Raw genomic sequence first — 72,089 nt, 5'->3', positions numbered from 1 at the left:
AAAGGAGGGCATCGGGTCTACCCTTCTGCCTCTGGGCACAAATGCACTTAGCTGAGGCCATTACAAAGGCTTTTTTATGCCTCTCAGAAGCAAGGCATCCCAGGACCATGGTGGGGAAATATATGGCAACATCAAGAGCTGACAAAGAAAAGCAATATGCCACAGAAGTTTTGAAATTAAAAAAAAAATGTTTTTGAAGGTGTTAGAGAGACAGTTTTGCTAGAGCTGTAAGGCTATAGACAATGCCTTCTGATAGAGACATGGTGGGTGCCTGAGTGGGCTTCACAGCCATTGCTGCAGAAGGTGACAGTCACAGGCAGGAGTCCTATCCCACTTTGCCCAGGAAATGCATCTCTAAAGCTATCTCTCACACTCACAGGTCATGCATTATTTTATCCTTGGGGATTCATTAAGTACTAACAATGACCATGGCACTTTGTGAGATGCCAAGGATAAAGGGATAAGTGGCTTACTCATTGAATTAAAGCTCTTGCAGTCTTAAAAAGAAAGACATCTAAATAGAAATGAAAATGTAGGCTGCTAAAATGAGGCAGCAGTTACTCTAGGGACAGAAGCAAACAGAACGAGAGAAAGAGAGAGAGAGAGAGAGAGAGAGAGAGAGAGAGAGAGAGAGAGAGAGAGAGAGAGAGAGAGACTGGGGTCTGGAAAGACTTTTGGATTCTTTGTTATACTATCTCTCTCTTAATTTTTCTTTCTCCATTAGGTTTTTTTTTTCTCTAGCTCATGGATCACCTCTCCTCTTCTCCCCTCTTCCCTTCCCTCTCCTACTATTCTGAGTCCAGAGCCCTTGAGAGAGGATGGAAAGATGTAATGAATATAGCCTATATTTCATTTAGTTTGTTAGTTTAATATCAGTATTTACTCAGCTCCTACAATGGGCCAAGTATGGTTCTAACTTCTATACATGGATTCTGCTGTTTTTGTCTTTAAAGCTTTTCAGTTCTTCATCATTATTTTACACGTGGAGAATATGATGGATGCACAAAGGGATTCTGTGGTTCTCCAAGGAGGCACTGAAGTCACAGAGATCCAGGATTGGAAGCCAGGTCATTTGGCTGCTGAGTTCCTGTGTGTGGCAGTAATAGCTACAGTAATGGAGCTGATTGGATGGCCTAGAATAAGTGTTTCCTGGAGCCAGGATGGCTCACGCAGTGCAGTGTTTGGCCCCTGAGTATGAGAACTGGAGCTGAATCTTCAGAGCCCATGTAAAAAGCTAGATGTGGTGTCATGGGTTTATAATCCCAGCCATGCAGAGATTGGACAATTCATGGAAACTCGATGGATAGGTAATATAACCCACTTGGCAAAGATTCATGCCAGTATAGGCTGTTTGAAACACAAGGTGGGAAGGCACTTGAGTGACACCCTTGTTGTCCTCTGACTTCCATGCATCTGCATGCCTGAAAGCACATGCACACTCACACACACAGAAGAGGGAGAAGTATGCATGCCCCCTCTTCCAGAAAATGGCAGGGCAAGAGCATGTGCTAAGGTGTGTGCTTAGTGGACACACCCAGGCAGAGGTGGCAGCAAAATATGGTGTCTTAAAGGTAGAGAAGATAACAAAAACCAGAGCACGGTGATGTCTTGCATGCCCAGGAGGGAGAGGTTAGTGCAGTTTGAGAGGAATGACTGAAAAAGTAAATAGGAGTCAGGAGACTGGAGGTGCAGGTCCAGCTGCTACACACACACACACACACACACACACACACACACACACACACACACTCACAGACATATGCACACATACTCACACACACTCACATACACACACATACACTCACATACACATAGTGTATTTCTAGCAAGGTTACTCAATCCCTCTAAGCCTTGGTGTCTTCATTTCTCAATAGTGATGTTGATGTTAGAAACCATGGACATTGTTACAAGGCTCATGCTGGAGAGAGTTTGTGACTATCTTGGAAATAAGAAGACACTGGTTCTGTGAACATTCTACCCACTGTTTTGTTCGGTTATACCTCAAGTTGACTTGGTTCAAATATTAATAAACATTTCTATTAAGCTTCCTCATCTTTATCTTATGTATATTCATGATGGTATGTAAACTCACTTTCTTGTAACTTCTGTGAGAAAAGATAATAAGATATAAACAATTGATAAGACTATTAATATTCTAAATTATCACTTCATAATGTACTAATTAATTAGAGTCTTGAGTATTTACTATATCCAAGAATACAATCAATTTATGATTTCTTTATTAAGGAGTTTATAATCTAGCTAAGAAAACAATGTGTGGACAAATAATGTAGCGGCTCTTGACTGGGAGCTGCTTAGGATCTGACATCTACTCCAATGGCTCACCTGGAGCTATTTTTGGCTCTTACAATTGGGTGAGAGGAATTCACCTGGGTATAACTCAAGGATGCTGCTAAGCATCTTAGGATACACAGTAGAATAGCCCCATCTACCTTTGCAAATAATTACTCAACCTGAATTGTTAGTGCTGATGTTAGAACATGCTGCTGTAGTCAATGATATAGGTGATAGAAGAGAAGAACAGAAAGCTGGCATCAGAGAGGCAGTGATAACACATTTTCTAGCAAAAGGTCCAACAACCATCACCAGAGATGCCATATGACACACATGAAGGGATCCCCTTGTTTTTCTTCCCTATACTCCAATTCTTTCCAATCCCATCTACTGATTTAAATCACATGGTTTTTGCACATGTAGGTAAATGTGCTGAGCATATGTGTGTTCAAATATGTTTGGACACACCCCTAGGGGCAGACATGTGGGAGCCTGAAGTGGACATTGGGTATCTTCCTGGGGTGTACTTCACTTTATGGGGGCAACATCTGTCACTAAACCCAGAGCTTTCCAGTTGTTACCAGTTTAGTTAGCCAGGCTACCCCATTGTCTCTGCTTGTTCAGTGCTGGCGTTACAGAAAAGCTGTCTTCTCAGCCTTTGTTTGCATTCCAGGGATTTGAACTCCAGTCATTATACTTGTGATGGGCCATCTCCCAAGCTTTGAAAATTACTTTTAACTCTCTGGCAAGAGACTTTGGGAAATGTGCCTTAGATGCAATCAGAGTTAGAATAGAGCAGTGGATAAGCAGCAGGCTCGTGCCACTGCTAAGGAAGTGAAGGGATACCTGGTCCTTCACACAAAGGGAGAGGCATCATTAATCTAAGCTATATTTTGAATCAAGACTCTTCACTCAAATTTATAAGAAATTCCTAGGCCTCTTAGCTTGTTAGTAAAGGACAACAATGAGATCTCTGACATTTTCTGTGTAGCAAAGGACATCTAAGATGTAAAGTTCTCTTTTAATTTCAAGAACAGATTCAGGACATTTAGCTATTAAACTGAACCATCACTCAACTTATTAAAGGGAGCAGAATCTGGTGACTATGAGTGTAGTTAAGTGTCAAGTGGTGCAAATTGAAGAGATGAATGTGCTCATAGCTCCAACTAATGTGATCGCCATCATTCTGCCAATTCTCCAGGTTGCTGGTACCCTCTTAACCATCCTTGAGTTTTAAGGTTGTACAACAAAACAAAAATGACATAACATGAAAACATTTTCCAATTTGTTAATTATTGAGAGGTATCCTTCACACAAGCATCTTTAGTATACTTTAGTATACAAAGATGTCATCCTTTTAGGCATGCCAAAGCTTCTCTTGACCAGCATCCCTCTGATTCTGAAACACTGTAACATAGAGTACAAACATGATTAATAGAAATATTGGAAAAGCAAGGCTGATAATGATGGTGTTGGGTAATTGAGTAGCCTGCAAAACCAGTGACTTGAGAATCTTGTGGAAGTCAATCAGTTAATAGACAAGAGTAAATTAAAGTACAAAAGAAAATCATTTAATATTTAAAGACTAATACAGGTCTTCTGGGGGAGCTGGAGAGCCCTAAATTTTAATAGACATTCTTATTTATTTATTTATTTATTTAATAATTTGTGTGTGGTGTGGTATGTATGTGCATGTGTATGTATGGGTGAGAATAGCATGCACCTGTGAAGTCCACAGGAAGTGGTTGTGTGTTCTTGTCTATTACAGCTCACCTTGTCCCTGGGGAAGAAGCTCTCTCAGTGGACCTAGAGCTAGGCTGTCAGCCAAAAAGTTCCAGGGGACTTCCTGTCTTTGCTCCTCACAGCACTGGCACTATAGGAGTGTGCTGCTATAATCATGCCCAGATTTTTACGTCAATTTAGAGATTCAACTTCAGGTCCCCATGCTTGCACAGAACATGCTATTACTACCTCCCCAGCCAATCCTCAGCCTAATAAAGATATTCTTCAATGATCATGTCATAGCTAATGTTTTAAATAAGGATACCCAATCAGACAGTCATGACTAATGGAACAATATCACCCCAGAAGCCAACACTTAAATAATCATTTTCATTTTAAGAATTCAAGTATATTGGAAATTTAAGGAAACTAACTTATAGTTGGACAATACATTTATTTGCATATCTTTTAGATTCTTTTTCAGTATGAGGTTATAATTATTTTCAGTATTGCCTCTAAAAATCTTGTTTTGTTTAAAGCATATTCCTCTTAGTGGTTTCACTGTTTCCTACTCACCCTCGAGGAAGAAGGCTGAGCTAGGCTTTTCAGGGCACTAGGGTGTCCTTTTGGTGTTTGACTCCCATTTTAGACATTGAATCTCTGGAGGTCGTCACAGATACCCTAGGCCACTTCAATATCATTGCAGACAGCATGAGCAGCTTTTGTGGTGCAGTTTGGTACAAAAGGCAATTGCTATGATTAAAAAGAAAAAAGAAAGAGAAATAGAAACAAATAATAGGGGACACAGACTCATAAGATATCACAGCAAAGAGACCTTAAAGTCATCTGGTTTCCTTCTCTTGCCTTTTACAGCCAAGGAAACTGAAGAGTCAAGAAGGCATAGCTTGCGTTGTCATGCCACCAGCTTTTGGTGGAGTTGTTGCTTGTAACTGCATCTTGGGACGCCTGTCCAGAACTTTCTTGTGAGTGACACTTCAGCATTGAGAGCAGTTGATGAACTCTGTGTGGCTGAGGCCGAAACCGTATACTTTAATGACTTCACAAGCATTGGCAGCTGGCTAACAGTCAGAGCTCTGTGTAATTTGCAGGCACGGTATTGCATGGCGCTGATGAACTTAAGCTCTGGAGCCAGGCTGCCTGGGTTTTTAATGAGGTCCTACGACCCTCTAGCTGAGTGACCTTGAGCAGGCCACCTAATCTTTCTGTGCTTCAATTTCCTTGGTATTTTCTGAGTGCTTACTTTGTGCCAGTGAAGAATAATAACCCTTCCTTTGGAGGATCTAAGTTTAGTTAATATTTTAGAAATTACTTAGAACATGGCCTGGCTTACAATCACCTCTCGACCATCCTAGTAGTGTGAATTCCAGAGAAAGCTCAGCAAGTCAAGTTGAGAACTGAGAGTCTGGTGGAGTCATCTATACCAACGTCACCAACTGTCAACCTGACACACCAGGGCAGGTGGAGAAGGGCAGAGGCAGCGCACATAAGACCTACTTCTGTCCTTTCCATGACATTAGTTCTAAGTGATTTTTCTGTAGCAGTTGAAGGCCCCGTGACTCTGTCGTTTCCTCATGGACTTTCTCTACTTGTAATTCCTTCCTGTGCTTTTAAAGTCTTGAGTTAAACATTAATTTGGGCAAAGCTACAGGGCCAGAAGTGGGTGAAAGCTACCTCTTTCATTGGTCTTGCTTCCTGATAAAGAGCAGGCTGTCTTTGTTACCTTAGATGATAAGGTCTTCAAGAGTGGAAGGTGTGTCAAGGAGTGGCATTGTTTGTCTGACCCAGATAAATCAGTACTGAAAATATAGGTTACACATATATGCTTACTTGCCTACAAGCAAACACAGCAGTTTGGATCACTGAATTCCTCCTCTGGTGCAAACAGATTTAAGTCCATGCATGCCAAATTTCCTCACAAAATTTCTCAAAAACATGCCAGTTGGAGAAAAATAGGTACCTAAGTCCTGGAGAATTAAAACTTTCTATTTTAATAAAAAAATAACATTTGTTAAATAAATCTAGTCTAATTTCTCTGAAGTCCAGATCCCAACTAATTTGCATAACTTACCAATCCTATTCTTAAACTTTCCTGAGACATAGATTCTTCAATTTAGGAATTTTTTTTCAAGTTTCTCACAACAAGGAATGCTAGGCAACCAGATAAACTACAAAAACTAGAACTGAAGCCAACAGGCCATGGTACAAACATTCTGTTTCCTCTTCCCTGGTCTTTTTCATAAAGTGGTGCTAAGTTTTATTCTGGTTTAAAAGTATATTTTAAAGAGAATATCCAAACTACTGTAGGGTAGTCTTGAAGTGGGGCAGGGAATCAAAGGAAGGGGATGAATTCCAGAAGGGACCTCAGGATTCTCGAAGTTTGTGCTGCTTCCTTGGGAAGGTTTGAAAGTAAAAGGTAGAAGAGACAGTAACCTAGAACCCAGTGCAAATGACAGCAACCGAGCACCCACTGCAGATGACAGCAACCTAGCACCCACTGCAGATGACTGCAACCGAGCACCCACTGCAGATGACAGCAACCGAGCACCCATGCAAATGAATACCTTGTGCAGGCAATAATTTACACCAAGCCCACCATATATTCTAGAGGAGGGAACAGAAAACAGACAAATTTGAACATAAAACAAAACACAACACAACAAAAAACAGAATACAGTTTTTTTGTTGTTGTTGTTTGTGGTGGTATTGTTTCCCCAAAATATTGTGTACTCTAATAAATTTATCTGGGGTCAGAGAACAGACAGCCACTAGATACAAAGGCTAGAAAATGGTGGCACTCACACCTTTAATCCTAGCATTCCAGAGATAGAAATCCCTCTGGATCTCTGTGAGTTCAAGGCCACATTGGAAATAGCCAAGCATGGTGACACACGCCTTTAATCCCAGAAAGCCAGCCTTTAATCCCAGGGAGTGGTGGTAGAAAACAGAAAGATATATAAGGCGTGAGGACCAGAAACTAGAAGGTTTTGGCTGGTTAAGATGTGGCTGGTTAAGCATTCAGGCTTTTGAGCAGTAATTCAGCTGAGACCCATTCCGGATGAGGACTCAGAGGCCTCCAGTCTGAGGAGACAAAACCAGCTGAGGACCCGGCGAGGTGAGATAGCTGTGGCTTGTTCTGTCTCTCTGATCTACCAGCATGGACCCCAATAACTGACCTCGGGTTTGATTTTATTAATAAGAACCTTTAAGATTCCTGCTACATCTGGCGCCCAACGTTCGTGTTACGAATTCATGAAAAAGCTGTTTGCCTGTGGCCTTGTGAGCCCGAGCTCAGGCCCAAGCTACACTCAGCCCGTTGTGGTGGCGCACGCTGGTAGGATTTGCTGAAGGAGACAGAGGCAGTAGGATCCGGAGTTTGAGCCAGCCTAGGAGGCTTGGGAGAAGCTTTGGCCCGGACTGAGCCACAAACAGTGGTGGGACCATGGAAGCAGTGGCTACTGCTCCACGTTGCCAGCTCCTTCTCATCGTGTTGGTGACTGCTGTGATGCTGCTACCTGGGACGAAGGGTTTACTGCTGCTGGTTCAGAGAAGAATTGCCAGGACCATCGTGTTACAAGAAAGCATCGGCAAAGGTCAGTTTGGAAAAGTTTGGCAAGACAAATGGTGGGGAGAAATTGTTGTGAAGATTTTCTGTTCTAGGGAAGAATGTTCATGGTTCCAAGAGACAGACATTTATCAGACTATGATTGCTCCAAACCACAGAGGAGGCATAAAAAAAAAAAAAGTCTGCATGGAACCATGACCACACCTAACAGCAACTTTGAAATCTTCAAAAGGACTATGGTAAAGCCATTAAGCTGATTAACACCACGGAATGATCTGCTTTGGACTACAAACTGCTTTGGACAATTTTGAGATGGCTAGCTGAGATGACCCAGCCTGACAGACTACTTGAACAAGGACTTGAAACAAGCCCTGAACTTTCCTTTTATGCAGAGACTGGACAAATGATATAGGACTTGACAATTAACCCAAAAATTTTCTTTTCAAGATTCCCTAAAGATATCTTCACCCATAGAAAGCAAAAAGGAAAAGAGAATAAGATATGAGATAGATCATTGAATCTACTCTGAGAAAAAAGGCAAAGAAATAACAGGATAAATAGGCAGATCATTGAATCTACACTGAAGAAAAAGGGGAAGATATAAAAATGACAAAAGGTAGACTAATGAATCTATTATGAAAGAAAAGAGAAAGAATATGGATATGATAAGATAAAAAGGGAGATTATGGAATCTACTTTTAAAAAGGAACTACTTGTTTTAAATAAGATAAGCAATGAAAATTTTTTGGTCTGAGTTTATCAGATGTTACTGGACTGGACATTGTTAATATATATAATGGAGTTTTTTGTCTGGATCTGTCAAATGTTAATGGACTAGACATTGTTAATGTAATCTTGACTGTATATTGCATATACTTATTGAAGATAGTTTTTCTTGTATTAGTTATAAGCTTTTTTAATTTTAGACAAAAAGAGAGGAAATGTGGTGGTATTGTGTTCTCCAAAATATTGTGTACTCTAATAAATTTATCTGGGGTCAGAGAACAGACAGCCACTAGATACAAAGGCTAGAAAATGGTGGCACTCACACCTTTAATCCTAGCATTCCAGAGATAGAAATCCCTCTGGATCTCTGTGAGTTCAAGGCCACATTGGAAATAGCCAAGCATGGTGACACACGCCTTTAATCCCAGAAAGCCAGCCTTTAATCCCAGGGAGTGGTGGTAGAAAGCAAAAAGATATATAAGTCGTGAGGACCAGAAACTAGAAGATTTTGGCTGGTTAAGCATTCAGGCTTTTGAGCAGTAATTCAGCTGAGACCCATTCCGGATGAGGACTCAGAGGCCTCCAGTCTGAGGAGACAAGACCAGCTGAGGACCCGGCGAGGTGAGATAGCTGTGGCTTGTTCTGTCTCTCTGATCTACCAGCATGGACCCCAATAACTGACCTCGGGTTTGATTTTATTAATAAGAACCTTTAAGATTCCTGCTACAGTTGTTGTTGTTGTTTGTTTGTTTTTGTTATCCACGAGGAAAGATACTGACGAACCAGATTTGGGTGAAGTTGCTATGTTACATGAAGAGTTTCTCTGAACACTTGATGATAAAGAAATTTAAACAGAGACTTAAAGAAATGGAAAAACCAGACCTTCTGATGGTTAATTTTGCTTCAAGTGATTCGGTTGAGAATTGCCTAGAAAACCTGTGAAGTATACTTATGGGTGTGTCTGTGTGGATGCTTTCTAGACAGACTTCACTAGCCTGAAAGTGGGCTACACCATCCTATATGCTAGGGCCCTGTGGAGAATAAGGTATTAAGGAGGAAGGTCACAAATACAGGTGTTTTCTCTCTCTGCTTTTGGCTAACATGATATGGTCATTCTGTTCTACTGCACAGCCACAAGGGACTGCCATCTCTGAAACTGTAAGCCAAAATACATCTTTTTTTCTCTTAAATTGGATTCTCAGGTATTTTAGCATAGTAATTAAATAGTGTGATTGATGCACACCTACAGGCAATTATGTATTAGTTACTTTTCTATTTCTGTGACAAAAACCCATGACTAAGGCAAATTATGGAAGAAAGAGTTTATTTGGGCTTATGAGTGCAGAGGTTCAGAGTCTAGGATAGCAGAGCAGGAATGTGGAGCAAGAGCACAGGAAGGCTAAGAGCTGACATCTTGAGCTGCAACAGGAAGGAGAGTATGGTGGTTTGAAAGAAAATGGCTCCCTAAGGGAGTGGCACTATTAGGAGGTGTAGCCTTGTTAGAGGAAGTGTGTTATTATGTAGCCAGACTTTGAGATCTCATCTATGCTCAAGATACTGCCAAGCATGTCAGATTACTTCCTCTTGCCTCTGAGTCAAGATGAAAGGACTCTCAGCTCCAATACCATGTCCACATGCACACTACTATGTCTCAACATGACGATAATGGACTGAACCTCTGAAACCATAATCAAGCCAACTCAATTAAATGTTTTCCTTGTAAAAGTTGCCATGGTTCTGGTGACTCAGCAATAGAAACCCTAAGATAGAGAGTGAACTTGAAATGGCAAACATCTTTACCTCTCAAAGCCTCCCTCTAGTGACACACCTCTTCCAAGAGGCTCACCCTCCTAAGTCTCCACAAACAGTTCCACCAACTGGAGACCAAGTATTCAAATGCCAGAGACTGCCGGTGGGGTCTCATTCAAACCACGACCAATTCCAGGTGCAACATTCAGGCAGTAGAAACCTTAGAAAGTGCCATGGGAGGAAAGTGGAGCAGAATGCTAGAGAAGCCCCGGGATGACAATATGGGAGCATCAGAGAGGCAAAACTAAAAGTGCCACCATAATTGGTGAGTAGTTAGAATTTAGCATTGAGATGGAAGTTGGGAGAGTTCTGAGTGAGTTGTTGTTACCAGTTGGTTTGGTGCTCTTTGGTTCTCCTGGAGTAGAAATTTCTAACGAACAGCACAGCTGCTCTGTGTCAGGTGCTCCAAGCCTAGGGTATTGAACTCATCTGATCTTAATGTGACGCTCTGGAATTTAAGTGCTATGGACCCCAGCATCCAACAGCTGCTGTTACAACTCTGAACTTAGGTTTCTGGATCTCTCACTTCTACTTCTACTGCTGTTCAACAATCAGAGCTGGTGATTCTCTGTCGTTCCCTAGAACTCTTCCAATGGCAGGGCCCCATACTTTCTACCATAATTTCCATTCTATACTGTTGGCTGTCTTTGGAATATGTTTCTTTATTTCCTCCTGAATGCTTCACCTACTTTCTAGTTGCAGGTGGATGTGCTTGAATCTGGCAGTTCTGGGAGCTGTGTCCTTTTCATGTTACATGATTAACCTATTCTATCCATGATTAAAAACTACATGCAGATAATAAAACTACTTGGATAAAGATTTATTAGAGACTAGTGCTGCAGCGTAGATGTGCATGTGCATGCGTGTGCATATGCATGTGTACAACAGGATGGTATCTTGACTAAATTTAAGGACAGTAAGAAGAGACTATTTTCCTATGGGTAGTTAAGTATGTGCACGTCCTCATGTCTGCTCAAGACAAACTTCTTAATCATTCCCACCTACACAGATGCAGTAGACCTGCCTGCTCCAGTTGTCATGTGCAAGGGAAGTACTTCCTCTCCACCGGATTCAGGACCAGAATGGTGACATCCAGAGTGGCTATGGACAGGATCATTTGAAATTTATTTGGAGCAATCATGACAAAAATTGAAGTTTCCTGGAGCCACTGCAGGATTCCTGGAGTAGCTGTGACTGAAACAAGTTTTCTGAAGTAACCACTGTGTTGGAGACTTTGCTATGACAGCTGGGATGGGTTCCATGGCTGGAATGACATCTCCTCTAGGTGAGTGTGACTGAGTCAGAGCCTCCGAAAGAAGCCACAGGATGATTAAAGCAGGTTCAGCTGCCATGATGTCATTGCATCTTGAGAAGTCATTGCCGAAGCAGCTGTGAAAAGGGTGGGGTTGAAGCTGTGGGGATGGTGACCTCGTGGATCTTCAGGTGAAGTCACAGTATTGCTCAGAACATCACTGGTATTGGGAAACATGGAAACGCTAATAGCAGTTCTGTACTGGCCATCCTCTCTTCTTGACCTTGGATATGCTGTGTCTTGTTTCTGATAACTGTAGCAAAGCCTGGTATGACCTAAGGGCTTGATGGATATCAACCAGCAGTTGAATATTTGAGCCAAAAAGTTTCAGTCATCTCAAAACAAAACAACAACATCAAAAACAATCGAAAGTAGTATTTATAACAAAGGTCCAATATGGAATTAGCCTTCACTAGTGAGCTTTATCCATCAATGCTTAACTTTTAGGAAAATACTCATAGAGACAGCTGGCACTTTCCAATGGGCTCAATGTCATGTGAAGTTTTAAAATAATCACCTGTCTGTGGTAGAGAGTAACCCCTAGGGTGCCAGCAAAGTGGAGAGACTGAGTTAGGAGGGTTTGATAATAATAGAAACTTAGACTAAGATGTAAATGGGAGAAATAGTGTGTCATGGTCAGAGTCTAGATATATTTTGAAGACATATCTAAAAGGATTGATAGTCAATTTAATGCATGGTGTTGGTGGAAGAGAGAAGTCAATGATGATATCATTGTTTTGTACGAACAAAAAAATGTGGATACCTTGAAAGTGAAATGCTGCCTCAGTAGGCATCTTTTCCAATGCCCTCTCCCTTCTTGAAAGCACAAATCAAAAAGTGAAATGCTTTGATTCCTAATCTCCTTTACAGTTAACAGTGACTATGATATGAGGTTCTGACTAGTCAAATGCAGATACTGGTTTTTGATTGAATGCCCTAGAAAAAATATACAATAAAAGGAAGTGTCATCCACAAGAAGAAAGGCTTTTTCACTCTGTGTTTGGGTTTTTCCAGCTTCTAGCTTCCTCTTAGAATGCATAAAGAGTACCTGAGTTAAAGTGGCTACCTGTGATAATGAGAACCAAGCACATACTAAAAACAACAACAACAACACACACACACACACACACACACACACACACACACACACACACACACACACAGAGGCCCTAGGTGCTAGAGGAGACCAGGCCCTTAAGATAGCTATAGAGCCACAATGTTATTTGTGGCTACTAGGCTATGGAACACTTGCCTTATAACATCAATATACCTGTCTGTCTGAGATTATGATGATTATATTTTCTGTCATCCACAGCAGAATGCATTCTTAACTCTACAATTGTGTATTAAATATGTAAGTGGTGAGTGACTAAGAAGATTGGAGTTGAATGTGGCGACTGGAGAAGATGAAGCATGAAGACATGTAGCAGGATGCTGCTAACATATAGAAGGTATTCAAGAATGGAGGTCAGGAGGATAGGAAAACCAGAAAAAGCAATGGAGGTGAGACCATGAATAGAATAAGAAGGAAGAAGGGTGAATATGGAGAAGAAGAAGAGAAGGAGGAAGACAAAGGAGAGAAGAAAGAGGAGGAAAAGAAGATGGCCTTGCTTTTGTCTCTATCACCTTAATGAATATATTTCTAAGAAGTGCCTGGTTCTCTCATATGCTATGAGAGATGAAGTGAGATGCACTGGTGAACTTGGAAATCTCGACACTATTGGGGATTTTTACAAGAGAAATTTAAGTTCAGAGTGTAATGATGAGAATTACTGTTGTGTATGTACCATGTCAAGACTGATGGACTTATCAGAAACCTCTCTTTGCATTCAAACAAGCAACCTTCCAGCCAGATAAGGGAAATAGCTGGCTTTGCTGGATTCCAATAGGGAAGGAGCGAGGGGCAGTCTTTTTCTTTCTTTTTTTTTTTTTTCCGCTTATAGAGTTTATTAGAAACAAAGGACAGAAAGTGCAGGCCTGTGGGAGAGACACGTGTGTGGAGAAGGGAAGGGAAATATGGCGCCGGACTTTTAAAACCGGCTGGGGGCGTGGCCAGGTCACATCACTACTCTACGTGTGTACGTAGGGCACATGGTGGTGTTGCGCGTTTACATCACCATGCAACGCCACGGGACTCTGATCACGCGAGACCCCTTGGCCCGGAACTTGCTGGGTGGAGACATCCGGGCCCACCGGGTATCCTAGCTACGAAAAGACGCTCTTGATGCGGAAGTGGCTGGGCGGAAGTATACACTTCCGTCCAGCCATTTCCGCATCAAAAGCGTCCCGTAGCTAGGATACCACAACACGGTTCCATTTACTGGGGGCAGTCTTTTTCTAAGCAACGCCACCCAGCACTTCAGCCATCCTGTCTGCTTAGATGCTCTTTAAGAGCAGCAGGTGAGCTCTGTGTTGTCCTGGAAAGAAAATGGGCTTAAGAGGAGGGGCTGAATGTGCCCATCCTGCAACATTAGAGTTTCCTAGGGAAATAGAACAATTCCGGTAGGTAACGGATAAATGATAAGATTTGGCCCATGGAATAAAGGAGGCAGGAAAGTTCCCTGCTATACCACTTACAAGGTAGAAAGCTGGTGATGTAACTCAAAGGCCTGAGTGGCAGCAAGCTGAAGATGCAGACTCCAGCCAAAGTCTAAAGCCTGAGAAACAGGTGTTGGCAGGAGAGGAGACTGGTCTAAGAGCTTAAATGGAGGCAGGTGTGACATTATTTCACCTTTCTTAATTATTCTCGTGTCTGGGTACATGATGTATGTGTGCGGTGGGGAGGCAGAGGGCATTGTGTGGTGCATTTGGGGAGGCCAGAAGTCCACTTTGTGGAATCAGTCCTCTCCTTCCACCTTTACATGGGTTCTGGGAATTGAACTCAGGTTTTCAGGCTTGCCTGAAAAGCGCCTTTACCTGGTAAGCCATCTCACAAGCCCACTCCATCATTTCATTCTGTTTAAGTTCTCAGTGGATTAGATGCAGGCGTCATCCAGTCTATGTGTCAGAGGTAGCTCAATCTATTTTGTTCAGTCTATTAGTTCAAATATTCATCACTTCCAGAAAGAGTTCCACAGACATACCCAGAAAGAATGCTGAGTCATGTATCAGGGTACCCTGGGGCCCAGTCAAATGAATGTATAACCATAATACCTACTACCTCTAATTGTATCAAATCTTGATGGGGTCATTGAGTTCACCTGGTCATTTCTCTGCATTTCTATTATAGTTTGGACTTCTCTCCTAGACAGCCTGCCAATTCTAATATTCTATATTTACACACTAATTAATAAGTAATTTAAAAATACAATGTCTAAACAGCACTTAGTGTGTCATGAATACTCAAGAAAGATGCATTTAATGAAAGTGAACATATACATTCAGAGGCACTGTCACTGTGACTGTCATTGGAGTGACAGTGAACTGGCTCTGCCATGTTCAGAGATATCAATGTAGGTGTAAGTGACAAGTTTTATCAGAGTTGGACAACACCGGAGACCATGGCTCAAATTCAAAGTTAGTCATTAATTTTGTCTTGATTTCAGGGTTTAAAATCTTAAAACTTTCTGTCCATAAAACACCTCTCTTCTTGTGCCTTTACAATTACAGATGCTAGCCAAGGAAAACCGCTAGGACTCCTTCACTAATTAGGCTAGACTTTAGAGACCTTCAAGAGGAAGGATGTATACACCTTACATGTATTGAGACAACTTGTTTAGATGCTAGCTTCACTTAAAAATAGCTCAGAGCGCTCTTCCCATGACAAGGCAAGAACAAAATCCTTCACAGAGGAAATTTGTATTTTTTTTAAAGATTTATTTGTTTAATTCCTGAAAGTGAGAACCATCTAAATTCCCACACAGGCAGACACATAGCTAAGCTGCTTCATTCTGTCTTGAGTATGCAAATATCACAGCTCACTCACCTGTCAGCTTGAAAAGATAATGTCATGCAGAAAATTAAGTCCATCTGATGAAACCATATGATGAAGTGTGGCTGGAGGGAGCAGCATTGTGTATTAGGATTGGAAGTATTTTCACACCCAAACTTAAATGAGCAGGCATGGAACTTCAATTAGAGCAAAATCTGAAACTTTTAGACAAATTTACAAGGTGTTTGCTAAGGAGAAAGGGAGGGGCATGGGGCATCTTAAATACTGTCTCCTTGTAACATCCTTGGATTTATGCTCTGTGTCTAAGGAACTGAATGCATCAGCTTTTCATTTCAAAGTTTTGAATTTAATCTGATAGCAGTTTGGATATAATACTGATGCACTTATTGTTAATTTCCTTAAAGCCTTAGTACTAACAATGTAAGCTATTATCACCCAACATACTTTTTGCATTTGCAGAGATTTCCATATTCCACAGTGCACAGAATTGGACTTCAGAGCAAGGCTTAAGAGGAATCTGTGAGAAGCTAGAATATATTTCCTTAGAAACTAGCTGGCTTTTCGTTTTTTTTCCCTCTGCAGACCTGTTTTCCAGAAGATGAGAAGGAGACTTGACAGGACTTTATTGGTTCATAAATTAACTTGGTAGATTTACAATCATTACTTGGAATGCCAAGAAACCTTTTCAGGAACTTACTTTCAGTGGGGGTGGGGCAAACCCATGTTTAACTCAGACTATGAAAATGGTGCCACCATCCTCTTGAATGACAGTGGGTTGGTTTGCTTTTCACCCATGGACCTGATCCCATCTGCTCTCAACAGCTATTGTTGGCCTAACAGAATTTTTAAACAGAAATTCACCATTATGCTTCCTTTCCAGGTTAAATGAATAAACAACCATCATTATTCCTTCAGTGGCTGAGATGTAGTCATTGTGTTTGTTGGCTTCCATAAAAGGCTGTAATGGAGTTCAGAGGTCAAATGAACACTATGCAATAGTGGGAGATATCCATTACTTCCTTCTCTCCTGCTAGTCTAATCTATGAGTGAAGAAAGATGGGTTAATATCCGTGTGACCTGCTCCTCCTAGCCACTGCCCAAAGACAGAAAAGGGCCAACTTTTGGGGCTAAATGGCTCCATTCCTGAGCAGACCTCCAGCTCAAGGTGCACAGGAGAGGTCACTTCCAAAGTATGCATAGATCTCCTGTGTTGACAAGCCAGAAGGGTGATTCTTAGCTATGTCTACTGGATCAAAGTGTTCTGTCCACTTAACTCTCTTCACTTATGTCCAAGAGAGGACCACACGAAGGCCTCCTATTCAGAAGGAAGGATAAAAATAGACTACCAAATATTGAAACAGAGAACACCAACCTCTGTGGAGAAACATGGGCTACTGAAGAAGAAACTGTTCATTTGGCCAAAGCAAATGTGGGCTTTATTTTCCTTTTGCCCAAGCAAGCAAGTTAAAACAAAAACAAAAACAGACTAGAGAGATGATTCAGTACATAGAGTGTTTGTGTCACAAGAATGAGGGCCCACATTCAAGCCCAGAACCCACCTAAAAAGTCGCGTCTGCAGGCATGTGGTTATAATTCTTGTGAAGATGACATGGGAGGTGAAGACAGGCAGATTTTGGAACTCATTGGCCAGACTGCCTCGCCTGCCTGGTGAAGTCAAAAGACCCCATCTCAAAGAAAAGGGGAAGGGGCATCGGAGAAACAATACCCAAGGAGGTTCTCCAACCTTCACATGAGCATACTTGCTCCTGTACTCATGTGGAGGGATGAACACACACACAACATACACACAGATGTACACACACATACACACATGTACATGCACACATATACAGACACACACAGAGATACACACACACACACACACACACACACACACACACACACACACACACAATCTGTTGAAAGTAGGACTGAGGCTAATTACAAAATGCAGAGAGCAGGTAAAACAGCTCCTTGTTCAGAAGCATCCTCATATTTTCCTGAGATGAAGAGCAAATATTTTGTTTAAATAGCGAGCAATTTTCTATAAAAGTGCTACTGCTTGGAAACACTCTTTATGATTTATTGCTGCCTTTTAACCTGAAAAAATATTAATAACTGAGGAGCCCTTGTTGGTGTCTTTATGATGCTTAAACCCAAATAGCCATAATATTGTAACTGGTATAGCCAGATTCAATGTTTTTCTTTCATGAATGCAGTATGGGCTTATTAAGAGACAAGAAAATAAAGCCCGAGGCTCCATGCAACCTGGAGCTAACTTTCAGAAGGCACTGTGTCTAGACTCTGCAGGGTCTTGCTGCATCTCCCCCTTGCTACTGGAGAGAGGACTTTCTCTGTGTGTGGATTCATGTCATCATTCAGCTGTTTCTTCTGGCAAAGCCAGAATCCAGAACAGAATCTCTGTGAAAAAGAAACCAATAAATTAGATCTCTTTGTGAGCAATTTGCCGTGAGTTCTATTCTCCCTGCCTAGTAAGATTCTTTATTTACTTCACCAGGAGATTTCTGCTGACAAGTCCATCCATTTACCACTAGCCTAGATAAAATGATAATAAACAAAATGTCAAAAAATGTATTCATGGGACCTTCCCCAATCCCATCCCCTCCCTTCTCCTTTTTCATCAAGCTGGGCTATTAAAGATCCACTATAGCTTTGTGGTTGAAACCTGACACATTGGGAGAAGTTTTTTTTTTTTTTGTTTATTTAATTTATTATCTTTTTATAGTTGTGTCTCTGTAGATCATAGGTTTTAACTCTATGTACATATATAAAAATAGGACACCCAAACCAGGTATAGTCCCAAAGACAGAATAGACCTCCTTGCTACCTGTGTTCCTGACCTGATTTGGCCAGTAATTGTGTCTCCAGAATCAGGACACTGGATGGAAACCTACAGAGAAAAGGAAATTTCCTGTTTTATGCCTATGGATGCTTCCCAGAGGAATCTTTTGTTTCCAAGTATTTTTTGTGTCCTTTGGGTGAAAGGCACATGCTGTTCAGTTCCATCTTGCATACAACTCCATTGGAGACACCTATAATACAAAACAGAAATCCCCGGAGGGCACTGTTATACATTTATTATAAAGCAAAGATTAAAACAATTTTATGGAAATTAAAGATAATATAGAACATTTGTCTTTCTCTCTCAGTCAAAGAGTAACATGAAGCTGTTCAGCAAACAGCTCCAGGCATCCCAGGCGGTATGATCGAATAGCTGGCTCTGAGGGGACAGGCAGGGTGGCTGCAGACAGCGAGGTGTGGGTTTACTCAGTAGGGCATCTTGCCGGGTGCTTGACAACTGTGCTTCTGTGAAAAGTGATATGCCTGCAAAGTCAGAACAATGGGCAACTTGCAGGGGAACTTAGGTGGTTTGCCCTTCTGGAATCTATCTCTGCAGGACAGGATGCAAACAGCTAGCTGTTCTGGAGAGCTCTTTAGGACTTGCTGTCTTGAAGTCAGTGTGTGTACACACATGTACGTGTGTGCATGTGTGTGTGTGTGAGTGAGTGTGAGTATGTATAAGTATGTATGAGTGTGTGTTTGTGTGTGTGTGTCTGTGTATGTGTGTTATTTTGTTTCTACTTGATTCTCATGCTCACTGGGGGAAAAATTAAAAAGTTCTGGAAATTTGCAAAATAACCTGAAGCTGCTAGCATTTCCATTTTATATATAATAGAATCCTGTTACCAGAGAAGTGCTTGTTGGAGGAGAGTGAAACATCTGTGTTAAGCAAAAGATGTACTCAGCTTCATTTTCACCCAGGGGTCTGGTTTGACCTCTGGTGCACTGAATTCATGGCAAAAGGAGGGCTTTTAAATTGGGTTTGTTTTATTTTGATCCTCTGTCTGGATATTTCTTTCATACCTCCCAGGCAGTAGCTCTCATGGGGAAGCTTATATTTTTGTTAATAAAAAAATTGCAATCGGTGCTAATCTAGGTTTCCATCATGGTCGCTCAAGCTTTCCAATGTTAATAACCACTCCCAAAAAAGGGATCATCAAAGGAGTTCAGGCGACATGGTATTGCGGTCAAGGCAGTGGGCCATGTTCAGAAATGTGTGTTTTCTATTCCAAGGCCCACTGTGGGATAACTATGTGACATTTATAAGTTAATTGTTTCTTTCAGCCTTGATTTCTTGAGCTGTAAAAGCCTACTTTTTATTTACTTATTTAATATGGGTCTGGGGATGACAATGATTTATGGGGTGAACTAGTTAAGATATTAGACTTTGATCCTACTGACCTGGGCAGGCATCAGTAGCTCTTTATTACCCTCTAGCTTCGTAACATTGTGGAAGTTACCAACTCTAACTCATATTTAGATCCTTAAGCCTATATATAGTGGCTATCATGATTAACAGAGATACCATATGCAAAATATGTTAAGATAGTGGCTGACACATAACACTCAACTGATGCTCAGATTTCAAAAATAATAACACTAATGACAGTAAAATAATAATAGCTAGATGTCCTTATGGACACAAATAATTAACTAGAGAGGAAGCATTATCATATAATTATTTTTATAAATAATAAGAGCAACAAATATATATAGAGAGATTTTTATGAGCTCTTGGCAGCAATGAATTTTAATGCCACATCCCAAGCCCCATACTTCACCTTTCATTTCAAAGTCTATGACTTTTTCATATACTGGCATAATGTAGTGCAGACGTTTGAAACACCTCCAATTTCCATTCTCCTCCTCCCCCACTGCCTCCCGCCTTGTGCTCTAATGAAAAGTAAAGGTTAGGGGCAATCTGTTTGAGGCAAAAGCTGACTAGCTGGACCAGGCCAGGTGAAGGTGCAGGGCTGAGAGAGCAATGTGAACAGGAAGGGAGGCATGAGGGACTTATGAAACACACTGAGGGTGTCTGCTCTTTCCCATTAAAAAAAAAAGTCACCGAGAGGAGAACACTGAGCAAAGAAAATAGCAGGGGGAATATTTTTAAGGCTTTTCCATGTGTTCCCTGTCATCCCTCACATAGGAATCGTGTCTTCATGTGGATGGATGTGTTGAGTACAGGAAATACAAAAGCTCTCTTGTTCAAATATTATTTTTAAGAAAAAAAAAAGTAAACGAGATTTCCTTTATAATCAAGAAAAGATACAGATTCCAGGGGTGCCTGGATCATCATACACATTAAGGGGTATTAAAAGGGACAAAGCCTTAATTCATTATTTCCTAATGACATCCACCCTGAAATATCAGTGCTTCATTATGATTATTTTAAACACCCAGGCAATAAAAAAAGTCAGAATATATTTTCAAATGCATATAGATACACAACCAAACATTAATGAGGTTGAGACCTATACCTTTAAAGGAATCTCAAATAAATTCCTGGGTATTGTTGCCTCAAATATTTTTGAATATATGAATTCATCAGGATTTAGGAATTAGATAACTGCTGTCTACAAACAAAAAAATCTGCACCGTTTTTCATTACTTTTTTATTAGTTGGCAGCAAACACTCTAACTGTGAACTTTTATGAAGCTATAAACATAAAGGACCTTCTGATAGTGGTGGGATGATAATTCTAAATTTCCTCTTTGCAGCTGGGTTTGAGCCCATCCATTCAGTAGAGTGTATTTTTTTGTGACTTAACAGAACAAAGTTGGCTCACTACTGTATTGCCTTCAAGCAGTTTCCTGGGAAGTTCTTGAATTAAATCCACATGGAAACCCAATTCTCCTCTCCACCTTTCCCTTAAGGTGGTTATAAAATGTCAGTAGAACCAAAGTTGTTTATTTTACTTAGGGTTGGATTCTGTTAGTAAATGAGTTTCTGGTGGAGTACATGTGCCAACCGCATCTTTCAGTCAGTTTCTTTAGGTTACTAAAGTGTATTAACTTGTGCCATAAATATTAATTTAAAATTCAGAAGTTCAGATTTCACTTAAATCTCCATGAATAAGCAGAGAGACACTTTATTTAACAAGTTCTAGAGTCACATTCTAGCCTTGTTAACAAAACATGGCTTGATTTTTGTCTCTTCCCAAGGAGCCGCCTTTCCCTTGGCCCAATGGGGCAGAATGGAGGTCTTTGCACAGACAGTATGGCGATCTCCATGGGACAGCTCTCTTGGCATCTAGAAGATGTTGGATGCTAAGACTACATCCAGTATCTCTGTAGTTGGGTTGTGTCAAAATATGATGGAAGGAGGCAGTGTTCCAAGAGGGCTTGGAAGGGAGTGCCATCTGAGAAAGTATGGTCTCTCTGCGGTGGTCCTTGAGGCTCTTACTTAGGAAACCAAGTTGTGTTCTAGGATCTAATGAGCAAGAAGCCCTTGCTGGGCCCTCAGCCCTTCTGTTCATGTCTCCAACTACATGTTTTGGAGAATAATGCACAGTGGAAGGCGTACCTCAATGAATTGTCAGGTAAATTGGGGAGATGGAGGCCTCTGCTACATTTTCTTTTTCGTCTAACTTGCTTAAATTCCGGCAGAATCTCGTCTTTTAATTGTTGGAAGTTTAAAGAGAAGGGGGAATGACATTAGTTGAAAATCCTGATCAGATGATGAAAACAATTCTCTCTCTCTCTCTCTCTCTCTCTCTCTCTCTCTCTCTCTCTCTCTCTCTCTCTCTTCCTTTCCTTTCTCCCCATGCTTATACCAATAGACACCTTCCAATTGGTGTGTGTGTGTGTGTGTGTGTGTGTACATAAAATGAAAACACACCTTTCCTCATTTAAGAGAACCCATTTATATCTTGCTTAAATTTGAAAAGTGAGACTCTTTGAGGCAGAACACAATATTAGATGGTTCACCCTCCTCCTATTGGAAGAACTCTTTGGGGTTTTGTTATAGTCTCATGCCCCTTTACATTTTCCCCCTGCATCTGTGTTATTCGCCATAGCCACAACTAGAACCTTTGAAAATTCATGAAAAACAATGGGATGTAGCAGTGTGAGTTCAGCACAGTACTGTCTGAGCTAAATCTTAGCTTTGGTATTAACTCCACTGTCTCCTGAGAACTGAGTGCCCACATATTTATAGTTAATAAATGCATTAAATGAAGTTGGTGACTGGTATTTGGTCTTGTTTTTTGTAATGCAGCAATATTAATTTAATGTTCTCTCTGATATCATCTGGGACCTACACATTATCATCCTTAGTCACCCAGGATTTAATGTATAGCTTGATTGAATTATAAAAAGAAAACATAAACACAGTAAATATATGATGGAGAAGCATGTATTTCAAGCCGCATATATGACTTTACCATCTCTGTGTCAGTAGCTTGCATGTTTAGGGTGTTTCTTACATGGATTATATACTTCTCCTCAAGAGGAGAAGCATGCCTGAGATTCTAAGAAAGTAGAAGTTAGGTGAGTGTGTGTGTGTGTGTGTGTGTGTGTGTGTGTGTGTGTGTGTGTTGGTAAAATTCTCTTTTTATGTCCTGTGCAAATGTTCCAAGACTTACTTTTGAATGATGGTGTTCACTCCAATTGTGAGACTCTACAGCATCTAATGGAGGTGTCAAAGGTAGTGGTTAAGAGAATGGGCCTTGATGTCACATTTGAGTTTAAATACATGTTCTAGTACTTACCAGCTGTATAAACTTAAACAAGTAATGCAAACTCTCTCCAAGTCTTGGTTTTATCACCCCTAAAGGAACAGAAATGTTTGTACTTATGCATCAGTGATTGTCAAATACTGAAATTAGGAAAAGCCTTAGCACAATTGATGATGTGTAGTAGCATTTTAAATTGGGTGGGTATCTTGTGACAGATACAAAAAGGAGATTTGAGGGAAAACTACTTAAGAAAATAATTCTTTTGGAGACATTTGCTCCTTAAAATCAGATGGCTCCATCCTTACAGCACAGGGTCTCTATGTAAGTCAGGTTTAAGTGCTCAATTGTGCTACCCAGAGGCTGAGAGCAGTGGTGGAGTGCAGGGGTATAGAGAAGCACACCAGAGTTCTGATTAGTCAATAAATAAATCTGAATCTATGGGGTAGATGTGGGCTGGGGGAGGGAGACAATGGGAAGAAAACAAGCAATAAACTGAGCAGAGAGAATGAATAGAGGAAGTGTGAGCCAGCAAAGAACACTGAGAAACAACTGAAGAACAGTTAGGACATTGAGTGAGTGAGGAGATCAAACTGCTACAGCAGTGTGTGAGGGTCCCTATGCCAGAAAGTCTGCTGCTGCGTTAATCCAAGAGAGACTGAACAGTGACAGGGAGCTGGGTGTGGGCGGCTAAATCAACCTCATGACTGGCCTCTGATTTTTAGAGTCCTGGCATCATCACTTAATAAAAATGTGCTACTACCAAGACTAATAATAATGGTAATTAATACTTCTTATGTTTGATCTACAAGCCTGCTTTGTGCGTATGCAATAGGGCACTTAATGTTTCTGGAACTCCTATGGAGCAGATAATAGTATATTATTTATTACTGATATTTTATAGGTGAGATGACTCTGCCTAGGATCGTGTGACTTGTCCCAGTTCATGCAGAGTATAAATGGCAAAGCTTGGATTCCCTCTTCAGCCAAAGTCCTTAACAGGACTTCTACGGATGGCTGCATAGGCTGTGCACTACACAATTACCAGCGCTAGGTGACAGAAATAGTGTAACTTCCAGGGCATGCTATACAGAGTCCCTGCTTCCTTATCTGTGCCCTGGAACTCAGGTTTAATGTCCCTAAATGCTCCCTTTAAAGGAATAAGTGGAGTCGTATGTCTTAATGTCTTATGTGAGAAGAGGTTGCCTTCACCTCTAACTTTTCCCATGAACATTTCACAAAAATAGCAGTTCATGTCAGTAAACATGTTTCAACTGTGGCTGATAGCTGAACAAATCAAGATTACCACTGAAGATTCCACTTAAAATAAATTAGTGTCAATCAAGTATCTTTAAATAATGTCTAAACTCTCTCAGTATAAACTAGAGTCATTTAAAAAGTGTGGAATCTCATATAAATTTAAAAGGAGAACAAAAAATCATTTTCAACCTCTAATATTGAGAACTGCCGTTGCCAAACTGACAACATTGTCTTTGTCCAAGCAACTTTGATCCTTAACATCAATGGCATTCAATGCATCGCCCACACAGGTTAATCAAACTATCTTTGGAGTGAAACAGCACATGTTTTTCCAAAGCCTGGACTTAGGATAATTTGTTACATACAACGGCCTGGCTCAGATCTCAGGGTTGTGGTTGAGGTTTAGAAGTGTTTAAAAACAAAACAAAATAGCAACAACGGATTTATTGTAAGGTCAAAGTCAAAGGCTAGGAGGGAAACTAGCAGTTGTGTTGAGGTCAGCCGGTGGAGAACTCTTCAGGAGAACAGAAAGACTGCCATTCCCTACCAGGCAGGAAGAATCTAGAACTGGGAAACTGAATTCCCCGCAGGTCAGCTCCGTCCAGGTACCATCATTTCTATGATAGGGCAGTTGTTGGAGATGGTTTTGAGAACAGTCCTCCACAGGAACAACAGAGACCATTTGAGAATCACAGAACTCCTGCAGCAAAGACTCTTCTTGATGCTTCTGGTACTTTCTCTGCCATATCTTCCTCCTCTATCCTGTCCAGCATTGGCCTGCTTCCCTTCCCTGCTTTGGTACACATGCTCCCTCCTTCCTTCCACACACACATGTCATCTGCCTCTCAAACCCCAAGGCATGCCTTTTCTCCAAAAATTCCTGTGAGTATTATTTTCCCATTAGAGCAGGACCCAGGACACTGAGCCCAGCTTATATTCCAAGCTTCCATAAACAGCCGGAGTGATGGCTCAGATTGAAATGACCTTACACATAATTTTAGCAAATGGAGAGGCACTGAATGGTTCCAACAGGTGTATCGTTATAAAAAGAATGTCAGATTTTTGTGGAAATGAATACTGGGATATAGGGTTTACTATTACTGCACAGCAGCAAATGGTTCACGTATAATAATACAGCCGACTCACAGAGCCAATTAATCCATTAGGAGAAAATGCTATTTGTTTAAAAAAAACTAAGTGAGTTTTAGTGTAAAGAGGAATGAACCATAGATAACACTTCTTAGCAGAATTCATCTTAGCAAGTCGTATCCTTGGATTTTAACTACCTTAAAATTCAGTTATGGGGGGCCAATAAGAGGACAGAGAAGCATGACTGCTATTTGTAATAATTGTGCCTTTTGTAGAGCACTAAAACTTTATGTCACTGACCCTGTGATTATTTTGGCATCTTGTTGGCAGTAACAATTGGACAAGAGGGGGATGCATGTGAGCACAAAACAGGATTCTGGCTTCATTTCCTCATCCTTGCATATTTCAGGGTTTTATTTATGGCTACCATGAAGCTGGATGTCAAATCTGGGCCCCTCAGAACAAAATCTTAATAATTAACTGAAGAGCTGAGCATGATCGCTTTTGACACACCTACACTGGTAATTATTGCTTTGAGGCCATTTACTAATGAAATTAATGTATTCATTGCCCTAACAAATTAGCATAACTCATACATAATGCCCCACATTTCAAGACCTCACCAGAGAAACAACACTCAATACCGCAGGATGAAATGGCAAAAGCTTCAGAGAGAGGCAGCCTTCGCCGAGTTACTACGAGTAAAAAAACCACAATAGCTAAGTGTTCCTTACAATTCCAAGTGTAAACACAATGGGGGTATTAAAGCCATTAATGGCACAGTCAAGAGTGTACAATTGATGATTATCTTTACACTTCAAGTAAGCAGATACAACAATAGCAGTAACCATGGAATCTAATTAACTGGCTACTTTTAGAGCCACAAAGTATGAAAAGAATGCTCCGAAGACAGCCTCTTCTTCTTCTCCGAGATGACAAAGAACATTGTTCAGCTGTTGCCTCGTCTACATTTTTTACCAAATGAACTCAATGCCACACTAATTAAATAGTGCACCCCCTCTCCCAGCTACAAGAGGTTAAAAACACAGGGGTAAATAGTTTCAGCACCTACCTGTTACACTTAAAGGGGAAAATGTAAAACGAAGAGCATGCCAGCTTGATGCATTGGCATAGGGAGGTAATTGGGCTTTAATTCTCTGTGGGCTTTGCATTTGATACCATAGAGTCATTGTCAAGTTCAGCTGTGTAGTAAGAAACAAAGCAAAATTTAAAATTTTAATGTCTCTAAATCCTATTTCCTTGGACTAATTATAACCAAAGGGCAATGATGGTGTTCTCGGTGTCCCTGCAGTAGATCCACATTAGAGAATGGTGTGTTAAAGTTCTCACATGCAGGACTTTGATGACATTAAACATGGGTGTACAGTGCATACAAGCACAGGCACACATAGCCAGCAGTTTGGGGTAAGCTGGGATTGGACAGAGGCAGGTCTATTACAAAAAGAATGTCATTTACAGCATCCTTCCAATCACAAGTCTTGATCTGTGTTCTGTACTCAGAATCCTTCATTTCATCAAAATTTAGGGGGAAATGACTGAAAAGACTCACAGTATCGGTGACAGTTTGAGGGGTCAGTATGTGTGGAAGCAAAAGGGATGATCATGTAATCCAGATTTCTCACTTTGTAAGGGATTTAAGTCAATATTTTTGAGTAGTTAAGCAAATGGTCTGAGACAGCGCAGCAGGTGAGTCAGCATGCCAACTCTAGCTATAGTCTCTATCTCTTTTGATCTTAACTATTGAACTTCATTCACTACAAGGACAAGAGAATGAGAGAATGAGCTTCAAGGAAAAATCATAGGCACCATATGCTTTTTTTTTAATAAGAAAGAAACCAAGAAGCATATCCCAAACCAAAGTGTTCAGTTTTAGTGACATTAGAGCCCTCTAGAAACAGACTTTCAAATGAATTTGTCTGAAGTGCTGTGAATCTTGTAATGTGTGCAGTCACTTAGCTGCAAGGAGATCACTATGTATGAACCAGACTCAAATAATTCTGGCTTGTGGATCTTGTGCATGCAAACACACACACACACACACACACACACACACACACACACACACACTATATTTGCTATACATTGTGAGCACCAAGCCTTAATGTTGATAGCTAACAGATTCTTGGTAAAATCATATTCAATGGAAATGGAATAAAGACTATAGTGGCAAGTGTATTCCATGTCTTTTAGATCACTACATGATTGACAGACAGGGAGTCTGGGGGCTGGTTGCCATGTAATTTGTGCACAAAAGGTCTTCTGCTTTTAGAATTTCTAGGACTCTCTAGAAACAGCTATGATCTAGTATGGTGTGTTTATTTCTACTTCCTCTCTTCCCAGTATATTTATCTCCACTCCCTTTCTTTCCCCCTCCTTCCCTCTCTTTCTTTCTTCTCCTCTTCCCTCCTTTCACTTCCTTCTTTTGAATTCACTTTCAAAACCTACACTCCTCACTGATATTTTTACAAAGTAGTCAGACTGGGGACCAATGGAGACAGAGCTTCAGCATGTTACCTTATACAAATGACTCTCTTCCTCCCCTCTTTGCAGTTCGTGTTAGTGAAGTGGAGACTATAAAATCTGGTGACAGCATTGTCTAATGTTGTGTGACATGACTAACACCAAGAGACACACTCAACTGCACCTCTAGGTTCCTACATGGCAAGGCATCTCTGATGGTGGACCTAGATATATTTGGAGGAATATGTTGAGACACCTGATGTTATGGAAATTCAGGGGCAATGAATGTATTTTCCATGTTTAGAATGGGGCCTTACACCAAATGAAGGTCGACTAAAGTTCAGTTCTAAAAATAGTTCAATGTTCTAAGAATGTTTTGGGTTTAGTAAGTTTACAAGAAGGAGGGAATAGATACTATAGGAGCCAATACTACTATTAGCTAACAAAACAGTGGGAGAGCCAGCTTTCAGATAGTGATATTCTAGCCAATGTGCCAAGAACATTACAGATATCTTAATTGCAGCATAATTCTATGGAGTAGGCCTTGTTATTAATATTATCTTCATTTTAACCATTGGAGGGTGAGACAATTCAATAATAATGACAAAGATAATTATAGTGATAAGAATACATAATATTTTTTGTTTATATTCCTACTTTGTATATTTGGATTATTATTCTTACATGTACTTTATATATTTAGCTAATATAATCATTCATAATTATGCTTTCTTGTGATGGTGATCAAATCCAGTGCATGCTACTTCAAATTTATTTTTCCAGGGAGTATGCATCTGATGACAGAAAAAGTAGTCACTGAAATTGGTTAGCAAAAGTGCTTGGGAAGGGCAAGAGTTGATCAGGTTTTATTTCAGAGCCGTCGTCTCACCCACCTCTTGTTGTCTAGAGCTGGTTGGGAAGAAGACACTCAGTCCAGTTAGAATTTTACATCCTTCTCTCATGTATATTCTTAATGATTTCTTTTCAATTGCTAGTTTCAATTGTTGTTTTGTGTTCTGCCTGTTTGGACTTTCTTTCTTTTTTTTTTTTAAGTTATTGATCCTTGTTTTCAAATAGTGTACAAAGTATGAAGTTTCATTACGGCATTTTCAAGTGAAAATTGTTCCTGTTGATTCTCTTCCCTCCTTCTCAGGCACCCTTCTGCCCTCTTTGTACTTTTCCACCCTGGTAGGCCCTCCTCTGATTTCATGTCACATGGTTCCTATCGCTGTGCCACGCCTCCCTTGCCCAATACCTCTTTTCCCATGCTCACCCTGTCCTTTTTAGTTTTATAGTCTATACTCCCCATTCACCACCATATGAACATTCCAAGCTAGGATCAGCACATGCAACAGAACATTCGATATTTGTCATTCTGCATTTGGGTTACTTCACTTAATAGAATGCTTTTCAGATCATCAATTTTCCGCAAAGTTCTCTTTTCTTTATATCTTAATAAAATCCCATTGTGTGTACATTACATGCTTTTGTTATCCACTCATCTGTTGCTTGACATCTAGGTAAGCAGCATTTCCTTGCTATTGCAGACATTGGGACATTGCATTTTAATTGGACTTTTCATTTTTCTATAAACATAGTGGTGATTAGGCTCTAGCTATGGAGTTGCCACTACAAGGAAGAGGCAACATTTTGAAATTTGCTAAAGAAGCTGAAAAGATGATCTTTTAAGGAAATTAGAGGACAATAAAATATACTGTCATTGAAATACTATGTCCTGGCTTTTCTCTTGAGTTCATGTGTGTGTGCTACAATAAAGGGGGAAAAGCTTTTGCTACCAGTGGGCCTGCTGAGGAATAGAAATGAAACCATGAAAACACGATTTAAAATGTGATTGTCACTCATCCTAATTTGGGAAAGTGGTAGTGAATGGAGGAAGAGATAAGATGTAACTGAAGTCCAAGTTCCTGACTCATACCTGAGCTAAGCTTCAGGCTGCAGAACAGGACTGGAACAGAGCAGGTAGTATCAGGGGCAGGCTAACAAAAGTGCTGTAGTGTGGAAAGAAGAGAAAGGGGAAAACGACAAGAAGGAAAAAGAAAAAGAAAAAAGAAGAGCAAGAATGGAACAAGGAGAGGAGAGCAGAGAAGGGGAGTGCTGTGGGATGTTCTGTATGTCAAATGTGTTGCTCTGATTGGTTAGTAAATAAAACAGATTGGCCAGTAGTCAGACAGGAAGTATAGGTGGGACAAGCAGAGAGGAAAATTCTGGGAAGTAGAAGGCTGAGACAGAGAGACCTGCCAGCCACAGCCATGACAAACGAGATGTAAAGTGCCAGATAAGCCACGAGCCACGTGGCTACTTACAGATGAATAGAAATGGGTTAATTTAAGATAAAAGAACTCGATAACAAGAAGCCTGCTGTGGCTGTACAGTTTGTAAATAATATAAGCATCTCTGTGTTTATTTTATAAGTGGGCTGTTGGACTGCTGGGGCTTGGCAGGACCTGGAGAAAAGCTCTCCAGCTACAGGGGAGGATCTAGGTGAGAGATACAGCACACGCCTAGCTTGCATGAGGCCTGGGTTAGATGAAGTGCTAGTGGGAGAGAAGATTGATGGAGAGCTCTTTCCTCAGGAATGCCCCATGTCCCTCCTAACCCTCACTGCTGCTACGGAAACACTTAGTACCTTCCACCCACTGCTAATTAGACATTTCTTAATTCACCAGATCACTAAGTAATTTTCAAGTCTTACACATTATGGATTTGTAAATTGATGCAGGGTTAAGTAATTGGCCCTGGGTCACTCAATGATAAAATGCTAGACGGGGGTTTCAAACTCTATCTGACCAGCTCCAGGCTCTTGAATTACAGGGTTCCTCATTTCTTTTTGGAAGATATTGCCCAAACGAATCTCAGAAAGAGTGAGTTTTAGTCAAGAAATCCCCCATTTTGGAGGCTGGGTAGATGCTGGCAAGGTAGAAGTCTTCCTCTAACAGGCTGTGGCTACCTGCAAACTTGTTGAATTTGGACACAGACATGAAGCATGATTTGGTATATATGGTTGCTTAAAAAAGTGTAAAATCATGCTGGTTAGAAAGATGTGAAAGGGAAACATAATCCTTATACATTATATTAAATAGTAGTGAAATCAAAAGAGGAAAATATTTATTTTATGTTTGTCCAAACTCAAAGTATGTACAACATCATGAATATACCCTAACGTGAAGTTTGAATTGTCGACAATCTTGGCCTGTCAGCATGGGTTTAATTGTAACACACATTTAAGGTTCTGGGAGGCCATGTATACATACACACACACACACACACACACACACACACACACACACACAGGGATTATGGTATATGGAAAATCTTTATCTTCCCAGTTTTAGTGTAGCCTATATTTAACTTTAGAAAAAATGGTCCCAAGGAAATAAAATCATCCCTAATCAGCTAAAACTTACAAAGCTAGAGTAGGGAGGCAACCTACTGAAGTTCCATAAAGCACAAACCATTTTTGTGGCTATTTAAATCCACTATGGTTCAAATAATGACTTGAAATGTAAAGCCAAAGGATTAATATCCCCATATGGCTAGTGTCCTATAAAATGGGCGGTAGGTTTGCCCTCTTACTCTAATATGCTTAGAAAGGGTCAGGGGAAGGATGCTAGTATGCCTTTCTTCTCACTGGCACCCTTGCCCTGACATCACCGTCTCCATGGCACTTCACCACTTGATGTGGTGGTTTGATGGAGAAATAGACCCCCTAAGATCACGTATTTGAACTGTTGACCACCCAGTGGTGGTACTGTTAGAGAAAGCTGTGCAACCTTTGGAAGCTGGAACCTGGCTGGAAGAAGTCCTTCATTGGGCTGGGCTTTGACTATAAGAGTCTCATCCCACTTCCTGTTTTTTCTTTGCTTTGTGCTTGAATTTGAAGAGGTGATCGCTCCACTTCCTGTTCCTGTCCACATGTGCTTTCTTGCCATGATGGACACTATTTCTCTGGAGCCAAAAGCCAAAAATAAAACTTCTACAATTTGTCTTGGTTATGGTATCATAACAACAGAAACATAGCCAGTATATTTGATATCGTTGGGCCATGTGACAACAAAGCCAACATATTGTTGGGACTCAAACTATCTAAGATACAGCCTTCTAACAACATGGTTCTGGAATGGATGGACAAGGAGAAGGGTTCCCTGGTGGCCTCCATTTCCTGTAGCCTTAAGTTCTGTGTTGGAATGTTTGCACTGGAAGAAAGCTAACTGTGAGGGTCATCACCAAGGGCCACCTATAAGAGGAATGTCTTCACTCAGTTTAGTGGCCAAGGTTAATAGACTTTGGGGGAGTTGAATAAGTCCCTCGCAGTGCCAGGTAGGGCAAGGTGTTTAGAACTAGTGATTATGATTGCCTAGACTGGCATGTTTATACAATTTTCCTTCTTAGATTGTCTGTCTGTCTGTCTATCTGTCTGTCTCTCTGTCTCTCTGTGTGTGTGTGTGTGTGTGTGTGTGTGTGTGTGTGTGTGTGTGTGTGCGCGCGTGTATGTATGTGCCTGTGTGTGGAGGCCAGAGTTCAACCTTGAGTGTTTCCTTAGGAGCTATTCATCTGTTTTTATTTGGGAAAGGCTCTCTAGGAGACTCCAGGGTCGTGTGGTACCAGCCCCTCATGGTGAGGGTCAGACTCTAAGATCCCAGGGACTGGGGAAAGATCCAGATTGGTGAAACTTATAGGGACATTATTAAGAGGCAATCAATCTTCCTCTGGTGACAAGCTGGCAGGCACGCTCAGCTGCTGAGTGTGAGCATGGGGGTGGGGAGCACTGGGACAGAGAATGTGGGCAGCCTGCCTCCTCTTGCAACTAGAGGGTGAGCTGTCTGGAGGAAAGAACTTTGCTTGACCCCAAGAAGTGATGCATGCAGCCTCAGATACCCATGCAAATGTTCTCTGTGCTGTTCATAAACTTTCCAGAGTTATTCTCCCAGTTCTATGATCCTATGTGGTGCCATAGTTAATGAGGTGTTGGGAGTCGGAAACACAACAGTGGTGGTGTGCTCCTGGGCTGGGCTTTACCTTATAAGGTTAGAGCCAATGCTTATTTGCTGATATGATACAGGGTACAGTCTCTTGGGCACCAGTTACAGGTCAAGTCAATCTCTTATTTCAGGAAACCCAAAACATCAAATTAATATACAAACCAAGTGAAGTCATTTCAAAGAAGGAATGTGAATAAGTGACTGAAATGTGTGGCCTAAGCCCAAAGCAGAGCAAGATCATTTCATAAGAATAGCTGCAATAGTAATAATTTGCTGACTCAGTAGCTCATTGTTGATTTTATTGTTTCTCATGCTATGGTCTGTAATAGCAAATACTCTGTTAACAATGGCCCCCATGCTATCCCCGTCTCTCCCAGCTGCCACATGCCTGCCAATTTAGAAGGAACTCATCTGTCTTTTCTCTTTTGATAGCTTCCTAATTCTGACTTTTCTAATACATTGGCAAATGAACAAAAGTAAAACTTGAATGGCTTTTCAGTATATATATATATATATATATATATATATATATATATATATATATGTATCTGCTTATATATTGATATAAATATAAATGATCATATATATGTATGTGTATGTGTGTGTACTCCTATACCACTGTACACGTGTACACGTATGGATACATGCATGAACTTATACACACACACATATGTATATTTAGTTTTGTACACAGAGGGCACTTCATAGATACTGATTAGATGAATACAACCCAGGAGAGTAACCATTTGTTGAATAACAGATCACTCGTTCCCCTACAGTAGAACCTGGATGTATAAGTCAATAGTTAACTAAGAAAGACTTGTACCCTGAAATGCCATAATAGATTTTCCTCAGAAATCACAAGAGTCATGCTTAAATGGGTCAAGAAATAACTAGGATTAGTAAACTATTTGGAGAACCACAGAAATGTAAACATCAGATGAAGAAATATAAATCAGTAAATGGGTGCACTCATATATCCTGACATTAACATTTTAAGGTTGAGAAGACACCTCAGTAAGTAAAAGTTATTGCCACACAAGCTTGGTGACATGAATTTGGATCCTTGAAAACAAGGACAACAAAAACAACAACAAACCAGCCATTGCGGCTTGTGTCTTTAGTTCCCGAACTCTTACCCTCAGATGCGAAGCGCCGGAAGCTTGCAAGCCAGCTAGCCTGCAGTCTGAAGCCGGCTGGGTCTAGTAGCTAGAGGGACCGTGTGACAGACAAGTGGAGGGGCAGCCTCTGGTCTCCACAGTGGGAGGGAAGCAATGGGACTGATGTTCAAATACAGCCAAAGCCAAGATGATGATATGACCATTAATTTAATTTTCTTGGGGGATAAAGTATTCACCAAAATCCCTTGTTGGGATACTTAAAATCTTGAAGTGGTGATATTTAAAATATTCATGACATTTATTAACAATTTTTAGAGGTTGCATTTTTGATCTTTTGGTTCAGTTTCTACCTGAATTCCTGTTTTAGCTCCCGGCAAATACTTTAAAATAGAAAAAATAAAATATTTTTTTATATAAAAAATGGTATATGTAAGACTGGTTAGAAGATGAATAAAACTCATAAAAAGATACTAAAACAACCAAATATCAAATGGAACAAGATAAGAATTATGATGTTATTTCACCTTTTATCATCTTCAATATGAAAATTTAAAAAATCCTCCAATTTTCCTTTGAAAGAAAAATAAGCATATAAAATGTCAACAAGGCTTCTCTTAAATTTTTAACAGACTCATAAAAAAGTAAACTGCAAAAAAAAAAAATGCCCTGAGAAACATTTTGCATATGATTACCATAAAGTCATCTCACTTCCGGAAAACTCAGAATAGTACTGCACATGTTCTGAAGCTCTCAGCACAGGAGCGGCTGCCAGCACGGAGACATGCATGCTCCGGAGCGCTATCAAAACTGCTCTTTCATAGCATCATAGTGGAGCTCATTCTTTGTCAAAGCTCAGATTCTGGGGAACCTGCCACGAGGACCTGGATGGGAACTATTTTCCCTAACATTTCAATCCAGTTTCTGGGAAGAGTGTATGGGAAGGTATATGTCTTTTTAGCAATGCCAATGTCCTCGGACAGTGGGAAGCAGGTCTTTTCTGTATGAAGGTAGTGCTCACAACAGAGTGGTTTTCACTCTGGCAGGAAAGCAGAGTTAATTCATCAGAAGAGATATGAATGGAAGAGGTTCAATCAGATGAATGAGTCTGGGGGCATACCAACTTTTGCTTACAAAGCTACAATAGCCTCTTCAGGAAAATCTATTTCCAGTCTTCCTAGTAGAATGGTTGGTGTGACTGGCAGTTATAAGTCTTAAAGTAAATAAACAGAAGCCCCACCTATAAGACTACTAAACCAATCACCTTTCTCCCTTTAGTCCCACAAAATATCCCACACTTCAAGATTTAAATACAGCTGTTTTACAAACATTTTGGCTGTTGTGTCCTTGAGTGTAAGTGAATTGAGGGGCAGCTATTCATTTAATATCCCTAGATAATTCTCCACAGCTTGAGGAAGTGCTAAATATGGTTAATCCGATTAGGCAATTCTTAGGCTGAAGAACATGACTTCAGTTGTTTTCTCTGTGAGCAAGTCTTTGACTTCTGGAATTCTGACACAAGGTTATTTCTGTGTGTGGAAACTCGGGGAAACCTGGATTTGGCTTCTTGGAGGCGGCTCCTCCACCATGCCCTGCACAGGTTCAGGGTGGTTGAACACACTGTGCCTCTGTGTAAACTTCATCAAACACCTCTGGGTGACACCCGCTGAGTGGAGCTAGTGAAAGGCCATTAAGCTATGTACTCTCAGCTGTGGAAAATACTCAATTAGAAATGTCTCAGGAAATGTTAAACCCAAGAACCAATATCTTTTAATGAACATTATGACTATGGAATGAAATAGAAGTCAAAGACTGATAAACCTCAACATATACCCCTTGGTGAAGCAGGCAAGAAACAGAAGGGGCTGATCATAACACTGGACCTTAGCTGGCTAACACATCCTTAAGTGTTCACAATGCAGAAACATGCCTCACAGACACAGCACATCAGCTGTGCTGGACCAACAGCCAATTACTTACTCAGCATAATGCCTTTCACATGTGAACTTGTGGCTTCTAAGTCATTTGCTTCTTGTTAGTGAAACTTGTTTTTAGACAATTCATGACAAGATCAGCTATGTTTCTTACTTCAGAGTTACAGATCTTCATGTGGCCTCTCAACATACTTAAAACCCTACTAGATGAATTTTTCTAATATAAGAATGCTTTAACAGTTATATGGACCAGAAAAACAAATATGAAATGTATTAGCATCTATCTAATTCTTACCCCCATGCTAACCATAGAAGAAAATACCAGAGCCAAAAAGTTACCAAAAAAAAAAAAAAAGTTGTACTATTTTAAAATTTGTTTTGTATTTAACATCTGCCAGGGGCTTTGCATTTAAGTGTGTTGTTTACTGGAAACACCCAGAGTTTTCTGTCACAAGAGCTTTAACAAAGTCATCCTACTCAAGGCAACAAGTTCACAGTGGCACTCAGACCTTAGGTCTTCTTAGAATGTTCAGAAACATTCAAGTTCCATGATGCTGCACAACCATCTAGAAAGGAACCTACATATCATATAATATAGCTGGATTGTTGTAGAACTAGCCATAATTAGTGTACTCCAGGTTTATAACTTCCCACAATAAAGCCAGTGCATGGTTGAAGGAGGAGTTTACAGGAATATTTTCCTTCTGACCTTAACGCAGAAAGGGGAACCACCATCAAGGTGAATGCAGGTCAGCTACAAACATTTGTGGATATTGGAGGGGCTAATCCTTCTCCCTGGGGGCAGTGTTTCATTGCAGCTCTCCAGAGGAATATGAATCGTGAAGCAGGACAGAAGATGTAATGAAATTTTCTAGCAACTAAAAATGATAAATAGAGGAAGTTTAACACTCAAAACTCTATAAATCTTGAAAATTACTACTTCTTGTGTAGATTTCTCTAAGTCACAATGGCTTTTACAGTTTACTTTTCTGATCTTTAAGAACCTAAATTCACTTTATTCAGTGTTTTTCTTTGATATCACCACTTCTTATTTAATTACAGCTTTTAAATAGTCTAATTAGAAATTATGGATGAAGTAATATTTTCCCCTTTAAACATTAGCACACACATACATGTATCCACATGAAAGAAACAGGTAGTTATTCTAGAATATTTTAATTACCCTAGGGCCTTCCAAATCACCCTAGTATCAGTAATGTCTTCCTCCAGAGGAACACTGTTATAGTGTCTGAATAGTTATAATGTTGAGCCTACATCTTCCATTGGTATTGTTTGTGCCATACTGAAACTGTCCAGAGGTTAGACTTAATTAGTCTAGACCTAATTAATTTAGAATAGCAATTATTAGTGAGTGACCAATGAGTAAATCAAGGTACCTAACTGTTTCTTCTTCTAGTGGCTAATGGATTAGTCTAGACCCTAGTTTTTAAATATATGGGTCATGGATAATTTGGCAAAAGTAAAAGATTTTTGAATATTGTACAACCAAAACTAAATCCAAAACTGAACACACAATTAATCTGTTTCCAGCAGCATTCACCTGTGTTGTGTCACATGACTTCACTGGGGTCTTGATTCTGAACACACTAGGTCAGTGGTTCTCAACCTGTGGGTTGCAACAACCCTTTCACGGGGTCCCATATTAGACATCCCACATATTAGATATTTACATTATAATTCATAATAGTAGCAAAATTAGTTATGAAGTGGCAAAATGATACTATGGTTGGGGGCCACCACAGCATGAGGAGCTGTATTAAAGGGTCTCAGCATTAGGAAGGTTGAGGATCACTGCTCTAGGGGATGATTTTGTACTATATAGGTTCCTGCACTCTACAGGGTTACTGAACACTGCAGGAAATTCCTGCACTCAGGCTTTAGATTATTGTATGTTATGAAGTTGTTCTGGGAAACCCTACTCAGTTTTTCAGATCAGCTTCGTGTGTTGTGGGGGAGGGAGTATACATGTTAGGTGTTTCCTGCTATTTTTTTTCTTTTTCTGAGACAGAGTCTCTCACTAGTGAGGAAATTTCCAATTGATGGCTGGCCTTCAAGACCCAAGGACCCCACTGCCTGACTCCCTAGAGCATGCTGCCACATTCAGCATTTTTACACCGTAACACTGGAAGCAGTTCATTTACTGAGCTTTATGTTGTCTGTGTCATTGTTGTCCAACAGCACTGACGACAGCAAAGATATTGAGTGCAGGCAGGTCAGACTACATTTCTGCTCTTCTGTGCTTAGTAGCTTTATTTACTAATTTCTATCTATCTATCTATCTATCTATCTATCTATCTATCTATCTATCTATCTGTCTATCTGTCTATCATCTATCTATCAATCATCTATATATCCATCTATCTATCATCTATCTATCCATCTATGTATGTATGTATGTGTGTATGTATGTATGTATGTATCTATCTATCTATCTATATGTATGACATGCATGTGTATGCATATGCCACAGCATCTAATTAGATGTCAGAGGACAACTTTGCGGGGGGTCAATGTTCTCTTCCTAGTTTTATGTGGGTTCCAGGGATCAAACTCAAGTCATCATACTTACTGTAATTTTACTTGCTAACTCATCTCGTTGGCCCAGCACCCATAAATGTTTAACACTCATGGAATCAGTTCCCTCACCAGAATCAGCACCTATCATGTAATAGTTTTTATGAGCATTGGAGGCACACACTGTTCTTAAACACTTGGCATATATCATGACCAGTGCCTGGTATCTCTTTCCCTGGACTTGCTTCATCTCCATGGCATCTAGTAAAATATCTTGTCTGCACATAACAATTATAAAGAAATGATTGCTGAGTGAGTGAAAATAATGTTTGGTGAACATCAAAATCTCTCAAATAAAATATTTTTTCCTTCATTCATTTTGGATACATTGTTCTCTGATTTTGTTGAAATTCCTTTTGACAGAGGATCCTACAGTGAAGCTCCTAGATACCTTACCTACACAGCAAAATATATGATGGCTGAAGCTGAGAAGTGTATGGTTGCAGGGATTCACTCCACCTGAGGCTATGCCCACTTCCCTGGATCAGCCTTCATCCAACAATTGGTCCATGAAAAGGTGAATGATGATCCACTCACCTCGTTCTGGTAAGCCCAGTTCCAGAGCTCTGGGCATGGCTGAGACTGCCTTTGAGATAGCATTGTAACCCAGGCTCTCTTGTACCCAGTCTCACTCTCTTTGCTTTCCCCCCTTTTTTTCCCAAGTGCTAATTCATAGAAACTGCTCCTATGTCTTCATCACTGAGTGGACCCCTTGGGAAAAAACAATTGGCAATCTATCTGAAGTCAGATTTTGAAGATCTACCTTTTACTTTATAAAATTATCTTTCAAAAGCTGTAGAATATCATGAGTGTTTGTCAGGGGCTGGCTCTGCTTATTAAGCCTCCTGGTATGCAGGAAACAGGACTATGAATGTTTCATGGTGTGCTTCTGTGGAACAGCCATTTTTCAGAGAATCTCCCTACTTCCCAGTTCCTGAGGGACAAATAAAACTTTCCTAGTCAGAGTTAGAGGAAAGCAGATTCCAAGGGAACCATTTTCTCCTATATTTTAAAATAGTATAATTTATATTATGAAATTACAAACAACATAAATTAGTAATTCAATCCCAGCATTCCAAGTTAATGAACTAGAGATTTCATTACACCATTGTTCTGTTCCACTGGACTAATCTTTTAGTGTATGAATGGAAATTTTGTCTTTATTAATAAGTAAATATATATAAAAAAATTAAAGGTGTCTCTCTGCAATTATGTTGATGTCTCAAAGGAGTGCAAATTCAATAATTTAAAACCAATCTTTTTCCTAGCATACTCCCAACCACAGTAGATAAGCGAGTGAAATGTGTGTCTTTCCCATTTAAAATCCCTTTAAGTGCTGTGTAGCCAGGCAATTGTTCCCCAGTGGCACATGGGGAGTGCTTCCCAGGAAGACTGTTACTAGATAGAGTTCTGCCTGCATGAAGTGTAAATAAAGGACATTTTGGACATCCAAGGAGTGACCAGCATTCTGGGTAGGTGATACCAAAATTCAAGCTCAATGCAATGCTTTTTGTCTACTCTAACACAAGCATGATGTGTGGCTGATTGTGCTCTAGTTCATGTGTTACTATTTCCAAATCCTCCACCTACCATAATCTGGGATACACAACAGATGCAAAAATCTTATTACAGACGTTAAAAATCTCAGCAGACCTTGTAAATGTAGCTCCCTAAGCACTTATCCTTTCACAGATGTCTTAAGAAGTCTTATTTGCCCCCTAAAGAATATAAGTCCATGTGTGGGATGCCATTGTGTTTGGCAGGCCGGCACTTCTATAATGATTTCCTTACCCTTCCTCTACTTGGCAAGACACACTTTTTGACTTCTGTAGCCTCTCTGTTTCTTCTCACCAGCTTTGTTCATGCTCTGGCTTTTCCCCACACAGACCCTATCAGCTTATTGTCTGCAGAGTGGACAGTAACAAAGGACAGTAACTTTCAGAAGGGCAGCAACTTTTTGGATGCAAAGATCCATTTTGTCCTGTTCCCAGCTGGACTCCTAGCCCACAGTCTGACTTTTAACAAGTACAAGATATCTGTCTTGTGACTAAGTGAATTAGAACATGAATGTCTATCAACCTTTGCCTCCCTTCTCAATGCTAACTACAACTTCGTTCTTATAACGTAATGTATATGAATACAAGTGGACTTAAATCAGATTCTTTTTAATCTTCCCATACATGAGTCATCTCTCATATAACACTTCTTGAAGAGTTTAGTCATGAAATAGAAGTAATTTTTTGTGGCTTGACAAACTTCACATCTTTTTTATATTCAAGCATGATATATAAATAATTTTTTATTTTTAAAATAATAAACAAGAATTTATGTTTTTAAAACATTGGAGACTATGTAGCTCAGTCAATTATCTTCCCCTTAAAATTCTACATAAATTCATGAAAAAATTTAAAAGCATATATCTGGGAAGACAAGAAGGTAGAGAAAATTCTTCAAGATTAAAAAATAAATAAATAAATGAAAGCAAGAATGTGGGACAGAAAGGTCCCCAAAGCCCCAAACAAGAACAAGCAAAATCAAAATAACTGATAGCTAACTGGTATACCTTGGGGGATCTATGGTTTAGTTTTTATGAACTCGAGGGACAAAGATCAGAAGCAAATCTTAGAGCCACATAACTTGGAGATTCTGAGAGGAACATTCCCTACAATGTCAAGACCACAGATGCCTCTATGCATGGGGAAGAATGACTTAGAAAACTATGCACACACACAGAAAAAAAACCTTACCTCTGCATAGAGGAAAATCTATCTTGCTACTAAATAAACCATCCCTTACTCAGTACATATTCACACCAATTGTCTTAGTTCAGTGAAGTTCAAACCCAGGAAACATTTTGAAAGATGCCCTGATTAAGATTTTCAAGCTAAAAGTATCAAGTATTTTACATAGAAAAGAATCTGTGGAAAGCAGATTCAAAGCATTCTCCCAGATGTAGTTCTGCCTAACACGAATTTGGAAAACAAGCAAACTGTAGTTCAAAACAGACTTCAACATTAATGACACTATTGAAGATTAAAAGGATAATTATATAATTAACATATTTAATATTTCTGGAGGATATGAAGCTCTAATTGTTTTCATTTCTATTAATAAAGAGTAAAAAACATGTAGTCTCAATTTAGAATTGTTTGATGTAACACTTTTTTTATTTTACAGTGGTCTAAAAATTAAATGTATTCAGAAGAATTTGTACCTCAAAATCTTGAATTTTGATCTTTCCCTGGGCTATCCATCTGCAGTATGTTACTCTTTCTCAATGCAGAGCAACTTCTCAGTAGATATAAAAATGTTGGCTAATATTCAACTTTTATTCATGAAAATTTTTAACTGTATTCTAAAAACAAAAGGGACTTTTCTTAAACTGATAAATAATATCTGTCAAACTCTATTACTATCATGATATTTAAATAAAGGTTAACTTTTAAAATATTTTCTATAAATCAGAAGAGTGTCACTGGGCAAAGTTACAGGGGTCTATCATCTCAGCATTTGAAAATTGAAAGCCAACCCAGACTATATAGTGAGTTTTAGGCCAGCTTAAGAAAATGACTAAGACTCAGTCTCAAAATATTAAAAAAAAAGAAAGAAAGAAAGAAAGAAAGAAAGAAAGAAAAGAAAACACAGGAAATTGATAAGATGTCAGCCCTCAAAAAAATCACTTCTGGTCATAGTCATAGTTGAAGATCTTATCAGTTCAGAAAGACCAAAAGTCAAATGAATAAATAGATTGGAACAGAAAAACAAAAGGCTGTACTCTTGGTTCCTTTTGCTCTTTTTTTTTGGGGGGGGGGAGGCTGCCACCCAGCTCCCAAATAAATCACACATGGAGGCTTATTCTTAATTACAAACGCCCAGCTTTAGCTTGGCTTGTTTCTTGCTGGCTTTTCTTAATTTAAATTATCCTATGTACCTTTTGCCTTTGGGCTTTTACCTTTTCCTTACTTCTGCATATCTTACTTCCACTCTTACTCCATGGCTGGCTATGTGGCTGGGTTGCTGGCCCATGTTGTCCTCCTCCTTCTCTGGCTACTACTTCCTTTTACTCCTTCTACATATTCTCTCTGCTTGCCAGCCCTGCCTATCCTTTCTCCTGCCTTGCTATTGGCCATTCAGCTCTTTATTAGACCATCAGGTGTTTTAGACAGGCAAAGTAATACAGCTTCACAGAGTTAAACAAATTCAACATAAAAAAAATGCAACACATCTTTGCACCATTAAACAAATGTTCCACAGCACAAACAAATGTAACACATCTTAAAATAATGTTCTACAACAAGATTGGTAATATATAAAAATATAATGTCTATAAAAGTCTGCAGAGTACTCCTCAGAATTAACACATTATGAGAAATGATAAAATGTGTTTACTAAAATGCCAGGTAAAAGAAAAGCCAGTTCTACTGTTCCATGCTAGAAGTAGTTAAATTTTTTGAATTAAAAATGCCATTATTAATAATAGTACCAAAGACAACACATTCAGGAATAAATCTAACAGAAGACAGGTAGGTATTTTATGGAACATTTTAAAAAAATTTTTTATTTAAAGATATTAATGAAAGTAAAAAACATTTAGAGGTCTACTATATTAAAGGATAGGAAGATTCAATTTTATGAAGATGCCAACCTTCTGAATTTGATCTGCAGATAGAATATCCTGCCAATCCCAGGGTTCATTTTCCTATGTGTAGGGTATGCATGATACTTCCAAGGTTTGCATGGGAAAAGAAGCAAAGACATCCACAGTGTTCCTACAAGAGAAATTGAAGGCATCAGTGTTGTCACAGATAAAGACTTAATAGGATACAAAAGCAGTAGATACTGTGATTCTGATAAGAAACACAAACAGAGCAATTGGTTCGCTAAAGAGCCCAAATACAAAGCCAAAGTTATGTGGCATTTGAGTCATAAAAACACAGAGGTCAAGCTAGAGAGGAGCGCCAGGACAGTTCAATAAATTAAACTGAGAATAATGGTTAGATATGGAAATTTTCCAATGCATGACACACAGTCCATGGTGAAGGCAGTCTCAAATGTGAGAAGCAAAACAAAACACAGAAGGAACTGGAAATAATGCCTGAGAATATATTTATGAGCTGAGAATAAAAATGACCTTCTCATACTACACTTTCATCTGGGATGGTCACAAAGGTGGATTGAATAAGCTTCATTGAAACTTCTAAACTTTCATAAGAAGTTTTATTTTCATAAAGAAAATTGAAAAACCAGTGTGCAACTAAGAAAGGGTATATATATGTTTGTGAATATACATATATCAACAGAATTATACACAAAATATAAACATAAAAAGACCACATCAATGCAAATATATAACTCAATTATAAGATGATCAAAATAATTGGCTAGTAGTTTATTTGAGGAAATACATGTAATACTTAAGAGATTACCTGTCTAGAGAGATAGCTCAGTGGTTAAGAGCACTTGCTGCTCTTCCAGAGGGGCTGGGTTTGATTCTCAGCTCCAATATGGTGGCACACACTGTCTGTTCTAGGCCCAGGGGATCCAATGCTCTCTTCTGACCTCGGTTGGCACCTCGCACACATGGTACATAGACATATATGCAGACAAAACACCCATACACACAAATAAATACATAAATAAATGCCAGGAATCTAGTTGGGAGTGGTGGCTCATGCCTTTCACCTCAGCACTCAGGAGGCAGAAGTAGATTGATCTCTATGAGTTCAAGGACAGCCTAGTCTACAAAATGAGTTTCAGGATAGCCTAGATGGTTACAGAGAAACCCTGTCTCAAAACACCCCCCCCCGAAAAAAAAAACCCAGAAGATACTACATAGTTAAGGCATGAATAATAAAAACTTCTATATACCTTAGGTTGCACTGTAAATTGATAGAATCACTTGTAAGAACAGTTTGATAATATAATGAAAAAAAATGCAAGTTCAATGCAGAGGTTTTCTGAGTGTGGTCTGTGAAGCTGTCAGCAACTTTGAGAGCACTTCTTGTTTCCAATTACATGTTGGAGAAACCAGATGTTTTTCAAATACTTGCACTAAAAACAAGCCCAATAGATTGAACACAAGGCAAATAGCAGAATTTAGTTACCGTTTTTTAAGCTTTACAATTAAAAAAAGTTAAAATGATGTCACTCTTTGAATTTATTTTCTTCTTTTTAGAACACTATTTTTCATAAAATTGTTATTGATTTTAATAAACGTCTGAGTCAGCCGAGGCTCCTATAACTTAAGTTCTGTTGACTTCATAGTTTAAGCAGCAACTATTGTCCCTAGCTGTTGTGGAGGCTGCAATGTCTGTGATGGAGCCACCAGCATACTGAGCTCTAGGATAAGCCATCTGCCAAACTTTCCAAAGTACATCATGCGGCATCCTTCCCGGAGGAGAAAGACATTATCTCTTCCATGTCCCTTCTTGAAAGGGTTTTGGCCTCACTTCTGAAGACCTCACCCTTATGGTCTAACTATCCTTTGAGGCCACACCTCCACACACTATCACAGAGACTAATGCTTCAGTTTGTGGATTTGGGGAGAGACACAAACAGTCCTTCCATGCAGTGCATAATAGGATTACTCTGGTTTCTTTTACATAAACTAATAAATATGTAAACATTTCTGAATCAGTATTTCTAACACCAAAACTTTCTAAACAAAATCTACATAAATCATAGCTCTTTGTGCTCCTTGGCTTGAAAATCTTCAGGAGTTAGAGAGAGTCTGAGAGACAGGAAGTTTGAGAATGGCAGCACTTAAAATTTTGCAAGTGTAAATTAGTAGACTTAGAAAAGAATGCTCATACTCAATTGTTTGTAAAGAAGCCTAACAGGGCAAGGAAGAAATGTTTCAGTACTGACCTGAGGACCTGAGTTTGATCCACAGATTCCACGAAGTGATGGGGATAACCAACTTGAAGAAGTTTCCTCTGACCTCCACAAGCCCATGGTGGTGATTGAACACACACACACACACACACACACACACACACACACACACACACACGTAAAATAAGTAAATACACTTTAAAAAGAGAAACTGAAACACTGGAATAAGTGTGTACTAGGAAGTACTTACTAAACATATATATATATATATGTATATATATATAAAATACTATATATCTATAAGCATTACTATGAATGGGCTTTAAGAAAAAGAAAATTAGACAATAATAAAATTATATATTATATATTATGTATATAGATTGGGCCCTCTGGATACCAGAGACAGCTGTTTAGCTTGAACTGTTTGGGGGACACCTGGGCGGGGAGATTGGGATCCATCCCTGGTACATGGGCAGGCTTTTGGAAGCCCGGTGCCTGAGGTGTGGCACCTTGCACAGCCTTGGTGTGGAGGGGAGGGGCCTGGACCTGCCTCTGCTCTGTGTGCCGGGCTCTGCCAACTTCCCATGGGAGACCTTAATTTGGAGGATGGGGGGATGGGGGGTGGCTTGGGAGGGAGGGCTGCGGGGTGAGAGGAGGGAGAGGAGGGAGGAGGGAGGAGGTGGGATCTGTGGGTGGTATGTAGGGTGAGTAGAAAATTTCTTAATAAAAAAAAGAAAGAAAGAAAATGTAGATAGGATAATCAAGAGTTAAAATTAAAGTTGTGTTATGGGAAAAAAGAATCTTTGCTAAAATAAAATAAAAGAATATCATAAAAAAGAAAAAGAAAATTAGACAATAATATAATTATAATCTGCATGGTGTTACACACTTTTAATCCCAGCCTTCCTGAGGCAAAGGCAGGAAGATATACATGAGTTCAAGTCCTGCCTGATCTACATAGTGAGTTCCAGACAACCAGAGCTGCATAGTGAAACCTACCCCTAAAATAATAATAATAATAATAATAATAATAATAATAATAATAATAATAATATATGATGGATATGGTGGTCTGAAGACTATAATATTATCACTATTCAATATATTGATGAGGGTGAGATACATTTGGTAAACCTTTAAAGAAAATTAGAGAAATATAAAATGTGCAATAAAGGTTATGATTTTTCTAGGAAAATAGGTTTAGAGAGCTTCGTTCTGTTCCTTAAGCTTTGTGATTGAGTTTCATGGGTATTTGTTTTAAGTGGGGGGACAGAGAGACAGAGAGACAGAGAGACAGAGACAGAGACAGAGACAGAGAGACAGAGACAGACAGAGATGGAGAGACAGAGACAGAGACTTGCAGCTAGTTTTAATAAACTATTTTTACCCACACATTCCTAGTATTCCTCTATGTGTCATATGGAAGTTAGAACAGTTCCAGATAAAACAGGGTGTTGAAACATAGAAGGAGAAAGGAGGAAGAGAGAGCAGGAAGGAAGGAGGAGAGAGGAGCGCCTTTCTGACCTTTACTGGGGGCTAAATCAGTCCATTAAATGTGCCTTCTCCAATGTTAACCAACTTTTCTGTGCTGAAGGAAGATAACCTTTGGAGAAAGATATCACCTGTTTGTCTCCATCCGTTCTAAAATGCTGTTAAGACAGCCATTTTAAAACTCTTTCAGATAAAGAGACCCATTAGAGACGAAAGCCAGGCTGAGCTGACTTCTCCCGGAGTTGGCCCAATACCATATACAATTTACAGAGTGGTACAGGTTGTGGGATCAGAAGAAACAGCCTCAAAAAAAAAAAAAAAAAAAAAAAAAAAAAGGTTTGGGAGCTTTACATCCCCTCCACTGGACATGCTTCCTTCGCATCCGCCAAGCCCTCAGATGAGACACCGTACTTCAGTTTTATACACCAGCCGCTGGACCTTGCAGCCTTTCCCTGGAAATGCTAACAAAACGGCAGATGTCCCATAAGGGGGATGCAGAGTGGAGGCAAGAGCAAAAAATACACCCAGGAGAAGGGAAAATGGGACACGAAGGAATTTTCTTTCTTTCTTTCTTTCTTTCTTTCTTTCTTTCTTTCTCTCTCTCTCTCTCTCTCTCTCTCTTTTTTCTTTCTTTCTTTTCTTTCTTTCTTTCTTTCTTTCTTTCTTTCTTTCTTTCTTTCTTTCTTTCTTTCTTTCTTTCTTTCTTTCTTTCTTTCTTTCTTTCTTTCTTGTCAGGACTCTGGCTGGTGTCTGTGCCAGCAGCTACTGTGAACGTTAGGAGCTCCCGGGACTGGAGGGTACAAACACACACTTCCTCTCACAGTGCCATTGCTCTGTGCATGAAGAACCACAGGGAGAGAAACACGGGCTCCTTCTGAGCCTGCGTGCTAGTGCTCTCAGCGGTGCTGGGCACTCTCTAATCTGACAACCTGTGTATAGGAGAGCGATTGACTGAGAATTCAGTGCGGCCAAGCAACCGCACTCCAAATGCACCAGTCCTGTGTGTTTACCATGTCCTGTCAGGAAGTTTCATCCCAACCCGTCGTGGAGAAGACCATCTGAAGCTTTGGATTAGGAGTTCAGAGCTCCCTTTCCCCCAAAAGATTGTAAAGAGGGTTTTGCTCAATAAAATGTTGACTCTTTAAGGCTACATTTAAGAGAAAGAAGAGGCTGTGCATACATAGGCTGCTCACAGGTTGGTTCACCCTCAGGGTGAGGAGCCTGTGGGATCTCTGTGGGTATGGGTACGTGGATCACAAGAACTCTGAGACCTGGAGACAGAAACCCTGAAAACAGAGACAACACTCATGCTGGACTTTCAAGGTTTAGACGAACGGAGCCAAGGATCGGCCAGCTTTGGAAGAATATGGTCCCGTGTCCCACCAGTGATTGGGGCAGATCAAAAACAAGAGGAAGAAAGGCCTTCCCATAGTGTCTCAGTTTCTTGGAATGCATAAATTTCAGGTTATTATTATTTTACTTTACAATGTAAAGATATTAAAAAGCAAATCCCCCAAAATTAGCTGAGGTTTGATTTCTTATAAGCTGTATAAAATGTAGTGAGACAGTAGAAAAGAGATTGAAGAGTCAAACTTTATCCAATTTTAAAAATCAGATTTCGCAGAGCATGTGGGCTTTCTGTTAGGACCTGGGGCAAGAGGGTGAGTGGATAGGCTTGCTGTCTTGAGGGTACAGGGCCTGGCTCCAGCTCTGCCCTTGGTCTGCTCAGTCCCTATGAGCCAGTTTCTCCACCTGGGAAGCTGTCTAGCAATGTGCTACTCTCCTAAAGTGGGTCATTATGCCAATGCCACAACAACTGTACATTGAACAATTTCAATGCTTGTTCTAGTGCCCCACAAATGGCCTCATTTCCAACAGAACGTACACACTTCTGAAGCTCAGCTTCTCTCAGATGTGAGAGAGGACTTGTATGTGTGTCCACATTGGAGAACTCAAGTTTGGGGTGGGAAGGAAAGAAAGAAAGAAGTAAATTAAAAAGCCCTCAAATAATGCTGAATTATATTATTTATTAAGAACCTAAAGCAGACCATAACTATGCTAGTTTAAACTTTTTTTTATAGTACTAAAAATTGAACCCCAGGTATTATGTATGAGGAAGGTGTCTACTACTGAGGTAGTGTCCAGTTCTCATGCTAATGTCTCTTATTCCATCTTCCTACCAAACCCTTCAAGCAACCCTAAAATGTCAAGAAACTGAATTCTTGAAAAATCAAGTACTGCTCATGCTCACAGTGAGTAAATGATTAAGCCCAGTTTGAAGCATGGTATGATTACTCTGTGCTTAGGGATTATTTCAAGAATGATTGTCTAAAAGCTTCCTCTGATTGTAATACTGACAGAGGAACAGTTGCCAAATACTAAGAAACTGCTAAATGCCTAGGTCCAGACTGAGAACATCGCTTATATCTCAACGTTTGTGTATCAGGACAGTCTGGTGTGATAGATTGAGTATCTCAGTTTCAGAAACAAAAATTAAATTTCTCATAGAGGGAGGACACACAATATACTATAATATGATGTAGCTCCGAGATTCACCTCAATTTGAAGTCTTTGATTTACCCAGCATTCCAGTTCACTGTGTCACAGGAGCTAGATGCCTTACACTAAGGAAATGAAGACAGACAACCTCGTACACTTACACATTGCTCACTGTCTTAGCAACCTTGCCCAAATAGCCCAAATGGGAAACATCTTTAAGTGGAGAGTAGATGGGCGAGTGGTGTATCTATGCACTGGAATGCTATTCAGTAGTGTCTCGAATACTGTGAAAGAGATAAACTTCAAAAAACAGGTGAAAGAAACAAACACAAAAGAATACACATCGTATAATTGCATATTATTATATAAATAAATTTATATATTATATCATTTATTATGTACATATGATTATTATAAAATGCAAACTCCAGAAAAGACATTTACATATGCTATATGTAAGTAATACATGTACCATTACTTCATATATATTTACACACATATGTGTATATACTACCTACACACTTGCATATATATACATATATGTGTTTACTTGGGATAGGAGGCCGAGGAAAGTTTAACAGTAAAATGGGCATAAGGGATTTTACGAGGATAAGGAAAATATTTCAGAACATAAATATGGTGATAATTATATAACTAGACTAACAACAAAAATCAGCACATCAACATATTATATAATTAAAATAAATAGAGTATATGATATGCAAAGATTATTGAACTACAATTTTTGCTTAAACAAAAGCTCATGGGGTTGGTGATGGATAGGTGAGTAATGGTGCTTATTGCATTAGCCTGGCAACCTGAGTTTGGTATGTGGAACCCACACAAATGTGAAAGAAGAGAAATGACTTCATAAGACTGTCTGCTGACTTCCATGTGTGTGCTGCTGCGGCAAGCTTGTGTGTACATGCTCGCATACACACACACACACACACACACACACACACACACACACACACTAAAATGACAATAATAGTGATATTAATTACAAAGGTTTTTTTGAAAAGCATTGTGGTATGAATGAATGAAAATGTCACAGTAAAACTCATTTCTTTGTATGGTAACCAAAAATGAATAAAAAAGTTTTGAGAAAACACTGTGTAAGATATCTAGCAGCTTTTAAATACTGTACATTTTGGGTCACTGTGTGCTTTTCGTGTTATTCTAGCCTGTCTTGGTTTTCAATTCAGCCACTTTAGGATCACTTTAGTGCCTTGTGAGTCAGCTCACCAAATAACTTTAAAATGTTCTTGGCAGTTAGGGGGGCGGGGGAGGACATGGGAACCGTTGGGGGAAAGGAAATATGATCAAAATATGTTGCATGAAATTCTCAAAGAACAAAATAACAACATTATTAAATTATTTGCTCTTCTATCCATCACCCCGATGGAGATCATTGTTCATAAATAGTATTTTCACCAACACTGAAGAAGGTACTGAGGGTCCCATCCTCAGCTCTAGCTATGTGCTTCTCACCACTTTTTGATGGCTTTTAATTAAATAAGGTGATTATTTACACCTGTGGGAGGGGGGGGCAATGCCTTTCCATCCCCCAGGATCTGTACCTTCTTCTAAAGCTTCTTCTTTGTATCATTATCCATATTAGTTAATGAGGAAAGGGGAAGAGGGGAGGGTGACTCTGACAGAGAAAGTCCTCCCTTATCATAAGGAATTGTGAGCTCATTTCTGAATAGGACCAGCAAGAGACTTCTAGTCCTGAGGCTTCATGGGACCATGGCGATATGAACAAATTCTTAAGGCACCCAGTGGGCATGCCACATATTTGTGTGAATAATGAAACAAATCACTGAGTCCAAACGTATGAAGAAGGGGAACCATGATTCAACTTTGGTAGCAAGATGCCTTGGTCCATTCTCAAGATTATACCACAAGAAATCATGATACTATACACTTTTTTTTTAACTGTACAAAGGCAGAACTCAGCTGCTGCTCCTGAAGCTGAAGTCTAAGGCTGAGGCAGACATTTACAAGGCTCCTGAACCAGGGTGTGTGCTCTGTGTCCTCCATGGCCAGCTCTTCATTCAGGCATGATATTTATGTGTTGGTTTCCTTTGCCTGATTCCACCATTGAGCCATTAGAGTTGAGGTTCAGGGAATTAAAGAGCAAAGTCTGACTTACTTTTGAATAAAATAGCCCAATTACAGAAAACATTCACCATCTACAGTAGCTAGTTGTAAAGGGGACTTCAGAGTCTCCTAAGGTTAGGAGGTTAGGGTCAAACGATACTTCTTTTTGCTTCTTCCATGAAATCTTTCTTTTGTTCTGGGACAGAGAAAATTGAGACAGTAATGCATATCAAGTATAGGAACACATTTAATGGGTCTCTGGTATGATTGCTTGTATGTGACGATGCATTGTATATGTGCACATGGGTGCATGTTTGAAAAGGGTAAAGAATTGTTAATTTAAAGGAATTTAAAAAATGTGAGGCCAGAAAGAAGCCTAAATTAAATTCTACACCAACCAAAGCATTTGTATCTATAGGACCAATTGGGTAAAATTAAAGCTGGAACTCAATAGATATTAAATAACAATAATAAAATAATTGGAAGCTTTAGATTTTAATGAAGGGCCATTATATGCTCTTCCTATCAATATAATGGGCTATAAAGATGAACTCTTACTCAGTTACCGGTATTAAAGACCACTTTTTCCCCCTTCTAAAAATACAGTGCCTCAAGATGCTCTCTGGAGACTCTAATTTGGGTTGATGACTTTCTGACACCTTGGTAAGGAACTCAGGTTGCCATCTCAGGAATTGTGAATTTTGTATTCTAAGACTTGACCTTGACCTGGCCTCTGCCATGCCACATCTTGAACAGCCTCTCCTTGTCACTTTTTTCTAGGTGACAAAAGAAACCTTACTAAATGGATGGATGCCACTTCCTTTTTTTTCTCTTTTTTTTTTGTCTTGATATATGCATGCAGCAAGTAGACAAAAATATTTTAGTTGGCTAACAGCAGCAGGGGAAAAAGTAGAAAGTTAAATCAGAAGTTTGCATTGTAGGTCAAGGGCCCACACACTCTGTGAATCATTCTGTCACATTTCTGTAGCAACAGCACTTGAACAGACCATGGTACATTCAGGAGGGAGGGGAGGTTGGTAGGAGCTGGAGAACATGTGTTAGGGAAAACAAAATGAAAGCCCAGATCATGAGATCAAAAGCCTATAGGAGCCACACAACTGAGCGCTAAGCAGGCCAGAAATGAAGTGTGTTTACCTGCTGTGTTTGGATTTGCATTGTCCCACAAGGATCTTTGTGTTGGACGCTTGGCCCTCAGTGTCATAGTATCACATGATACAGTTGAGAGGAGATGATTCCCTTGTGAAGGGATTAATGCTAGTATCTCAGCATAGGCGCTGTCTCACGGGACTGGATTAGATTCCGTAAGAGCAGCTTGTTATAAAAAAGTGAACCCAATACATCCCTACTCTCTTGCTTCCTTTCTTGCCCTGTGACCTGTCTTTGCATTCTCCAGCTTTCCTTTCTTCAGCTCCATTTAATGATGCATCCAGAGGTCCTCCCAAGAGGTACTGGTGCCAAACTTGATGGACTTCACAGCCACCAGAACAGGAAACAAAATGTTACATAGCCTAAAGTATTATATTATAGCAACAGAAAATGGATGGGTACATCTTAAAAACTAGTTCCTTTCCCATTTTCCTTGAAAATGCAGACTTCTATTTTGTCTTTTGATAGAGAAATAAGTTAAAGGAATACTAATATTTTGTCTCAGAAATTAAAAACAAAAGCAGGATGGTCACTACTAGAAGGACCCAAAAGTCTAAGAGGCTGATTACTTTGTGTAATGATGTCCTGGTCACTTGGCTAGGTGGCTACTATGTAGAGAAATAGACGAAGTGTTTCTTCAGCATATCATTAGAAGATGCAGCCCATTGGCCTATGTACAAATCTTCAAACTTTTTTTTTTAACTTATTTTATTTTATTTTACAATACCATTCAGTTCTACATATCAGCCATGGGTTCTCCTATTCTCCCCCCTCCTATGCCCTCCCTTTACCCCCAGCCCACCCCCAATTCCCGCCTCCTCTAGATCAAGGTCTCCCCCGAGGACTGCGATCAACCTGGTAGACTCAGTCCAGGCAGGTCCAATCCCTTCGTCCCAGACTGAGCCAAATGTCCCTGCATAAGCTCCAGGTTTCAAACAGCCAACTCATGCAATGAGCACAGGACTTGGTCCCACTGCCTAGTTGCCTCCCAAACTGATCAAGCCAATCCACTGTCTCACCTGTTCAGAGGGCCTGATCCAGCTGGGGGACCCTCAGCCTTTGGTTCATAGTTCATGTGTTTCCATTCATTTGGCTATTTTTTTTCAATAATTGAGTAAAACTGAAATTTATTATAAGCCACAGTCATCCTAGGGACCTCCATGCTATATATATATATAGCCTCCATGGTTCTATGGGTTGTGGTCTGATTGTTCTTTATTTTATATCTAGAATCCATGGTAGTGAGTACATACCATGACTGTCTTTCTGGGTTTGGGATCCTCACTCAGGATGATTTTTTCTAGTTCCATCCATTTGCCTGCAAATTTCATGTTTTCATTGTTTTTCTCTGCTGAGTAGTACTCCATTGTGTATATGTACCACATTTTTTTCATCCATTCTTCCATTGATAGGCATCTAGGTTGTTTCCAGGTTCTGGCTATTACAAATAGTGCTGCTATGAACATAGCTGAGCATGTATCTTTATGGTATGAATCAGCATTCCTTGGGTATATGCCCAAGAGTAGGATGGCTGGGTCTTGAGGTAGTTCGATTCCTAATTTTCTGAGAAACCGCCATACTGATTTCCACAGTGGTTGTACAAGTTTACATTCCCACCAACAGTGGAGGAGTGTTCGCTTTGATCCACATCCTCTCCAACATTGACAAATCTTCAAACTTTTAAGCTTGCTATAGTCTAACTAAAAGTAAAGCACCTTAGTAAGGTGCATGCTGCAAATCACATCTGCAGGGATAATCGAATCAAGAGCATCAGTGGTTTTGGGGAAATCGGCCTGCCGAAAAGAGAAATGAGAGCTAGAATTTTCAAAGATCTAGCTGAGTTAATTTGGATTCCTCTATACAGGAGAGTAGTCACAAAAGGCTGAAAGTTACAAAACACATTTTTGGTGCTTCTTCGGGAAGAGAGCAATCGACAAAGTGAAACTTCCGTGAGTCAAATGGGTTGGCCCATGAGATGACAGGCATCCAAACCTCAGCTTATGGTGATTGCCCTTCAGTGGAAATGCTGCCAAAGAAGTGTCTCAGTTCCTCTATGAGTTCTCTGAGATCTAGTCAGGACAGCCCATGTTTCATCCCTAACTCACATCCCTCAACCAGAGGAACTAAGCTTACTTCTTTATTTAAAATGTGTTTGCTGATTTTTTTTTAACATAAGTTGACTAATAATTATGTCTTTGCAGGCTTTGTACTAAAGGAGGCTGAATTTTCATGAAGGTTTTAGCTGTTATTAACTTCATAACCTTGAACAAATTATAAGATCTATAAGATTAACATCCACAATGTGCAAAATGGGCTTGGTCACGGTACGTCTTTCATGATGTCATCAAATATATATATATTGCTAAGCGCTACATGTGAAGTGTTTAAAATGCTGCCTGTAACAGACTTGTGGATAAGTAGTAGCAAGTAGTAAAGCCACCTGATCAGCAGCTACTGTGGATTAACAGTGATAGTCCTTGTCCATGGATCCTACAGTGTAACTCCAGATATTAGAATGCAAGCTCTAGGGAGCATCGGCTGAGCCTGCTTCTTCATGGTCATACCCCAGTGCTAGCCCTGTGGGCTTTTAGAATCACAGTTTTAAATAAAAAATATTCTAGACTTCAGGTCCTAGCACCCATATCTGGGGCTCACAAGTACCTATACCTCTAGTTCCAGAAGATCCAGTGCTTTCTTCTGACCTCCATAGGCAACTGAAACCATGTGCACAAAGACACCCATGCATATACATAATCACAATTTTAAAGATCCTAAGGAAAGGAGATTCAACTGAGAAACTCCATAAACCTCAAGAGGCTGAGAGAAGGGGGAGAGGGATGAATTGCAAAGCTCAGGTTTCAAACAAAGGGCAAGAAGTTTGCCTGATCCCACCCACAGCTTAGCAGACACTCCACATCTCTGATAAACACATCTAGAAACTGAAAATTCTTGTTTTGTGCGAGCATCAATAAAACATTGTTTTGTGAAGTCTAGCTGAAAATATATGAGTCCCTCAGATCCTGAATAAGAGTGATCCAGCTGGGCCCATCCACTCATAATAAGTGGGATTTGAGAGTACATCTTCTCAAAATCACAAACCAGAATATCATATGCAACCTGTGTGAAGCCCATTCAGTCTTCAGATCCTGCCAGACTGGATGCCCAGGCAATCAGAATAGATGACAGTCTTAAACAACCTAGGAATTGATACATTACAAACATGTCAGGTCCTGGCCCTTGGGGTCATTTACTCCTATATAGATGTAATCTTAACTGTGCTTCACTAATGGTCCTTTGGTTCAGTAGTTCTCAGGTGATTCTGTCTTTACATCCCTCCCCCACTATCATTATAGTATTTTTATCTGAGTAGGTTATTGTCCTTGGCAAAAACACTGTCCCAAGACTTGAAATACAGATTATGTTTTGCTTGGGGCATGCTTATAATTCTATCATGAGGTTCTTCATGTCCAGTCCAAGGGAATAGTTGAAAAGATCAGAGCCTTCTATTTTTTTCTCTCTGCAGGCCCAGAGTGTCCTGTACCTCTGTAAGCACTCTGTTAGGGACTTAAAATCAACACTCTAATTACAGGCAAGAGGAAAGAACACCAGAAACCCATGCCAAGACTGAATGGAGAAGGTGGCTGCTTCTAGCCGAGTTACATAAGCTGCTCAGCCCTGCTCTCCTCGAGATGTGGAGGCCCACAAGGCCTGCAGGCATGCTGTGCCTCCTGCTGCCCCCAACTTTTGAGTTCATTTAAAAAATACTCATGTATTTATGTGTGTCGGGGTTTGTGCTTGTTTATGCCTGGGGACCAGTCTTGTGCCATGGCGTATGTGTCACAGCGTGGTTGTGGAGGCCAGAGGACAGCTTCCAGGTGCCAGTTCTCCCTTACTGTAATGGTTCTAGGAGAATACCCGAGGTCATCATTCTCAGCAACAAGTGCCGTCACCACTGAGCCAATGCAGGCTCTTTTTAAATCTTGGAGAACCAACAGAATATTTATGAGACAGATTGGTTCACCAGGGGAGCTAGACTGTGTGATTGTAGTCCCTAACAGAGGGTCCATTTGGAGGCACTAATAACATGTTAAGGTATTATCAGCATTGCTTTTTGTTTACTGAAAGCTCCAATGACTATGCTGCAGACAGCCTTGGACATCAATATTAAACAATATTTAACATTCTGTATCTTCTCTGTCTATAATGAAAAGAAACTTAGGTTTTTAAGAGTAAATTGTCACTCACCAGATTTTGGTACATTTTGGTCCTCAGACCACCTACATCAAAATCTCCTGACAAATTTGTTTAAAATGTGTGTTAATACAACCAAGATCTACCAGGGACTACATCTTATTAATGTTTGTATCACTAGCTCCAACATACTACTTAGCTTAATGTAAGTGCTCAATAAATTTGTTGAATAGCATGACTTATAAATTAATAGGATCCCGAAAAGGATAAGTTAGATGGGATTAAGTTACTCAGGCTTTGCTTTTTATCTTCCATTCCTCTGATCTTCAGTTGGCAGAAGTAAAACAGTTGGAAAAATCCAAGTCAAAACATTTTCCATAGTTTCTTCTAAGCTTCCAAATTTCCATCAAGTCAGTAATCTTTAAGAGATGAAGTTAGTCTTGGAGCAGTTCTCTGCTGGCTAAAACTCAAGAGTCTTAGTGGTCCAGAATTAAACTCTAGAGCTCAGACAAATAAGAAAGAACTCTACACCTGGCAAATACTTGGAATAAATGCATCCCCTGTGGAAATGAAGACCTCAAAATGTAAGACACTGGGGATAACTGAGGAGCACATTTGTCCAGGTGTGCACACAGATGGCATCTATGACCTTCAAAACTGGTCTTACTACAGGAGTAAATGGCACCGTACCAGGCAAAGATTGGGTACTAAAAGCCTTTGATGGGGCTGAAGAGATGGCTCATCAAGTAAGATGGAGTACTGCTCTTGTAGAGGACCCAAGTTCATTTCCCAGCATTCATAACTGTCAGCACCAGGGAATCTGATCTTCTTTCTGGCCTCTGCTGGTATCTGCAGTTATGTTCACATACCCATACACAGATATGCATGAATACCACACACAATTCTAAATAAAGTGAAGTTTCTAAAAAGCTTCGGAATCCCCTAGCATCTTTGTCTACCAGCTTGTCTTACTTATGAAGAATCAGAACATAGGTAAAACACAAAACCTGTGATGACCAGCTAAGATCTCACAGCACTGAAGTTTGCTCAAGTTAATGTGAGACACAGATTGAGTCATGTATGTGTTCCAAACCCTCTTCTAACCTTCACTATTTCAACCACATGTTGGTATAGGCACTTGTGTAAACAGAAATTGATGTACTTTGCAAGAAGCTTCAAGTCGGCTGATAAGGGGCATCAGGCCACTCTAAAACACAATTTGACTGCTAGCTGCTTTCATAAAGGCTAACTACTTCATACCTTTTCATTATGCCTTTGTATAGAAGGCTTCATACAAACTACAATGTAGACACCCCTGAAGGCAGCCTACCTTGGACCAAGTCCTTATTCTGTGTTTCTTACTTTGAGCAAACAAATGCTTGCTGTCCCCTTCACCACATTATCAACTAAAGGTGACTTGCTGACTCTTGGAAGGTATGTGTATTCACAACAAACCGGACTAGAGGCAACAGCAGTCAGCCAACAAACTGATCGTGTATTATCTGGCGGAAAAATAACCAAACACTCCTCCCCCCCAAAAAAAACCCATCATTTATGAAAGGTCTCCACACATGGTGGCCTTCTCCATGGTTTTCTTCCTCTAGGTTATTATCTACACCAAGAGCCAAGAAGCTTGCCATTTATGGAGGGTGGTAATGTGTTGAAGGGATTGGAGCATACCCTCAGTGGGTCTCTCTCCAATAAGTACACAGAGCAGCAGGCTGAATACAAAAAGATCTCAGGGCCAGTCCTGTTCATCAGGCCTGACTTAAAAAGCTTTTGAATTTTTGGAAAAAGAAAACCTCAAATTTATCTGTGTTTAGCTCTATTCCATCTGATAAAAGTTCAAGAATACAGACTGTGCTGTAAAACACGTAAAGTTCTTCAGAACTGGAGGACAAAGGGTCGAGGAACGTGGTTGGAGATAAAGCAGCTAAACCGTGCTGCGGCCCATGGGCAGAGCCCTTGGCTGCATTCCGCAGACTCCCCTTCAGCTGAGGCCCCCTGTGCAGCAGTGAGCGGCTTCCTTGGGGGAGCTATCTTCGGTTTCACTTGGCCTAGACATGTTCCCAGCCTCAGTTAATCTTTTCTCCTACTTCAGCTTTGCATCCCAGGCACCTTCTGTGTAAGAACTGGCTTGTCTAGATGCTTCCAAACCAGTTCTGGAGGAAGGAAGTGGAATCTTACCTATTTGAATATATTTTGTCACCTGTGGCCAGTGGACTGCATACATCCCAGCACACTGTGAAGGGGTCCAGTATAGTTATAAATGACAACATCATGTCCTCCTTAGTACTGCTCTGAACATTGTGTATTGTTGGCACACTTAATTTATTTAAACATATGTTTTTATTTATGCTTCGAGAATTTTTATATTATATATTTTGATCATATCCATTCCCTTTCCCCAGTTCCTTTGAGAGCTACTCTTACCTCTCAGAGTTTGTTTGGGTTTGTTTGCTCTCTCTCTCTCTCTCTCTCTCTCTCTCTCTCTCTCTCTCTCTCTCCTCCCTCCCTCCCTCCTTCCCTTCCCTCTTTCTCTTAAAAAGTATTCCACAGAGTGCAGTTTGTATTGTGCAGCTCCTGGTTATGGAACCTGCCTTAGAGGTTGGCGGGTTTACCAGGTGTCACTCCATTGAAGACAACTGATTCCCCCTCATGCTAAACAAAGAAACAACAAACCCACTATTTCACATTAAACTACAACATCTAAATGAAATGCATGACTGTTTAGACATATACAACCCACCAACATTAAATCAAGATGAAGTCAATGACTTAAATAGACTTAGAGAATCAAATGAGATCGATAGATGCAGTGATGAAAGTTGGCTTTAAAGAATATACCTGTTAGGGTGAACTGTTTTGATGGCAAGGTATGTAATAAGTCATATGAAAAGCTTAGCTGCTTGGATACTACTTATTAGAAAAATATGGAGTCCAGCCACTATCAGGTTTTTCCTTTCAAACTCTTGCCAGATGGGGACAGTACCCTGATATGGGAGGAAAATTCATTCTGTTTCAATTTGAAAAAAAAATCCTGTCAATGAGGGAATTACACAACAATTTAAGGTAATACTTATTGAGCATCTACTGAGCAGATCAGACATTTCCTATTTCCTCTTCTTCTCTTCTCTGGTGCCTTTGGGGAGATGTTATACCTACTTTATGGGCAGGAATACTGAGGCTTAGGTTTGTGTCCAGGCATAGGTCCAGGTCATCTGGGCAGCTTGGAAGGATCAGTCTTCTCTCAAGAATCCCTCTGGCTTGCAGGCTTGTGCGTTCAACACTGGTCCTCCAGGATTACACTTTAAGGCTCCCTGTGTAGATTCCTAGTCCCCACACAGTGAAGTTCTTGACTTTATCCCTTCCTGCTTCTCAAGCTTCACTACTCACTGATGATTTAGTCTAGACCTATACCCAACTCTGTCTCTTTCCCAACAGAAATGCTTCTCCATAGCTCCATAGTGCCATAGCTTCTCTCTATGTCCAAGAGACTCTATCCTTTTAGAGTCAGCTCATGTACCTGCCAACAGCTACCCTGGCCTCTTTTACACAGTTGCTTCATCTACACAGTGCTCCCATAGCTCCACATGTGACAGGTTTTTCACTTTTCCATAGCATCATTCTAACAACAGCATCTCTAGAATCTCCTGCAGTGTCTACTGTCTCAGAGGACCCCAAACACTTTATTACTTGATTCCACAATGTGGAACTCTTAGTATTGGCTTCCATCACCTTTAATGTTCAAGAAAAAATTCCAGCATGCTTCTACTGATTCATTACCTAGATTTCTCAATTTTGCAGTCTTATTTTCCTGTCTTATCAAATCAGGCTTTGCTCTAAGCCAACAATCCCAATTAATGTCTACATCATTATTTTTGTCTCTTTGATCTACATACACTTTCTCACCTTCTTCCATCATTCCCTGGGCTCCCTTTCCACCTTTCCTAACACCTGGCATTTCTGTTCCCTTCTTGGCTTTCATGCTATGCATGGACTCCCCACACTGGTATGGTAACAATTTAAATTCCCTTCCTAATTTCCCGGTTTTAGCAAGGCTGTTCATGCAGGTGATTTGCTGCAAGAGATACACAAGAAATCTTTCCCTGCCGCAAGCAAGTGCTTGCCACTTTGGTCTCCTCAGCTCATGGCCTCAGCTGTACAGGAACTCTCTGTGAGCAATCAAGCTCTGTAGTCTCATGATGAGGCAGAGGATCACCACCCAGCTCCTCTTGTTCCTGGCAGACGAAACATTCTTTTGCTTCTAATTAAAAAGATTAATAAAAAATCAGGACACATCAGGTTCACATCAATCATTGCCCATGTGGTTCTTGTTACTGTAATTAAAAGTTATCTTTCTTAAATTTCAGGATGAAAGTGTCACGATCTGTGCTTGAAAACACATTGTGAGTTCTATATTTGCTGACTTTGTCAGTTTTCTCCCTTCACAAGCAGCGAGTCTTGTAGCAGACCAGCTTAGAGGTCCCCTTAATACCAGCCCATCAAGAAAAATGAATTGCTTTATTCTCAAAACACCCTTCAAGAAGTTACATGTCTTTTCTTTTTCACTCAAAATATGCAATTGCTTATTTTTATAATTCTCATGCTTGCCTTTTTCTTTTTTGTCCAGCTGCTGTTGTCCTTGAAAATTCTGATAGGAAAGGCATTTCTTAATAACAAAGTTAAAAAACTTGCTAACAGCTCTGCTATCATGTTTAGACCCCAATAAGACAAACTTTAGGCTTGTAGAATTTATATCTCCTCAACGTATCAGCTTCCCCAAATTGACGTCAACTACCAGCATACCTTGTCTCTCAGAGGGACTGGGAAATGTGTGTGATTCTGGGGACACTGGTCCTTTTGTAGAATTTGATGGAGGAGGGTCAACCCTGGGTCAATTGCTGGGGCATTAGCAATTTTGTTTCCTTGCCATCAAATGTTATTAGGAACCAACAGGTCAACTGGGCAAGATGAGTGTTTTAGGCCTCAGCCAGGTTAGAAACAGTTGGAAACATAGAGTCCTAGAAAATCCATAGCTCATTGTCATGTTCTGGGTATGAGTTCTCCCAGGGAACAATGATTCTCCTAGAAAGCCAGTTGATTGCCAGTGCTTGTGTGTGTGTGTGTGTGTGTGTGTGTGTGTGTGTGTGTGTTTGTGTTTCTATATCATTGTATGTGTCTCCCCATCTTGGAAATGGCAGTTCTTACCATACCTTTCTGCTTCCTTGCTCTTCCTGCATCCTGGTGGAAGCATGGCTGGGTGAAATGCGTGAACGTTGCCTTTCTCTAAGCTCTCAGCCCTCTGACCCAAGGCTCTATCTTCTCTCTGTTTCCCTTATCTGTGTCAAAGCAGGGGCCTTGTAACATTCTCTGCACATCTCACATCTGCACAGTTCAAAGCAAGAGCCTGCAGCCTCAGTGTTTTTTCTTATCTCTCAAGGCTTTGCTGTGCAAACAAGAGCCTCAGCAGCTTCATCTACACGGTGCCCTCACCACCCAACCTAACATACAGCCAGACAAGCTGGCTGCCTCCATAATTCTAGCCCCTTCTTTGAAAAAGAGGTGGCATGCAACTTTAACTTGCAATCAACACATTTCTTAAAAACCTCCTGGCTTTTAGTTTATTGACATCTAACCTTACCATGGTTAATGGCATTGGACCAAAGCCCTTGTCTCCAAGGACTAAATAGTCTCTTTAGAATTTCAGGCTGGGAAGATAACTCAGTTGGTTAAGTGCTTGCTTTTCAAGCTAGAAGACATGATTTTTGATGCCCAGAATCCCCATTAAAAAACTGGAGTGTTGTGGAATATACCTCTAATCCTGGGGAAGCAGAGACAAGAGTACCTTGGGGCTAGCTAGACAGCAAGCCCATCGTACTTGGCAAGTTGTAGGCTAGTGGGAGACCTGGACTCCAAATTAAAAAAATAATAATAAATTAATAAATAAATCAAAAGTCAATGGAGCCTAAAGATTGATATTTGAGGTTGTCCTCTGACATCTGCGTGCAGGTACATACACGTGTACACATGCCCGCTAATAAATATACAAAATTCAAATGTGTATTGAGTCGTATTCCTAGATCGCAGTATTTCTTTCCTCAAAATCTTGTGTCCAATATAATTTCTATCACTAATGTGACACTTTGTGGAATGCTCTTTGTACCTCTGTAGTTTTGTTCAATACTTCCTCCCTTATGCTGTGAGTTTCTAGGGGCTTGGGAAATCTGTGGTTTTCTCTTTGGTTCCCAGTACCTCTTACAGTGTTTCTCACGGCAGGTTCTAGCAGAGTGTGCAGAAGGACTTTTAGAGATTCGTGCAGTGAGTGAAGTCGGAGTATCACAGAGCCAGACCCAGCAGGGGGAAAGCGTACACACAGAAATGCTTGCAGTTATAGATAATTAATACCCGTCTACCACAGCTGCCTGTGTCAGAGGCTCTCATCATGGCACCCTCTGGATTTCTCAAAAGCTGATCATCTGTAGTCAGAGCCCCCTGATGCAACAGAGCAATGGAGCAATGGATGGAGTCAGAACTTCTTTGCCAAAAGAGGATTCCCTTCACTTATCAGATATGGCTGAGAAGAGAGCAATGCAGTTCCACAGACAGTTAGCTGTTCTTACAAGACAGAATATTACACCATCAAATGAAAGTACTCATGGGCCTGAAAACCTCTGCATCTTTCTGAGGAGATAATTGAGGGTCAATCCTAGCCTCTCTTCCAAACACATATGACATGGACCAAGTTCCAGGACACAAAGTCAAGCACTGGATGGAAGGTACTGTTGTTTGAGCTCAGAACTAGAAGTCTGCAGTTGGAGTCCATGCCTATGGGGAGGACAATCCACCTGCTGAATCCAGGGATGGGGGACAGGTACACAGACGAGATTTGCAGCAATAGTAGGAGAGAATGTGGTGCGGATGCTAAAATTGTTCAGCATAGTGGATTCTCAAAAAAAATCAGCCAGCATTCACCTGTCACGTGCCATTGCCCACCCTACAGTCTCTCCATGTTGAAAGTTGAATTTTCCAAGGGAGAGCCTTACATTTCAAATATTCTAGATCTGCAAATATTTTCCAAAAAATTTAACGACAACATATCATTTGAAACCACAGATATTTTCCACATTTTTTCTTTGTTCTTTTTGGACACTTTTCTAACTTATGTTTGGTTTCATCACTTTTTAAGACGAGAAAACATTATCAGTGGGACAGCGAGAACACCAGCCCAACAGAACACTCAGAAACAAGCAACAGAAGCACATTGTTTGGGCTGCAGATCCTTTTTTTACTTTTCCATATGTTGGTCTATGGAGCTGGTGATGAGGCAGAGTGTCTGTCACCCCGAGAGCTAGTCTGGAGGCTCTTACAAGGGGAGGGGGGAGACAGCACAACACATTGGCTGGAAATGGAAATGGATGTGTGGAAGAAATGTTTTGTAGGTAAGGGACTTGCTTTCCAACTTGTCTGCAAAATCCTTGAGACAGAGCCATACACCTATCATGCATAACGCATGGCTTATTTTTAGTGTGCATTTACATACAAAGTTGATTTGAAGTCCTCGACAAACACTTCTTTCCAAAAAAAAGTTTGCTGGCTGTTGCAGAGATACAATCTCCATTTAAATGGCATCCTTCCTGATTTGTCTTGGTGGCTGGCCATGCATCTTAAAGATAGCCCATTCTACCATGTTTGAATAAGCATTCCCAGTCTCCAAAATCAAGAATGGTCCAATGAGGTGTCATCACGTGTCCCATTTGGCCAAAGCTAGGACTTGTCTTGTCCCTGTCACTCTTTCACCATCAGCTAAGTGATATCTCCAGCAATAATGTATCACTTTCATTATATTTATTACATTGTTTTCTCAGATGTATGTTGGAGGCATGCCATAATTCAAGATTAATAGAAGATAATGCTGATGGAAGAGGCAAAGGAATGGGGCCTTTTATGGGACTGTGTAGGAACCCTCCCTGCTAAGTAAGGTAAAAGTCATTGTAAACAGAGCAGTGAGCAGTAAGTGTGGTGTTGTCATAGTCCGCCCTGCTGTGAAATTAGTTCTAGATGCAGCCTAGAAGAGGCTCAGAGTTGCACTTTTATTTATGGAAGTCCTATAAGACATGGACTTAGTGTGGATCAGAGTGAATGATTCCTAGCAAGTTCGCAAGACCACACGGGGAATTTAATAGAAAACCATAATTGCTTATGGAGAATCTCCCCAGCAAGCCTAGGCATTCACTGTCCTTGTGTGTGAGAGACTTTTGCATGGAAGATTTCTCATTCCTGAACTATCTCCTTCTACTTGGCTTTCTGAGATAAATGGGCATATGCTGTCTTCAGTCTGTGGGTTGGAGAGGAAGAAGGAGTAGTGTTTCACATAATTCCATGAACTAGCTGCGGAGTTGCTGAGTTGGTGTCTCCAGACACAGAGGGTTTGGGATATCTAGAGTTTAGTACTTGGAAAAATGTGACCAAATGTATGTGGTGAACACAGAGAAGTCTTCAGATTTTTGAGGGAGTTTTCTGAACTTTACAATAGAGTAGAATTTACTTTCAAGTTAGAACAAGAAGGCTGCATAGGAACAATATTTCTTTTAAATTACTCCACACTATGAGATTACATGGGGAGCAGATGAGAGTGGAATAATAGAGTTCAATACACTGTAACTCAAGAACAAGAAATTGTGTTTGGCAGGACTTTTGAACATTTTGAACATGTCTAAAAGCCTGAAACAAGTGCCTAGCCTAAACATTAAACATTAGTGGAAGGTTATTTGTTCAGACCCTGCTTCATGCTGCGCAAAGGAACCACAAACAAGAGGGCTGGTTTGTTACATAGAATGCATTCGGCGCTATGAATCTAGCTGTGAATGTGTGGTGGTAATCAGAGTGTTTATCATTTTATCATCGTGATATAGGCCATAGCCTGGAGGCAAACAGCCTTAGAAAAATGGGCCTTTCCACATTACCACTAGCTCCAGAAGAAATGGAGGAAAAAGCTAAGCCTTTTCACAGAGATTTTTAGCCAGACCATCAACAGCACAGCCTTCAACAGAGAAGGGTCCTAAAGCAAGTTCATCAGGTTGTGGGCACTGTAGACCTCAGTCATATTAGTGACACTGCTAAAGAGAGATGGCTATATGCTGCCCATGTCCCACTTATGTGGATCCATTGCTGCCCATTGGAGCTTCCGAGGAACAGGTCCAGACCCCTGAATGCACACACTCTACTTCAGAGCAAGTGGGATCTCGAGAGTGCAACATTTACTGCCTTCCTGGCTTAGGTGGTGGTTACACAGTGTGGAAGGTATAATAACATAGAGGAAACTAGAAACTGATTTAGTTAATATTGTTTTTCCTTTTTCTCTTCCCATGTCTTCCATGTTTCTTGACCCACAGTTTTCCTATAGGTCAAATAAACTACTATTGTAACATCCATCATTTGCTGAGCATTGGATTAAATGTTTCAACATGCACCAGTACACTTAATCATGTCCTCTATGTCAAGTTTTTTACAAAGCAAACACATAAGAGAGAGTCAAAAAGAAATTAGGTCATTTTCCTGAGGCCGTGTAGTTAAAGAAAAAGGAACGGAAGCTTTATAAACCAAAAGCTGCTGGTTGCTACCTGTGATTGATTTTCTCAACAACCGCATTGGCTTAACTACCTGGTGGCTGACAGGCTTATCTCTCCATTTTGCTTCTGTTTACCATTCATCACATTACCTTTTACCTATATCGAACTTTTATCTCTTTATGCTAATACATAATATTTTAAAACTAAATTTTGTTTGCTTTCCAAGCCATCATTCATGTCTTAGGTGGACAACATCATCTACTGTTTCTATGGGAAAGTGACAGAAAAGCGATCAATGTGTAGAGATCAGCTTGCCAATCCCCTAGGAACACACCAATAATTGTGCTGTATTTTTCTCCTAATGGTACTTCCCAGTGTACCCCAGAGTCCCAAAGATCTGTAGATCCACCTTGACTGTGGAAAGCAGTTGCTCAGCAGGGCCCAGAGCTTAGCAGGTGAGAGGAGAATACACTTAGGCTACTACTGAAACTAAAAGGCAACATTAAAAAAAAAAAAAAAAAAAAAACCCACCACACACAGCAAGCAATCACAGACTCTATAAATCTATTTAATATGAACGGAAGAACTAACCAGAACTAAAGCAGCACAGAGCTGGGGAAGTCCTTATTGGAGATCAATGACTAATGAAAAGTTCAAGGTGACATTCCTTCAACAAACCTATCTGCTGTTTGCTAGAACTGGAAAGCAGCAGCCAGCAGTAGGGGAGAATGCCTCACTTCCCAGGGAAGTGTAGTTTATTAGGGAAGACAGATGAGCAACAAGTATCAGTAAAGCTTGGCAAGTGTTCCAAAGCTCTGCAAAGCTGTTTAGAAGCTGAAACCTAGGAGCCAACAAGATGGCTCAGCTCGTAAATGCTGTGCTAATCTCAGACTAGTCATCCGGTCAATTCCCAGTGGAAGGAGAGAACTAATTCTGGTAAGTTGTCCTCTGACAACTCTGCATATGTGACCATGTGTGTGTGAATTCCACCAACACACTAAATGAAAAGAAATTAAAGATGTAAGTAATTCAAGTCGGGCAGTAGTGGCATACACTTTTAATCCCAGTACTCGGGAGGCAGAGGCAGATGACTCTCTGGGAGTCTGAGGCCAGCCTAGTCTACAGAGTGAGTTCCAGGACAGGCTCTGAAGCTACACAGATAAAACCTGTCTGGAAAAACAAAAACAAACAAACAAACATAAACAAACAAAAGATGTAATTAATACAAAGTTAAATGTCAAAGGGCTGTGGAATTTGTCTAAGCAAAGATTGGTTTTTTTTGTTTTTTTTTTTTTTTTTTGGTTTTTTGAGACAGGGTTCTCTGTGTAGCTTTGCGCCTTTCCTGGAACTCACTTGGTAGCCCAGGCTGGCCTCGAACTCACAGAGATCCGCCTGCCTCTGCCTCCCGAGTGCTGGGATTAAAGGCATACGCCACCACCGCCCGGCCTAAGCAAAGATTGGAAGGATAAAGAAATAGAAACACAACATGAAAAATGTCCAACTATCTCAGTAATGTCCTATCTCCATGTTCTTGTTAGCTGAGTTCTAGAAGAAGCTCACTAAGTTTCCACCATAATCAACTGGCTCTGTCTTCATATCTTGTTCTATAGGATACTCCAAGGTTGCTTAAATATCCCACTCTATGAGAACTTGATAGAGAAAATGCTGTGTCTGTGTACTTTTTGTTTCTCTTTTGCGTTGAAATTGGAAGTACATTCAGGTGCTCAATAAACAAACCTACATGTGAATGAAGCAAAATAGCAGAAGGGAATCACAATGGAGCATGGCAAGCAAAAGCTACATGGTAGGTCTCACAGATGCTTCGACACCAGTGGTCAGAGCACCATCAATCCTCTGGTTATACTCCCACAATAATATATTGTAGGATATATGGGTAATGAGTCATTAAAACAATGAAGAAAAGGGTAACCAAGATCAAGCAGCCTTCATGTGCAGCAGCTAGTAAGTAAGCATGCTCAGGTGAAGAAATGAGTTTTGGACAAAAGGTGGTGTTCCTCATTCCAAGACTAAGGACTACTGTAGCTCCATGGTTGGGGGATCAACTGATGCAAGACTCCAAACCTAACGAGCTGCAGAGGTGTCCAGGCAGCAGGATTGCACAGAGACTAATTTAGGAAGCATATTACCAGAGGCAGCAGGAGATGCTATGTGCATGCATAGGCTAACCAAGAGAACTGGACTTACACTGAGAAGAAAAAATGCATGGCTGCAAGGAACTCACATGGAAAGAATGAAAGAGAAGCTGTAGCTGTGTCCACTCTTTCCAGCCCTTTTCTATTTTAGACAGCAAAGGAAACACTCATGAAAGGTTTCTAGCAACATTACCAATGAGAATGGTATTCAGGGCCAATGAGAAATATTAGCACTTGACAAATAGGTGTGAAAAACGTGAAAATAAAACCAGAGAACACAAAGTAAATGGAAACAGTATCTCTTATGCCATCAACAAGCAATCACTATGAAATCAACAGAAAATATCTCATGATTTGGTAACTTGCTCTTTTTCCTAAGCTATGAAACCAAGAATTTTTCTAAGACACAGCTCAGGGAATTACATAAGAGTCCCTTATGCTCAGAACCTCCTGCTCAGTGACCATCTGACTCCTCCACCTTCCCTCTGCTTCTGCCCTCTCTGTAATATTTTCTACTTTGATAATGGAAGGGCAGCCCTTTCCAGCAACTGGCCATTAATTATCTCTCAAAACTAGCTGTGTGGTTGGATAGATGGCTCAAGAGTTAAGAGACCTTGCTGTCCTCACAGAGGATCTGAGTTCAGTCCCCAGCTCTCATGCAGGGCAGTTCACACACATCTGCAACTCCAGCTCCAGGTAGCTGACTCAGGCATCTTCAGGCACTTGCCTGAATATAACCACACACATGAACATAAACACACACAGTCCCAAACACATGCAACTGCAAAATAAAGTAAATCTTGTGAAGTTAGTTTTTAAATCCTCCCCAAATTAACTGTCTTAAAATGTTCTCTTTTGTCAGACAGTGGTGGCACACGCCTTTAATCCCAGCACTTGGGAGGCAGAGGCAGGCAGATCTCTGTAAGTTTAAGGGTAGCCTAATCTACAGAGGGAGCTCCAGGACAGCCAAAGCTACACTGAGAAACTCTGTCTCTAAAAACCAAAAAAAAAAAAAAAAAATTATTTTAACTACAGAAGTGGGCGCTTGAGTATTAATTGCTCTTGGTGAGATTTCATAATTCTTTAAAGCATTATTTTAAAGACCCAGTAGCCTTCCTTACTTTACTTTGATAATGATATCCACTACTTTAGCCTCAAGAGGGCCTGTATGATTCCCATTGTTGAGTGTCTCTGGAATCCTGTCTTTCATCCCTAGTCATCCTTTATTCACTAAATAACCCAAAACTCTCAGGGAACAGTGAATTATTTACCTCCTAACAGCTTTGGTTGCCCCCAGCACTGAAATACTGTAGGTGCTTACTAAATAGTGATGGAATTACTCCATTTGTTTGAATGCTAAGATTTTTCAGATATGATGATCTATCCATCCAGATATCAATTCAAGCATCCATCCATCTGTCCATCAGTCCATCTACATACGCATTAAGGAAGTCCACCATCTGCCACAACAGGAGGGCTTGAGGCAGGGCACTTCTTCCTCCCGGCAGCATTTGAAACACCTGTCTTACATGAGGAAGTAGGCATTGTATGCATGGCATCTTTCTTGGAACGCCATTCTGCCACCGACTTATGCCATGCCTGGCTGTATAAAAACCCTACGTGACAGACATCCCTCTCAAAAAACTTACATTGTCATGGGAGAAGCCCAAGAGGTAGAGACAAATCACCAAATCCCTGCTCCATAGAGTTTAGGGAGTCAATACAGTGAGGACTCTTTCAAGCCAGGCCTTGAAGATTGATGGAATAATCTGGCAGGTGAGAAAGCAGAAGGCTGCTCTTAGGACAGCACAGGCCACACAAAGGCACAGAGATATGTAAGTGCAGACTGTAGAGGAAGTAATGGGTCTTCTTGGCTCAAACACAGTAGTCATGGAGATGGAGCAGAGGCCATGGCAGTGATGAGATCCTAGAGCATACTGTTATGTTCTTCCCACCCTGAAGGCCATGGGTAGCCAGCGTGGGATTTAGGAGGGCAGATAGAATTAACATTGCATTTCAAAACCAGTGTGGAAGCAACTCACATGGGGGATCCATGAGAACTGAAATCGTATTTCCAGATTTCAAAATGGCTTGCTACTAGACATGGGATGTATAGATTTCTTCAGGTTACTCCCTAGAATATGATCAGAAACACTCTTCCTGATATTAATTGTATTTCGTTAGAATGTGGCACTCTAATTGTGTTAGAGAAAGAGAGATAACATGTTTAAATCATGTTTAAAAGCTTTCCCCAGAAGTAAGAGTTTGGGACCAAGGACCTTACAATGTTTTCTCTTCCTCCAACTGAATTGTTTCTTCTAAACAATTTCCTGAGATTTCTCCATTGATTAAAGTGAGGACTTCACTGTGGGAAGTTTTAGTCAAACACAGATTCCTCTTTGGATAATACTGTGCACAGTGAGATGGAATTAAGCACAAATCAGAGATGTAAAGTACCACCCAGAGGGCAAAAAATATGGGTTTCAACCTGGGCAGATCTGCCAGTCTATCAAAAACAGGATAAGGCAGAAAAAAAGCTGCTTGCATTAAGATCCATGTCTGACTCCTCCAGACTCAGTCAGCAGTGAAGTGTGGGAAGAGCAGCCTGTAACTGGGCAGGTCCACAAGGCAGAACAAGGTCCAAAGAGACCAGAAATGTTGATGATTAACCTTGCTGTGGGGTCCCATGTAGAGATTCATATCGTCAATGTGTTTTGGTCCTCAGATAAGTTGTTTTCTGTCCTAGTGCGCCATGATTTTTTTTCTCTTCTGTTGAGAACTGGGGTGGGAACAGTGTGTGTTGGGACCAGTGGTGGCAGAGAGATCACAGGTTACTCCTCTAGACCCGGGAAAATGCTAATTCCTGTGTTTAAGTATATAGGCTAAGAAAAGGCTCAAGGGAGTCTAGGACATCAAAGAACTCTTAAAACAACTTTTTTTTTTGGCGATTTAAATGAAAATGAGGCAGACATATATGGATTAAATTTCTCCTTCCTGTGCCTGAGGTTTCAAGATTAAGGGGGCGGGGAGTGATGGTGGTTTATCATCACTGTTTCCACGATGCTAACACCGAGCATATTAACCCATGATGTGCTTGTAAGCAGGCTCCCACGTTCTCTCCCAGGTACATGCACTCACGCTTGTGTGCCATGTGGTGGGAAAACAGTCCCTCCACGGTGGATGATTTATGCAGCTTGCCAAGAGAGAAATAGGCCACACCAGCCTTGAGCACTTTAGTCTGGTTGTTTATACTCGTGAAGGACGTTTCGTCCTGTAATTACTCTGTCATTTCATAGGTGAAATCCTGAACAGGTTTGTACCTTCTGTGTTGCTGGAGCACTCTGTCAGAGCATGTCTGACCATGTTGGACTTCCCATTTCACCTCTCCTTCATGAGGAACAAAGAGGAAGCAGACGCTGTACAATGTATTAGTGCACAAGAGAAGGGAGGGAAATGTATTGGTAAGGGAGAATTAGATAAGAGAAAAATCACAAACAATATTCTTGTTTCCTCTTGGGATCTCAAAACACCTACAAAATACATTGCATTAAGTTCTTACATTCCCCTCTGCCTGTCAATAAACAAGCATTATTTTGTATCTATCTGTAGCAGAAGAGACAAGGGTAAAAATAGTAAATGTTTAACTCAGAGGCAAAATGCACTAGGACTCCAACTAATGTAAATGTTAAAAAGTGTGTTTTAATACTTTGAGAATCTAAAGA

The sequence above is a fragment of the Peromyscus leucopus genome, chromosome 6, assembly GCF_004664715.2.
Source record: "Peromyscus leucopus breed LL Stock chromosome 6, UCI_PerLeu_2.1, whole genome shotgun sequence".
Taxonomy (NCBI): Eukaryota; Metazoa; Chordata; class Mammalia; order Rodentia; family Cricetidae; genus Peromyscus; species Peromyscus leucopus.
Note: the sequence above shows the minus strand (reverse complement) of the source record.